Raw genomic sequence first — 72,089 nt, 5'->3', positions numbered from 1 at the left:
GAGCCCTCTGCGCCCCCGTTCCCACCACCCAGTGCTGGTGAGCCCATTGTCTGGAGTCCTACAGGGTAGAGGTCTAACCCTAACTCTCCATGCTGTGTCCCCAGCGGGAGACCCCCAGGAATCACGCTGGATGTGTTCCTTCCAGGAGCTCCCCAACCCAGAGGGACCTTGGAACAAAGGTGCAGCCCTGCCACCTCCTGTACCCTCAACCCCATACCTTTTTGATCTTGGGGAGCCTTTCCACTTTGAGGTCACCTTCTGAACCACTTAGAACCTCAGTTTCCTCATCTATGAAATGAAATGACTACTCTCTTCCTCAGAGGGTCATAGCAGAGAACAAATGAGTTACTCTAAAGCCTTCGCATGGTGTGCAGCACCCAAAAGAGATGAACAAGTGCCAGCCTTGGGTGGTTTGGTTTGGTTTGTTTTTGTTGGTGGTGGTGGTGGCTTTTTGGGTTTGTCTATTTGTTTGGTAGTGAGGTTTGAATCCAGGGGGACTTTGCCACTGAGGTACATCCCCAGTCCTTTTTGTTTATTTATTTATTTTTATTTTGGGAAAGGGTCTCACTAAGTCACTGAGGCTGGTCTCGAACTTGCAATCCTTCTGCCTCAGCCTCCCAAGTCACTGGGATTAGAAGAGTGTGCCACCACGCCTGCCTTTGTTGGTATTGTTAACCCTCAGAGTGCTCCCAGCCCCCAAAGCCCCCACCAGCTTCCAGCCCTTAGGCTCCAAGCTAAGCCTTTAAGAGCAGAGGTCACTTCCTCTTGAGCCAAAATTAACAAGACCTTCAAGGATCCAGGTTTCCAAGCTCTGTTTCCCTCTGGGGAACACACACACACACACACACACACACACACACACACACACCCTTCTTACCCACTCATCTACATTTTCATGGACAATCCAAAGCTAACCCCTCATGCCTTCTTCAGCAACCAGGAGCCCCAGGAGGAGAAGCCAGCTCCCCAGGAAGGAAGGTAGGGTTGGTGGGTCCCTGTTCGTCACATGTTAAACACCCACTGTGCACAGTAAGACAGCCCTGTGCCCTAGAGAAGACCCCAGCGGAGACCTGCCTGGCTGGGGATGGCCATGGAATCAGCCTCTCTGCAGGTGGGCCACAGGTGGCAACATCCGCTTAAGTTCCCAGGCGAGCCCAGGGCTGCCACAGTGAGAAGCTGCAAGCTGTAGAATGAGCAGATGAAAGGTCATTCCCATCCGGGTCCCCAGGACAGGCAAGAGCAGGGGTTCCAGAAGCCCAGGGACAGGCCGTGGCAGAAGACTGGGGCTGCCGTGGACTCCCCACACCAGGCAGTCAGCCTCGGCCCGGCGATGGAGGGAGCGTGCACAGGAACTCTCGTTTCTAAAGCAACAGCCACGTGTTATTGACAGTATAGGGCACACAACATAATTAAGTCTGTTAATGAGTATTAATAAAATTGGCACGTTTTTTCATTTGATCAACACTCTTCAAGCCTCAGGGATAGTTTTTTGGTAGTTCTTGCAAGAGCCTATTAGGAACTCTGAGAAGGAAGTGTGATATGTGAGCCAGAAAAGCCAGTCCTGAGCCCGGCAGCCGGAGCTGTACCCAGCAGCCTCCCATCCGAGAGGGCCAGTGGGAAGACTCCCGTCCAGCCCCACGTCTCCCTCCCTCCCTGTGCTTCTGCGCCGCTCCTCCTGGGGGCGCTCACCTGTAATCCCAGCCACTTGGGAGACTGAGGCAGGAGGATCGTGAGTTCAAAGGCAGCCTCAGCAATTTAGCAACTAAGCAACTTAGTCTCAAAAAAATTTTTTAAGGAGTTGGGGCTGTTGCTCAGTGGTTAGCACCCCTGGGTTCAATCCCTGGTACCAAAAAAGAAAGAGAGAGAGAGAGATCCTAAGTGATGGGCCTAACGTGAGCAGCCTTCTCAAACTCAGATGCACCCGTGAATCAGCCTCGCCAGGCAGAATACCCACAGTCTTGGTTCACTTTTCACAGCTGCCTACCAGGTGATTACAGGTGCAGCCAAGTTTGAGCACCTGGACTGTAGGTTCCCTGTGAATAAGAATGGCCAGCGGTCAGTAGTCAGGGCACTGGGACCTGCAGAGGCCTTTTTCATACGTAGAGACCATGCGGTTTACCTGTGGGAACATTGCAACCAATTCCTTGTACCAGAGCGAGGGAAATGGAAGGTGGGAATGAACCCAGACGGGAGTTACAGGAAGGAGTAAAACTCCAAGGCTAAAGGACAAGCCCTAGCCTTAACTCCTCCCAAGACCATTCAGTAAATTTTGACCAATGGCTCTGGTCCTTTCTCAATGCCTGTTTAACACAGATTTGGTCAGTGCTCAGACCCCAAACCGCATGAGCCCCAGGCTAGCACACCAAGAAGGATTTTCCTGCTCTCTTGGCTTGCGGGAGTGCTATTTCTTCCCTTTTGACTTAAATAAATCCCACTGTTTTCTCTTCCCTTACATTATTATTTATTCTTCAAATTCATGAGACAAGAACCCAGAAAGAAATTGGTGAAGCAGAGAGCCTAGTTTCATCTCAAAAGTCATTTCTCCTAGATCCTTAAGCTTTCTGCAGGAGCAGGAGTCCAGCTCTGATCATATCTCAAGCCCATCTGTGTACACTGGAAAGTCCTCATTTCACCAGTGAAAAACACCTTCCAGCATTCACTGTGTTCATTCGCAAAGCCTCTGATCTGGACGTGAGATAGACTGAGAGCTTGTGGGGGCCTCCTCAAGGGGTTGGCTTCCAACCAGGCACCCCTGGATGTGCTGCTGAGAACCCTAACGGTGTCCACTGCCTCTGGAGCAAGGCCAGAGGGAGCCACACAGGCCCACCTGTCATCCCGCTGCTGATAAAATACGTTAATAGGCAACGTAACATCGCCAGCACCTCCACACCCTGCTTTCCTAGGTAGAAAAATCTAAAAATTCTCTCCACCTGCCCTAGAGTCACCAGGTAAAGCCTCACAAATCACCAAGTTAACAGTTTTATAGCTCTTTTTATCCCCCAAACTTCCAATTTGCGCAGTGGTTTGAATATGATTTGCCCTGTTGAGATGGCACATTGGGAGTCTCACGTCCCCTGTGAGGCACGAAGAGGGCAGAAACCAGTGCTCCCAGCAGGACCCTTGAGAGATTAGAGCAAGTCACACGGGAGGGGCCCCTTATTGAATCGGGGACTGTGTAAGAGGGGAGAGAACAACACACGGATGCCCCTGTCTCTTGTCATGTGATGGCCTATGCCATGTCATGACTGCCAGCAAGAAGGACATCGCCAGTCGTGCCCTTTGACCTTGGACTGGAACACTGAGCTAAAATGAGTCTCTTTTCATTCTACCTAACCCAATCCATGCTATTGAATACTAACAACGGAAGGTGGCCTTGGACCACAGGACAGCCCACGGTCAGCGGTGTTTCCCTACCTTTTGAGACAAGGTCACCACAAGCTCCCACACATACCCTCTGTCCTCTGCCACCACCTTCTGTCAGGGTCTGGAGGCATCTGGGGCTTCGCCCTGCTTGAAAGCTGGCAGACAGGAGACCCTGGGCCAGAGGCAAAGGAGCTGGGGTCAGTCCAGCACAGCAAGAAGAGCCGGAGGGTGGCACGGCTTCCGTGTCCCCCAGCGCCATGGGGCTGACATCCAGGGACCCAGGTAGATGCTGTGCTGTGAGTGGGTTTGCATCGCAGTTAAGAAACCCTGCTTTGGGGGAAACAATTGCTTTTGTGGGCCTGGGGGAACCGGTAAGCAAACCAGCTCTTAGTCTGTGGGAGACAAGGTTGCTTGCTGCAGTCACAGCCCTGAAGAAGGGACCAGGCAAAGCCCAATCAGGACCTGTGCCTGCGCACACCCAGCCCTGAGGACAGGGTGTGCATATGTGTGTGTGCGCGAGTGCATGGGTGTGTATGCATGTGCGTGCGGGTGTGTGCATGTGCGTGTGGGTGTGTGCATGTGCGTGCGGGTGTGTGCATGTGCGCATGCGCAGCCCTCCCCGCCATCGCCTTGCTTCATTTCGTCTCGGCACCTAACTTCCGGGCCTTTGCTTGTTCACTTGCTCTAGGTCTCTCCTCAGCCCGGGCAACTCCAGGAAGGTGGGACGCGTCCTTTCCTGGCCGTTGCCCTGCGCCAGCCTGCAGAAGGCACACGCTAGCCTGTTGAGTGACTGAGCGGAGCTCTCCTCCAACACCGGCCACGCCTTCTCCACTCACCAGAAGCTTCCCCCACGGGCTCCGCACACGCCTGGCCTCCACGTAAAGAAGGCTCTGCCCTGGGGCCTCCCTCCCCTCCAAATGCCACCTCGGTCCCCTGCAAAGCCCAGTCCAGTGCCTCGCTGGGTTTCTCGCCACCCAGGGGTCTCTGAAAGTCTCCTCTCTGGCCTCCTGCAGTATTAACAGTGCTGTCTTCATCCTCTTCACCATCATTATTATGTAGCTGCTAAGACTTATGAGTCGTGTTAAAATATAAATGACCCTGGAGGGGAAGAAGAAAGAGATGAGGCCACGGAGGTAGTACAGAGCGGCAGCGACAGCCTCTTACAAGTCTGTGACCTTAGGGTTAGGGCTAGAGCTAGTTTAACCTCCCCAGTCTCCGTCTCCCCATATGCAAAATGGGATTAATGACCACACCTACCTCTTAGAGTTTCTCTGAGGATCTATGAACTATTTTATGGAAAAGTTACAAGAGTGCTTTGGGGTCATTCGTGGTACCCTGACCACAAGAGAATCCAGGTGCAGGCAGTCTCTGGAGGCCCTCTGAAGGGCAGGGCAGTGGACAGCCAGGGAGGCAGAGGCCCTGAGGCGCACACGCTGCGGAAGTTCACAGATGAAGTCAAATCTCACGGAAGTGAGGGTGCTTGGTCGGTGCAAGCCAGGGTGACTGTCCCGGACTTTGGTTGCAGTCCAAGAAAAGCAGTTCCAAGAGGCAGATGGCTGGCAGGGTTGCCCCACAGGGTAGCCCAGACAGAAGCGAGCGACCCAGCGGGTAAACCACGGCTGAATTTTCTGGGCTGTGGGAACTGGAACTTACCAGTCTTGGATTGACCCGAACCAGTCCTTTACTGACTAACGAGAAGTTACACATTCATCATCCCCCACATTATAGAGGAGCAAACTGGGATTCGAACCCTATTCCACCCCCACAAGAAGCAGAACAATGGGCGCCTGAGGTGCCATATCCTAAGGACAGGAACCTATGAGTCTGTTACCTTGCATGACAAAAGGGACTTCGGATGTGACAAAGTCAAGAGTGTCCTGGAGGACCAAGTGGAATGGCTGCCAGATCCTCACACAGAGGAGATCAAACTCACAGACCCCCAGGTCGCAAGCCCAGGAAGGTGGGCAGCTGGAGAGAGCGGGAAAAGGCGAAGGAGAGGGTCCCCAGAAGGGACCCAGCCTCCATGCCAGCCTGCTGAGACCCCAGGAGCACTTCCGGCCTCCAGAATGACAAGATGCTAAATCCCTACTGGGTCAGCCACTCAGTTTGTGGCCATTGGTTCTGCTGCACTTGGGAGACTGACGGGCCCCTTTGGGGCTATCAGGGCACCAGAGTGACGTCAGGAAGCACATATTCCTAAGTGAGTCGTCTTGGTGGGAACAGCACAGAAGGCCTGACGGGTCCAGAGGCCCCTGCACTGCCTGCTGCACTGCCAGCTCCCAGATGTCCCAGCGGGATCAGTAAAGGCGAGAGGAGGGTGGGAACGAGCATGCCTCCCGGGCGGCATCCCGGGTCTGAGACTTGCCACACAGAGACGGTGAACGTCACCCAGCCTCCCTGGGCTCAGATTCCTCCTCTGTGGGATGGAAGAGGAAAGCGTGGTCCTCCAAGGCCAGGAGGATAGATTGCTTGAAATAGTGCTGGGCACGCGGCCTCAGCATATTATCCAAGGCTCCTCATCCATTTGAGGCTTGTTAAAATGTGAGCGCAGAGTACAACAGGGAACAGAAGGCACCAGGCAGGGGTCGCTCGCTGAGCCTCTGCTGGGTTCCATGCACGTCCTGGAACCTCAGACCTACTCCCAGCTATTCCCAACAACCAAGAGGTGAGACAAAGCAAGAGCCAATGCCCAGAGTGACACGGGGAAGAGCAGGCAGCATCCAAAACCAAAGCTGTGGGTTCTGAAGCCCTGTGCCAAACCACTCTCACATTCTAGAAAGGGCAGAGAGAACCTGGAGGGACCCTGGCCAGTGAGTTGATTCTCTGCACCTCTGCTTTTCATCTAGAAAATGGTGGTCAGGTGACTAATATCCACCTCTTAAGATTGTTGGAATAATCAGAGATGCCATGCATGAGATTCCTTTGCAAACCAAAATGTGCCATTGGAATAAAAGAAGTGAGCCTGCAGTAGTCCTCCCTAGCTGCAGGGGACATGTTCCAAGACCCCCAGTGGGTAAAGCCGCAGTACCAAACCTTATATATTCTATCTCTTCCTTATAGCACACACAAATTCAATGCCTTTCCCCATCTTTACTAAGCACCTACCATGCACTGTGCCTGTCACTTTGGCAATTTGATATGTAACAGCAAAACCAGCAAGAGTCTTTTTCCTTCTTCACAATTTCACCAATGGAAAATTTATTCTTACCATAGATCTCAACAGCCTCAGCATACAGTTTTGTTTTCTTTTAAGTAAAGAACTACCTTTTCACAAAAAGAAAGCACTTTAAGGCTTCTCTTCAGCATATATGAATTGCCCACATCACTACTCTTACACTTTAGGGCCACTATTACATAAAAGAAGAGTTGTTTGAACATAAATGCTGTGATGCTGTCACAGTCAACCAGGTAATCAAGATGACTACTAAGTGACTCATGGGAGGGTGGCATATACAGCATGGATATGCTGAACAGAAGGAAGAGTCACGTCCGAGGCAGGACGCAGCAGGACAGTGGGAGACTTCATCATGTTGCTCAGAAGAGCATGCAATTTAAAACGTATGAATTGTTTTTTTCTGGAATTTTCCACTTAATAGTTCCAGACTGCAGTTGACCATAGGTAACTGAAGCCTCAGAAAGTACGATCATGGATAAGGGGGGATGACTGTGATTGCTGGCAGGGAAAAGTTCAGTTGTTCAGAGGTGGGGTGATCAGCTGGGGATATGGGGAATAAGGACTGCAGGCAAAGACCAGCCCATGTGGTTCGTTCCAGGGGAATGCGTTTGGAGGGCTGGATCTGGGCAGTGCACGGTGTGAGCAGCAGGATGCTTACCACAGACCAGCCTGCCTCCCCAGGAGTGGCAGAATTCCACACATCCCTCCCTCTCAGAGCAAGAAGAAGCAGGGGCTCCAAAGGAGGAGTCCCTGATTCACTACCAGCAACCACAGCTGAAATGCTGAGTGAAGCATCTTCTGGCTCAGAGCATTTCAGCTGATGGATTTTCCCGCAAGAAGCGGCCAAGTCTTTTGAGGTCAGCTAGCAATCTGCTCCAAGAGCAGGTGTCTCATCCTGGAAGGTAAGTCTCTGTGCCCCATGCTTCCAGGGAGGGCCACCAACCCTGGTTCGCCCAAGACTGAGGGTTTTCCTAGGACATAGGACTTTCAGTGCTAACACTGGGAATGTTCTGGCAAAGCAGGACTCAGCTCCACTAAGTCCCCATTGGGAACCCTCCCCTCTCATCCTAAAATAGCATGGTTTGGATTTCTTGCCTAAAGTGGAGATGGGCAATACTTTCAAACCAAATCCAAACATTGTCCATTCTCTGAGTATTTTATAGTTTGCAAAGTCATTTGCAAACTTGGTGACCTCGGCCAAGTTAAACATGTTTAATCTTTAGGGTAATTTCAAGGCCAAAGAAAATAAAAGAGGATGTATTAGAAAAACTTTGGAGACTGTTTTCTGAGAGAAAACATAATTAGAATGACTCAGACATATAGGTTTCCCCCTCCCCACGAGACACAGAGAACAAGAAGTCTAGACGGAGCGACTCTGGTTGAACTCGGTAACAAGGTTTGCCGGCACATCTGTTGGTCTTCCCTCATGGTGTAAGATGGTTGCCACAGCTCTGGACATCTAGTTTCATTTCCAGTAGGAAGAAGAAGAAGGTTGATAAAACACCACTAGCAGAATTCCACTTCATTTCTTTGGCCAGAACAGTATTCCACGGCCACTTCCAGCTATACAGCCAGCAGAGAAATCACTTAGCTTTCTAACCTCCACAGTAGAGGAAGGTAAGGCCTGACGGGGTGGGAGTGCTGTCGAATGAGTCACCTAGACATCCACACAACGTGAACGGAGGGCTGCTTAGCGGAGGCCAGGATGGCTCTGGAGAGCGTGATATTGAGGGATCTCAGCCCTTGCTTGCCCATTAGATTCACCTGGAGAGCTTTTAAATCAGGTCTGCCCAGGTTTCACCCCAGACCGCTTAAATCTGGCCGGGCTGAGTGAGGCGGTTCAGATGGGCCTGGCCTGGAGGCAGCGTGGAAGAGGGTTAAGGGTGTGACCAACCCTGGGGTCAGACAGCCCCAGTTTCAATACCAGATCCTCCCTTCCTAGCTGGGTGACCTCGGCCAAGTTACTTGGCCTCTCTGTGCCTCTCTCCATCTGTAAAATGATATACCATCTCCAGTGGTTGAAGTGGGAACACAAAGCTGATGCATGTAACCTGCTCAGAATGGTGCCCTGCAACTGTCCCTATCAGTTCTTGGTGTCACCCAGGAGACCAGACAGAGGGACTTTCCCCGGCCTATCTGTAGTGTTAACCCTCAGCCCTGCCGGAGAAGGTCCCCAGCTTCCCAACTGGCACCCTGACACTGGCTGTTTCCAGGACACCCCTTGCTCTGAATCTGATCTCCTGGTGCTCAATCAGCCAACCCTAGCAGGCAGGGTCTCTCTGTCACCAGCCGACCCTAGCAGGCAGGGTGACAGAGAGAACCAACACACACGCACCAAACGCCTTGCTGTGTTTGTTCACAGGGCACCACCAGCCCTTCGACTTGTAACTGGCGCCTGGGTGCAGCAGGTGCAGGCAGGAGGCAGGTTGTGTGGTCCTGGGCAGCTCCCTGGGCCTCTCTGTGCATGCAGCACCTGATCTATAGAGTCAGGACTTGGAAGTCACACCGTGCAACCTCTGAATTTTCCCTCCTTAGAGATTACAGCTTCTGAATCAGGGCGACTGTGCTCTGGTCTTCCCCCCAACTTTTCCATCTCCTCAAGTTGCAGTGAAAGCCCTTTCCCAGCGCTGGGGCCTTCCTCCCCCGCCATCCCTGTCCCTGCATCTCTCCAGACTGCGCCTACGGTGTTCGGAGTGGCTCGTGCACTCGCAGCAGAAATGAACCAGAGGGCCCCTCGCTGCCAGAGGAGCATTCTCAGAAAGTGGGGGGTTGGGGACGATGCCCCTCAAATGGCCCTCCTCAAACAGCCCTGCCTCCCTCTGGGGAAGAAAGGGCGTTTGCAGATGCGACACCCGTGGGCTGCGCACAGCTGCTCTGGGCCTGCGAATTCCACAGCGCGGCAGACGCGGCGCGCTCAGTCCCAGTCATTAACTGGCTGTCAGGTTCCTCAGATGATGTGGCTAAAAATAGCGCGCTATAGATAGAAGCTTCTCCCACGCAGGCGGGCGCAGGCTGCAAATGGAAGTGGGGCGCAGGGGCCGTGCGCGCTGTCTCCCCTCCCGGGAGGCTGGTGCGCATCCCGGGCCCGCCGTGCTTGCAGGCCGCGTCTTGCTTCCCTCAGCAGCAGCCCCCCTCATTACCCGCAGAAGAGCCCAAATGTCCCAAATCCGCACTTGGCGGGGGCTCATTTGTATGCCGCACCCTGGATAGAAGCGATAAGGCCCCAAACAGTCCAAGGAGACCGTGCAGATGAAACCCAGCCCTGCTGGATCGCGAGCCGGGCTATTTATAGAATCCAAATATCAGCATTTTCCACCCATTTACACAAAGCAATTGCAGCCTTTTCAGATGAGAAAAGAGCAGCCCGGCGGTCATTCATTGGCGTGCGGGAACCACACTGGGGGCCGGGAAGCCCTGGTTTTGTAGAAAACCTCGAGGCAGGCTCAAATTAAAGATCAATGGTGACAAGAAATGTAGGCTGTCATATTTTCATTGTGAACATGTCCTGGTAATAATAAAAAAAAAGTTGCTTTAGTAAATAAACTTGGGGAGATGCATTTCTGGGTGCTGTTTATGTCCCTGGCCTCACTGCCTCACCCTGAGCTCTTGGAGCAAAACGGAGAGGGAGAAAGAGCACAGTAGAGTCGCAGCTGAGCCTTCCAGCTGCCCCACACCCCGAGCCAAGGCAGGGCCTGCGTATTTCTCTGCTGAGGTGATCATTTTGCTGCATCTTTAAGAAAAGTGTGAAATGTGTTTCCAAATACCGCACAGTTGGCAGTGGAACAGCTGGCTGGCTGCTGACCATGCAGACCCTGGGGACAGATAGACTTGAGGTCCAGTCCTGACCCTGCCGCAACCTGGCTGTGTGAGTCAGGAAAAGTTTACCCATTCCTGCTAAAGCCCAGTTTCCTCATCTATTAAGGGGAGGTGGGGACAGTTCCTCTGTCATTGGAGTATATTGAGGATTAAGTCATGAAAGGCAGATTGACTGTCATTTCCTGCCAGGGAAACTGGGTACAGACCCCTGTAGTTCTGCCCCATCCCTGCAGACTACCTGGTATTCCTGGCCCCACCCACTGGCTCCCCAAACCCAGCCGAAGGGGTGTGGCCCCACTGTATTTTCAAGGCCCATTCAGTTCACCTTCCGCCCTCAAATCATAGCCTGTCATCAAAGGCCGGGCCCTGACTGCTAAGCTCCAGCCAGACCTTCTGATGCTGTAGCCCTAGGGGGAACCCAAGAATTCACATTTCCAACGAGTTCCCAGATGAGGCCACATGATGTGGATCTAGGAAAACCACCTTCTGAGGAGCAGTGATCTAAAGACACCTGTATCGAGGGCAAGGGACAGGAAGTTTCTGGCATCCTTTATCTTGTGCAATGTCTTGATGCAAAAGCTCTTCTGGTTGCCCTGGGCCTGGACCTTTGAAACACAAAAATAAATGTATAATTACAAATTTAGATGAGTGTTCTGTAGAAAAATGCAGCTGGAGAAAGCACAGAGGAGCCCCAGGTAGGGCCAGGAAGGATGGCGCTCAGGACGCGGCCATCGAGGCTGAGAGTGAGGACACACAGGGCTGGCGAGATGCGGAGCCAGGAACGGGCAGACCAGGAGGGGCCAGCATGGGCTCGGAGTCGCCCGTCCAGCCAGAGAAGAGAGTGGTGAAGGGGACCACAAAGTGTGGCCTGTTACCCAGGAAACCGCCCACCAGGTGGGCCTACCCTGTCCTGTCGCAGTAAGAAAGTCAGAAGAGACTCCCCTCCTCCTGCCCCGCCCTGCCCGCTGCTCCTCCAGTCCTGGTGGCCCTGCTGCTGGGCCGCCCAGGCTCACTGCAGCAGCTGGGCTTGGGGGACAGGTGGTCTGTGTCTTCTCAGGGCAGGACAGCAGCACAGGCCTCCTGGGACCTGGGCTGCAAAACACACCTATTGTCACTTCTGCCACTTCTGTCAATCGAGGGACTCTGGAGCAGCAGAGGCAGTGGGAAGAGCTTGTGTCCTCCTGTTTCCTTCCTGTTCTGTCTGCATGGCTTCCTTTGTCTCTCTCTCTCTCACACACACACAGTAGGTGCTTAATGAATATTTGTTGAATTAATACTTACTCTCATTATATATTGTATATACTATAAATGTATATAAAATACAGTATGTATATGAAATATAACATGAAATATTTATAATAAATACCATAAATATTTTATACTATGTGCATTTTATGTGTGTAATGTCACATTTTAGCACATGTGTGCACTGCATGCTGTGTATATCGTGCGTGTGTGTGTCACACACACTGCGGATCAGGTGCAGTAATAATGAGTCTTCTTCTCTTCCAGGGGCCTTTCTAGCTTCTTTGCCTATGAACTCATCCATCTTCCCAGCAACCCCAGGAGCAGCCCAGAGCCGCACAATCAGTAAGGAAAAGACCTCAGACCCTCGTTCATGCTAAGGAGGGTTGGCCGTTCGGGTGCGGTTGGCCCAGGAGGCCTCTGGGGGCAGGGTGGAGAGTCCACCTCGGTGGGTGCCGGCAGAGCAAGCTGGGGAGCGGGCAGTCCTGGGCAAAGCTGTCTGCCCCGTCTCTGTCCCTCGCTCGCCTGGCTTTAAGTCGGCAACCCAGAAGAGCAGCTGCCCCCTTGCGTCCCAGCAGAGTGGGCTGCAATGACCACCACCAAGATGTTCCCGCTGCTGGAAGGCCCAGCCGGGCACATCAGGCCTTTACTGAGAGCTTCCGGAGGGTCGTCAGGGTGCGTTCCTGCCCACGCAGGCATGCCTGGCTCGCATCAGCACCCCCCTCTGTAGCTAAAGGGCTCCTTCCCATCTGCCTCCCTTCCAAGGCTGTCAGTTGGCGGCTACGCTGGGGCTCTCCGCCATCTGGCAGCATCCTTGAAATCGCAGCTCCTCTGCCCCACCCAGCTTCCATCAGGACGGGGTCCTGGGCCTCCACTGTGGGAAGCCGGCTCGGGCTGTATGGGGGCCTCGGCGATGACAGCATGACTTAGCCGTGTCAATTACTGTCTGACGTTTCCATAGCTCTTCCCGGCCTCACCTTCGCAGCTGGCTAGTGCAGAGCCGCAGGAGGCAACAAGCACAAATGGAACTTTCCAGTGTGTTCGTCTGGCAGATCATTCCTCAGGCCGACAGGCAACTACCTGGAAGATTCTGGCAGTTGCCACTGTCCCTGCACCTCTGGCCTGGCCAGCTCTCCTGGGGGACACCACCTTCTCCAGACAGGGAAGGCCACTCTGGGGACAAACAGGGGAGCAAGAGTGTGCCATCCCATGTGGTGACCAAAGAGGCAACCGCAGCCCTCCCCTGATGGCCAGAGAAGTCCCCAGAGAATTCCCCTTTGTGTGGACAAAGCCACACACAGGCTCCCTGGGTCTCACGGTGATGCATAAGCACGCACACTTCGCCAGCTCTCCAGGTGTCTCACACCCTGCCTGCAGCAAGGCACCCAGGGAGCAGGAAGGGAGAGGGTTCCCTTGCCTGCTGCCTGTCACCTAGACAACGAAGACAACGGAGACAATGGGCAGGCAGGAGGTGAGGCGGGTGCAGGGCGAGCTGGCTGTTCATTCTTGTGTGAAACCTGAATCCTCTCTCCATAGCACTCCAACACCTTGGGGGGTCACCTCAGGGGCTCCTGAGTGGGGCGTGCGGGTCATTTCCTGATGGAGGTGTCAGGACCTGTCCGATCTCCAGGTGAGCCCGCAGCATGCATTTTTAACAAGCCTATGCAGGATTCTGCTGTAGGAGGTCCTCAGTGAGGTTCACGCAGTCCCCAGGCGAGCCCCTTCCTCCTTCCCTTCATCTCTCCCCAAAAGCTGCGGTCAGGACACAGGCTGTGGCGACCAGACTCTTCACCGGGCTGGGGCTGCTGTTGGCTTCTTCTCTTTCCCACCCTCTTGACCCCAGATCATGGCAGCCCCCCAGGCACATCCTTTGCGGCCCACCTTGGGGAGAACCCGGGCTTCCGGTCTTCTCCCTCCCATGACATTGCCTCTTCTTCTCCAAAGGCAGGTGCAAGTTTGCTGGGTCACCGGGTCTCCTTGCGGGCTGCAGCAGAACTGATGACATGCTCCTCTGCATGTCCTTGGGTGCACAGCATGGGACAGGCTTTATAAATATTCCGGCACAACTGCATGACATATTTATTAAGTACTTACCTTGCTTTAGGCCCTGGGCTGACTGCTGGTGAGGAGAAGAAAGAGAGTAGACAAATAATTTAAACCCAGATGGATACACAGAGCTTAAAGTACAAAGCAGCAGACCCATTGGGTTGGTAAAGATCGAAACAAGGAAAACACCCGGCTTGGCAGAGCTGTGCGGGGCTGCCGCTTGGTAGGCAGTTCCAGAAGTTAAGTTGGAGCACATGACTAATGTCTCCATGTCTTCCTCGTGATCCTAAAATTCTTGTTCCTGGAACTTTTCCTAAGGAGATAATACAACTAGACACAAAGCCCTCTGTTTGGTCTTTTCCCAAATCAACAGCATTGAGAACCTACTATACAGTCAGGGCGCAAATCAAACAGGCTGGTGAATGTTGGGGTGCAGGTGGGTCTGGAAAGGATCACCCAAGTGGCCTCCGTAAGAGCAAAGAGCTAGGAGCAACCTAAGGGTTCATCTAAGGCTGGCTGAGTCTGTTTTGTTGTTGTTGTTGTTTTGTTTTGTTTTGTTTTTTCTTTGGTAGTGGAGATCGAATGATTGAACTCACAGGCACTTGACCACTGAGCCACATCCCCAGCCCTATTTTGTATTTTTTTTAGAGACAGGGTCTCACCGAGTTGCTTAGCACCTCTCTTTTGCTGAGGCTGGCTTTGAACTCGCGATCCTCCTGCCTCAGCCTCCTGAGCCCTGGGATTGCAGGCTGCACCACCACGCCTGACTTCTGAGTCCAGACATTTTTATAGAGCAAGGTAGCAGAATCCCGAGCAGTCCCTAAAACTATTGACATGTGTCGACAGTCACGGTTGGAGGAAACGCCCTACAACTTTGTTAGGTAAAACAGTGCAAATTAAGAAACAGAAAAATCCTCATCATGTAGAATCACACCAGAGTGTCTGCCCCTGTGCCTACGCCGAGCAAGCTGTCCTGGGTGTCACTGTCGCAATGCTCCAGGGATGTTTCTGGTTGATGGGGAGTTTCACCTTCTTTTGACCTTTCTGTATGGAAAGGTCATGACCCCAGAATGCAGACTCTATCTTCATCTGCAGAATGAACGCGTGAACAGAAGAGGAGGGGAGAGGAAAACAGAGTGAAACCCAGCCGAGCGACTGGCTGCCCAGGAAGCAGAACAGCCTTCAAGGAGGCCCTGGTGCTTCCGCTGAGTCTGCCAGGGGAGGATCAGAGCTCATGGAGGGACTGGGCTGGCCCAGGGCTCACCGCGGTGGCTGCTCCGGTGTGCTGGGCCAACACCCTCACTCTGAACGACTCCTGGGCTTCCTCTGATCCGACCACCGCAGGACTGTGGCCTTCCCTGCTTCGCCCAGCTCTGAGGCCCTGAGTCTGGCCTGGCACCAGGCAACAAGTCAAATCCATCAGGCTGAATGTCAGGCTGGGACCTGGCGCCAGTCCTGGGCCTGATGCTTCTTATCTCCTGAGGCTCCACAGCACCGGCTGCTGACAAGGCCCAGCTGAGGCAGGTAAATCTGCCGGAGCAACGCTTGCTGTCTGTCAGGATCATTCACTGTGGTTTGGGTCCCCTGCCCGAGACCCCTTCTCCCCAAAGACGCCCTTCCAAGCTCGACTCATGACTAATAAACCCAAACTGATCTCACAGCTGTTCTGCAGACGCCTTGCCAGGCCTCTGGTGGAAGCCAAGCTGTTTGGACTTGCAATAAATCGGGGCAATTTCTCCTCTGGGGCTTGTCGTTGGTTTCAGAAACTGCTCTCATTCAGCAGAGCCTCTCGGGGAGACGGCAGCGTGTCTTGGCAACACCATTAGTTTGGAAAACTGGTTTTCTCCTACCACCAGACAACCTGGCAAAGGAAGACCCCCTCCCTGCTAAGGACGCCCCGTTTCTGAATGGCTGCCTGATTTGCTCATGAAGGAGAAGAGTGAGCACCCGCCCCCTTCCCCAGGGCTTCCTTCCATCCGAGGGGGCGCAACTGTAAACCAGGAGCCAGAGGCAGCGACTGAACACCGGAGGGTCCCTCAGCACCCGGGGGCTGCGGGAGGCGGCCGGAGGTGGTTATCTGGAATACGGTATCTGGTGGCCCATGAGGGAAGAGCTGCAGGACATTTTAAGGCCAGGGGTGGCACAAGCCCTAGAACCAGGTGCCACTGTGGTGGGGGTGCAGGTGGAGGGAGGAGTGGCACTTCCAGCAGCGAAGGTGGGCAGAGCGTTACCGCAAGGCATGTTTCCACATAGCCTTCCAGGAGCCGCGGGAAAGACGACTTCCCCGGGACACGCAGCACCCAGTGGCTGTGCGGGGCGTTTACTGGTTCATTCCCTTCTTCTCAAGACTTACTGCCACTCTGCTCGGTAACCGCACTCGCCACGGTTCTCCAGGGAAACAGAACAGGGCGTGTACATATAAAGGCAAAGGTTTATTTTAAGAAATTCACTCAGTTAGAAAGGTTAGCAAATCCCAAACCTGTAGGGTGGATAAAGCCAACAGGAGACCCAGGAAGAGCTAATGCCACAGTTAAGTCCAAAGGCCACCTGCTGGCAGGATTCCTTCTTGCCTGGGGTGAGGTCAGAATTTTGTTGTTGCTGTTGTTCTCTTTAGACCTTCGACTGATTGGATGAGGCCCACCCACATTACGGACAATCTGCTTGATTCAAAGTCTACTGATATCAATGTTTATCTCAATCAAAAATACCCTCAGGGAAATATCCAAAATAATGTTTGACCAAATTTCTGGGCACCATGGCCCAGTCGAGTTGACATATAAAATGAACCATCATTGTTAATGAAGTCATGGAAGCTGAATAAACCCACCCTGTCGGTGGTCATGGGTTAGTAAGTGGAAACAATAACATGAAATACAATAAGAGTACAAAACAGAAGAGACAGGTAACAACCTGAACGCAACCTGAACGCGCTCCTTTAGCATTAGGAGGAGGTGAAAGGGCAGGGATCCACAGAGGCTTTCTGGAGCAGGGCTTGAGGTGTCACCTGGAAGGTGGGTAAGATTCCACGGGCACACAGGAGACACATGGCATCAGGTAGATGAGAAAGCAGAGGGAGCGAGACACTGGAATCTGCAGGGAGCACCCAGGAATCCTCTGCAATTGTGGACTGGAGAACTACTGAAAGTGAGCACAAGCAATATGGCGCCCACAGAGCAGCCGTGCCTGGCACCAGCTAGACCTGACTCCACCCAGAGTGCAGGGTTGCCAACCGGCCTGTTCTACCAACTGCACGCCGCGGTCTTACTCAGCCTCTGCACAGTTAGAGCTAAGGAAGCATCTACTGTATGCGCCCCACCAGACCCCACCTGGGCTTCTACCCAGGGACTCCTCCTTTCCAGTCTCCCGTCCACAGTGACATTTGTCCTTCACAGGACTCTAGATGGACCACATCTAGTCCTAAGCCAACCAGAGCTTTGCACTCTCCCACTAAGATGACTGGCCAAAGTGGTACGAGACACCCCGGAGCCAATGATACGCTGGCTGTGAGCTGATTGCGGGTGCTCACCCTTCCACTCACCTGGCCGGGAGAGTGGGTGGGACACAGCTGGGTCAGCTTGGAGCCGGAGAGTGAAGTCAGCAGGTAATGGCAGAGCAGAGAATGGGAGAGAAGATGGATTCGCTGAGCACCTACTGTGCACCAAGCACTAACAGTGTTTTATCTCTCCCCCCCAACAAATAATTTAATCAGCAGGTTCCAGGCCCCTCAAAACTCCACAGTGCAACCAAGCTGCAGAGCCAGGTCTCTGATGTGGGGCCTTAGCTCTTGACACCCCAATGGTTCAGAAACACCTGGGAAGACCCTGGCCAACCCCTGGAGATTTGGGTCACCTGGGCATGCACGGGGCCCTGGCGCTGGTGTCTTCTGAAGCTCCCAGGGTGCTCCCTCCCAATAGGCTGCCAGGATCAAGGTTGGCCGCACGAGGTCAGCGGTCGAAGTTCTTATTTCCGTAAGTCGTTTCAGCCATTGTACAAAATCAGGGGCTCTGACCTTCCTGGCTCCCAGCAGCTCAGAGTGACCGTGTTTGGGTTAAGACCTCCGCATGTGTGACTCGGGTCACCCCGGACTGATGGGACTGAGGCCGAGGTGGAGAAGGGCAGAGAGGACCGAGAGGACGGGGCGGGGTCAGACTGAACCAAGAGAAGGCGCCTTTCTCTTTCTTTATGTTTGGAAAGCACACTTTATAAGGCCGCGAAGTAGCAGAAAGCAGCAGCATGGGAACCCTGGGGGACACTGGCCCCTGGCCTGTCCCACTCCGCTTACGATGTAGGACAGTGTTCCTGGCGTTGCGCCAGGACAGGACACAGCAGGTCCCACGTGCTCCCGCCACTCCCTGCGAGGCCAGGAACAGCCTAAGGTGGGCTGAGCCGGCTCCCGGTGCGGGGGTGGAGGCTCAGTGGTCGGGACAGGGGAGAAGGTTATTTGGTTTTATCCCAGAGTTTGGTCAAATACAATCTTTCAGGGGTTCCTTCGTGAACATTCTTCCTTGCTTAAAAAAAAAAAAGTCTGGACTGCAGTTTTGCCTTATGGCCTCTCTCAGGAGATCAGCTTTTATTTCAAAAGTAAAACCCAGCACAGAGGGTAAGGAGGCTGCACGCCTTTTGAGGATGGGTAGCCAGAGCTGGCATTCAATTGCCACCACGGCTCCTGTGTCACTGGGAAAATGCGTTCTGCACCTGAGCTCAAGAAGTTGGGTTCTGAGCCTCGGAATCAAGAAAGTGTGTGTGTGTGTGTGTGTGTGTGTATGTGTGCACACGCGCGCTCACAGTGCATGCGTGCGTGTGTTTATTTTATTTATTAAAAGAACAAGAGCAGAAAATAATGCCTATTAGCCACCTAGCTTCCTTCCTCATCAGCAGGGCTCCAGGAAGACTTCAGAATTCTGATTGAATATGTCACCACTGGCGGAAATTTTTTTTTTAATTGCAAATATGAAACTATCCTAAACGTGTCATAAATATTTTAGTCTGCGTCCACAGACAAACAGAAAAGCTTTAAAACTGCATGCGGAGCAGTGGAACAAGAGAATCAAAGATCCGGCGTTCGCCAGGGTTCATCCAAGTGAGCAGATGCTGCGCCCGGGCGTCGCTCTGCGGACCTTCTCCTCAAACTGTCACCCGACACTCTCTGGCTACAGCCCAAGGGGGAATGACCCACCTGTGTGAGATCACATTTCTACATCTTGTCCAAAAGGCTGTTGTGAGGGTCTCTGGAAAATCTCTCACAAGATTAAGTTCCCCCAGGTCTTTGGCGTTTTCCAGATCCATTTTAATCCCACTCTCGGGAGGGAAGCGGGTTTGGGATGGCTTGTTCCCAGTGAGCCCAGGAGAGGACACGGGGTCATTACCCCTGTCTTCCACAAGTGTGCCCAAGCTGTCCAATCATTTTGTGAGGGATTGTTACCATGCCAATCTGGGAACCCTACAATTCAACCTTTTTTCCTTAAAAAAGAATTAGAAAAACTCTCTCCATTCCTGGCTCTTTCCTCCCTCTCTTGCGTCTCTCGATTCCTCAAGGAACACAGCCGGTAGTTCTGTGGCCATAACCGGTTTTTCAGTGTCCTGGGGCACAAGCTGGCTGAGCCTCAGACGGCTCCAGTGTGAACTCTCCAGACACTCCATCCTCTTGGTCTTGAGCTCCGGCGGGCAGTTCCCTGAAAGATGCTCAGAGGTGAGCCAGAGAAGCCAGAGCCAGAGTTGTGGTGCGCCCTGGGCTTCAACACTCAGGTTCACAGAACAGCAGCTACGCTTATCAAAACGCATGCGGTTGCCCCGCATTGGGCCAAGGGTCTCCTTCATGGGCTCACAAGTGGTCCTTCAGCAGCCGAATGAAGTAGCAGAGGACTCTGATGCACAGGAAATGTGAGTAACTTCTCCAAGGTCACACAGCTAATAAGCGGCAGAGGCAGCATTCAAAACCACCCCTTAAACCACCCTGCTTTGTGGATATGTCCGTTCTGTTACTTTTTCTGAATTTAACTTGCAAAACTTCCTAATGATGGGAGGATGGGATTATGGGAAATTATTTTTGTTTTCGGTTGAAGTTTTTTGCACCGGATGGTCAGCTGTTGGTAAGGACCCTGTAGGTGCTGGCACCCGACCCTCCCTCCCAGGCCCTGCCCATCCCCAGCCTCTGGTGGGCTCACTGTCCCTCATCTCACCACGGCAGGGCCGCCGTCCTCACTGCCCCCTCTCTGCCTCTGGACTCGTCCCCATCTATCCTTTCAGGAGCCACAGGCCTGATCACGTTGGTGGGGGCAGCATCACCACAGGGAGACTTAGAGCCGTGGGTGGATTTAGGTCCCCCTCTACCCAGAGGTTGAAGCCCTAACCCCAGAATGTGACCTGATTTGGAAATGGGGTCACTGCAGATGCCATTAGTATAGATGAGGTCACGTTGGTGACCAGTGCAACGCATGTCCTTATAGAAAGGGAGACTGAGGACACAGACACTCAGAGCTGGCTGCAGCTGCGGCCACAGGGCACCACCCGGGGAGAGGTGGGCCTGGAACAGGCTCTGCCAGCTCTGGCAGGAACAAACCTGCTGACCCTGACCTGGGCTTCCAGCCCTGGGACCGGGAGAAACCACGTTTCTGTGGTTTAACTACCTAGTTGTGGAACTTGGTCGCTCAGCCCTATGAAACAAATACCCCGGATATGGAGGAAGTCCAGTTGATGGCTCCTCCAGTCCTGCCCTTGGGGACCCTTCGCCAGCCCCTGACCCTGGGTAGGGGAGAGACCAGGGGATGGTGTTGAGGCCATGTTGCAGCCACGACATCCTAGTGTTGGTGACACTTATGGGTGGCGAGAGTGTGACTAAAGGGCATAAAGTCCAGCCTGGGAGACCCTCCCACCTGTCCCTCCCATGTCCCCTCCGGCGCCCCTTCCTCTTCCCCATGGGCTCCCCGGCTGCACTCACCTGGGCCGGAGCCCACGACAGCCCCTGGGTCACCTCTGTCCAGAGGATGAGCCCGTGCTGGCTGCTGGACGTGCACTGCTGGAGGGACGTGCACGCGATGGTGGGAGCTCCGAAAGGGGCCGGCCAGCAGGGGAGAGGACCGGGACCGAGGCGAGGCCCGCGCGCCCCTAACCCTCGGGGTCGCATGTTCCCCACCTTCTGGATTTTAGGGTTCTGAGGAGGGGGCTGCGGGGCGCACCCCGGGCCAGGCCGACGTTCCCGCAGCTGAAACACGTGGCCAGTGGCGCAAATGGGACCCGCGGAGGCTGGACGGAGCCGGGTGGCGGGTCGGGGGGCTGCGCCGAGCCGGGCCTCAGGGAGGCGGCTCTCTGCCCTCTCTCCTTCCTCGTCAGGGGACAGGCCGGGCCGGCTAGGGTGAGTGTGGGGCCGAGGTCCCCAAGAAGCCACTAAGGATAAACCATCTGTCGACGAGGGAAGCGCTTTGTCCTCAGTTGAAAGCAGCTGGAGGCGGCGAGGCGGACGCTCCATCCAAGCCCAGAGCTGCCTTGAGCGCCCGGCCGCCTGCCGCGCCTCGGTCGTGGGGTCTCCTTCCCGCGCAGGGCCCGCCGTCGGGGCACCGAGGGCCTGGGTGTGGGGGGCGCCGGCGGGTGGCTCCTCGGCCCTCGCAGCTGATCCGAGCCCAGGGCTCATCGGGAGGAGAGGCCAGGACCAGAGCCCGCGGGCCTGGCGTGGCCCCTGCCCGCTGTTCGCCAGGGTTGTCCTGCAGGGTGGCTGCCCAGGTTCCCCAGGTACCAGGTGACACCGCCTGGCCGCCGGGGCCCTGGCACACGCCCAGCACTCCTGTTCGCTGTCCCCTGAACCAGGCACCCACCGGCCTGGGGGCCGTGGCTTCCTTCTCAGGAGGGACGTGGTGGGGTAGGGGACCCCGGAGACCTCGTGGCCACCGCAGGCTCTGCCCGCTGCCCTCCATCCCCCAAACCTCAGGCAGTTCCACTGCTCCTGGGTCCCTGCAGAGACTGAAGTCGGCGGTGCCTGGAAAAGTAAGTTGATGTGAAAGGCTTCCCTTCCTAGAGGTCCATGCTGAAGCTCGGGTGAAGGGCCTTCCTCCCTGGGGCTGCTGGGTCCAGGGCTGACCTCCGCACAGACACCCTATGTCTGGGGACCTCGCACTTGGCCCCCTCCTCCACTCTTCCCCAGTCAGCAGGCACAATGTCGGCAACTATAGGGTCCTCAGAGACGGGGAGGGAACCTGGCCAGCTCTGATGACTGGTATGATGTCAGGGCAACACCGGCCTCCTGAGCTTCCCAGATCCCAGAATTCAACTGATTAGGTCTGGAGAGATGGACTGTACCTGTTCCCTGTTATATGTGCCATGGTGTTGGCTCCTGGTGTGTCTCTGGAGTCTTCATGGTCCCAGGTAGGTTGCTTGAGCTCCAGCCATCGAGTCTATGTTCTGTTTACTTCCCAGGAGCCTTACCAGCCAGGGTAATCATTAGTGAGTACTTGCCTGACTGATTTGAGGTCTGGTTTTAAGCACATCTACAAATTCTGACACTCCTACGTCCCCTCCCCTTGGACCTTGGTCAGCCTTGTGACCAATAAGATGTTACCAGTGAAAGGCAAAGGAACAGAGGCAGCGTGACTCACCCTGGGGGCGGCCTGCAGCTTCCGGCCGGTGCCTTGGGGACGCGCACTCTCAGAGGACAGCCACCACATAGGAAGCTCCTGCCCAGCGTCACCCACCGGCAAGGTCACATGGGAAGAGAAGCAACACGGTTACGGAGACCACTGGCTGGGGACGGAGGGTCGTGCTGTCGGGTGGCAGTCCCTCCGAGTGCCTGCTTGCTCTAGGCTGCAGGGCTGGGAGGCTGGGCCCTGGAGGCCAGGGGCTGGGAGACCACACCACTCCGCCCACTCACGCTCTGTCCTCCTGCAGGTGGCTGGACCCTCCGTGCCTCTGTTTCCCCATCTGCAAAAGGGGGACGACAGTGGTCACAGCAGTGACATGAACATTAAATCAGTCACTGCATGAGACAGTCTTAGGGCCACGGCTCTCGAATGTGACCTGTCTTTGCTTCATGCCACCAGTTTTTCCTCACTCTGCTAATGTGAGTGTCCAGGCGCGGGGGCCACATTCCCATTTTTGTGACTGTCTCATCACCCCTTGAATGACACTTGAATCCTTTGGATCAAATAAACTCAAAACAATGGATAAAAGACAGCAGTTTATCTGCCTCTCCTGGACAATGTCTGGAGCTGTGCAACCAGGGAGAGTTATATGGAGCTTTCATCCATCATCAGGGCCCCAAGCTACTTCCACCTCGCTTCCCCACCAGACTTTGTGTGCCCTCTTCATGGTCCAAGATGGTTGCTTAAGCTCCAGCCATCACATATGAATTCCCTGTTAGGAACACTTTATTAAAAAAAAAAAAAAAAAAAAAAAAAAACTTTCCCACAGTTCTATTCAATAATTCAGCTTACATCTCACTGGCCTGACCTGATCACATGGTTATGCTTTAATCCATTGGAAGGGAGGCATTATTTCCAGTTAAAATTGGTGTTCTAAGGGAGAGAGGAGGATATTGAGAAGATACTAGCAGTCCTTTGGCCAAGCTCAGTACCCCTTGGTCAGACTCCGTCTTCCCACCATGCCCTGGGGAGCCCACTGCAGGTTACAGTTGATCTGTGGTTTGGACCAGCTTTGCTTCAGTGGGCTGTGACCGCTGCTTGGTTGAGTGGCTCAGGAGAGGGGGCGGGGCCAGCAGGAGCAGCCCTCTGCCTCCTTGGTGACCCCTCTGCCCACGGGCCAGGCCCGGAGTCACTGCCAGAGAGAGCAGCTTGGGGCCCCAGGGTATGACCGGCAGGCACTTGGCTCCCCTGGAGCGGAACAGCACGGAACCTCCGGGTCCCAGTACTTGCTCAGCACCCAGGACTGCATGGCTTGGCTGCCGAGGCTCTCGCTGTCCACCCCGGCAGGACGCGAGCAGCGACCCTGCCGCCGTGGGCAGTGGGGCGCCTGCATGCTCTGGGCAGGGGCAAAGATTCCAGCTGCCGACTGGAGAGCTCCAGGCCAGGCGGGAGGGAGAGTCCCACGGGGCCTCGGGGTCTGAGAGCCCTGTCCTCCTCCCGGCCCTGCATCCTCCCGCGAGGGTGGACTCTTGAGGGGGTTGGGGAGCGGTTCCAGGAACAGGAGCCAGTCACGAGGTTCTGCTTCTGCACGGAGAGCACGGCCAGCCGGCCTGGCAGTCCTGGCCAGCTCCGTGCTGAGTGGGCACCCTGGGGACACCCCGGGCTCCAGCTCCGCAGCGCCACCTCCCCAGCCAGGCCCCCCTGCGCCTGTGTCAGCCCCCGACCTTGAGCCGGCGCGGGACTGAGTCCTCCGGTGCTGGGAGCGGGTTTCCCGGTTCACCGTCTTAGTCCTCAGGAATGAGAGGCGCGAACGCCGCTGTTAGGTGATTCCGCACGATCAACGCCAAGACCAAGGTCAAGGCCAAGGCCGCAGGGGGCTGTCAGAGGCCCGGCGAGGCTGCTACGGATGGGAACAGAGCCCCGAGCCCTTCTGCTGCTGGGGACGCGTGCTCCGCCCCGGCCCGGCCCTCTGGACCCCTGGCACCCGCGACCCGTCCCATCACCCCCATCCTGAGCTGTGGAGGTCACGGCCCTCATCCCCATTTCACAGACGGGAGTGGAGAGGTTCTTGTCCAAGGGCCGCGTCTACGACGAAGCCCCCGCAACTCCTTACGGGGAGCGCAAGAGGGAAAGAGCATCCAGAAAACAGTGCCCCCGAAGCCGAGAGCGCGGCAGCCCCAGGTCAGCCTCTGGCTCTGTGGCTCGCCACCCGCCCCCGGGTTAGAGCCCCCAGTCCTCGCTCCCAGCCCAGGAAGCTGAGGCCAGGACAAGAAACCCATCGCCCCGCTTCGGGTTGGCAGGTCCGCGTCGGCGCTTTCTCCTTTTCAGTTGGGGCCTCTCTTGTTCATCATGAATTATTTTTAAAGACTTATCTTCGATTTAAAAAAAAAAACCCTCTTTCCGCCCTGGGGGCACGTGTGGATGTCCTCCATCGCCTTTTCTGTAGTGCCAGGTGCATAAGACTGAGGTGGTGATAAAGGGACCCGAAGCCCCAGCGGTATGTGTTGGAAGAACCCATAATTCCTGGGGACTGAGCATCACCTAATCACCACCCCTCCCATCGCCTGAGGCTACTATGTGACAGCCACCCCACTGCCCGTGGTCCCCACTGCTGACAGCGTGGCTTACCCAGGGCGCCATCGGATGACACGCTCCGCAGCTGGCGGAACCGGCTCTAAAGGAAGGCGGGGGAGGCGCGCTCCAGATCCAGCCAGCCGCCCATCTGTAGGGCCCAGGCGCTGAGAATAGATTTTACACTTTTGAGTGATTGAAAAAGGTAAAGCAAAAGAAGAGCATTTCTGAAAACTATATGAAATTCAAATTTCCACGTCCATAAATAAAGTTTTATTGGAACACAGCGTGCCCATTCATTTACAGGTTGTGGCTGCTTTCTGGTATTTGCAGATCTGCACGGATAGTGTGGCCAGTGAGCTTGAAATCTCCTGCCTGGCCCTTTAAGGGAAAAGATGGCCAACAAGCCCTGCTCTGCTCTGAAGGACCCCATCTTAACCACTGGTTTCATCTTTCCAGGAAAGCACTGGGCCAGTGTCAAGCCCCAAGCCCAGGGCTTACTTCTGTGGCTCGAATGTGCAAGATCCACGTTATAAGGCAAGGCTGCCCCCCATATTTTGTCTCTTGTGCAAGCCCTCATTTCCCCTCTGCTTTGCCATGAGTTGAAGCAGCAAGAGTCCTCAGCAGATGCTGCCTCTTGGACCTCTCAGCCTCCAGGACCATAAGCCCAATTTTTCCTTATAAATTATCCAGTCTCAGGCATTCTGTTATAGCAACAGAAAGTGAATGTGAACTAAACACAGACCCTGCTCTTGGAGTGATGCCAAGCAAGCCGTATCCATCACCAAGATCCTCTGGGGGCTTGGTTGAAAATAAGTATGTTCACCACACCCTGCCTGGTTCCAAAGACCGTCTGAAAAAGAGAGCAAGATACTGCATTTGAAAGCGTGTGTGACTGGGAAGACTTCCACGCAGATGCACTATGTGATTCAGAGACATTTCTAGTATTTCAAAGCAAAGCAAATATTTCTGGACCGGGTTCACTTTAACTTTACTGGTTATTTCAGTAGTGTGAACAAATTAATTGATGATTGTTCAAAACAATATGTGCTAAGGTCCCACCAAAGGTGGTAAAGCAACAGACCCCAGGAAGGTGGCCATTGGAGGGACAGCAGAGGAGGCTAGGCAGGTAAAATTGAATTTGGTATTGTCACCATGCTGAACAGACGCCAGAGCCGGTGTTAGAGGCAATGGCTCAGCCAGTTCCAGGGGTGGCTGGGTTGGGACGGCTTTGCAGTTGATGGGGGGCGGGGAGGGGCAGCAAATTCAGAGAACTGTGGGATAGAGACACATTTTGATTGTGAGAGGGGTTCTGGAGGGGCTGCCTGGGACTCCGGAGTGGGGTCTGCTGCTACCGTGACCCTCTCCGGTCCTGCCATCCTCAGCTCCCAGCAGGAAAGCCAATCTGGAAGCAAGAGCAGCTCTCCCTGCCCCCTCTCCCCTGCTGGCACCATGGATGCCTGACACTCAGCTGATCTTTTAAAAGTGAGACAAACAAAACTGTGTGCAGAATTGGATGTTTATTTCCACCATCTGCGTGGCAATACAAGTTCAAGTTATAACGGCATCCGCTCTCCATCAGTATTAGGGAACCATTTAAACATCCACAGCCATTTACTGATTATAAACACACGCTAAAAAAAAGGCGGCAAGTGGCATGTGGCCCCGCACCTGCTGCCTGTGTGCGTCAGTCAATTTCATGCCTAGGAAGCTCTGGGCTCCGTGGGGATGGCTGGAGGAGCAGTTTGGTTGGTTGGAGACTGTGTTTCTATTTCCATTTATTTTTTTTCCTGGGGAACAGCATAAACCAAGTTGGCCCCAAAACACATTTATTGCAAATAGATGAGAATAAATAGAAAACAGACTATGATCATAAATGCCCCCCCAAAAAAATGCTGAATTTCCCAACGTTAAAATGCCTATTTGCTTTTAATTAGTAGATGAAAACTGCCGAGCATTTTTACCAGCCTTCAGGAAGTTGCAGGGGTCACTGTTCAAGACTCCTGCCCACCCTACCTCACCCCATCCCACCCTGGGAAGGTCTGAGTCCCTGGCAATGGTGACTAGCATGTCCATTCATCAACTGGAGGTAGAGAGCAGATACCAGAAACAAGGAGCAAAAGAAACAGAACCTCTTGGGGTGGGGAGATGGTCTATCCAGAAGCTGTAGGAATGTTCTGGGCCAAGTTTTTACCTTGCAAAGGGTTTCTCCACCTCCTTCAGACCTGTTCCTGCCCCTGCCCTGGGCCCATGGCTGGCGCTGGCCTCAGAGCTGCCTCGGCTGGGCCTTCAGCAGCTCTGCACCAAGGGAGGACTCTGCTCTCACGTAAAGGGTTGAGGTGGGGATCTGAGCAGCCCGATGCCTTCCCAGGCACCCTTGGGGCTCACAGGTCCAGGTGAACTACTCCAAGGACAGGTTGACCTTGATTTTCTTCTCATAGCTTTCTATCTATACCTCCTGCCATTTGGGCACAAAGGACCCCTTTAGCGTAACCAAGATTTTTGGAGGGAAGAGTGATTTTTACATCACTGTTCTGTTTTTTTATCTGGCCACGTCCTCCAAGCCCCTCCTAAAAACCTTTGTCTCTCTAATGTGATTCCCAAGACACATCGGGCAGAATCGTCCCCCAGGGGCACCCCGTCCGGTAGCTCAGAGCTCTCCTGGGCACCTGTGGTCTCCCTTTCCCAAGGAAGACTGAGTTGAGATGGCGCTGTGCCTTCCACGGCTCATTAAGCCCAGCGGCTGGAGTTCAACCTAGCTCCATGCACCTTCCATCCACTCTAGAGTCAAGGTGACCTCTGTGTAGCCAGGACGATGACCCCATCCTGCTGCAGAGGCCTAGTCTTACTCGGGAGTCTGACTTAAAACCTCACATTAGGGAACTGGGCATTGAAATTGAACTAACACGTACGCGTAGACTCAAGTCCTTGTCTCATCAGAACCAGAGAAAGCTGGAGCCAAATTGCAATTCCTCAGCATGCTAGAAGCTCTTTGGGAGCTGTTGTGGGTAGGCCAGTCCCTGCCAGTCCCCACCAGCCCGGGGGACTAGCCCCAGGGAAAGCTGTTAGGACTGACGTGTTTCCCCAGCTGCCAAGCATCACCAACACGGGCTTCTGGACTGCCCTGCTGAGGAAGATGCCCGAGCTACATGGCCTTACAGGTGGGATCCAAAAGCAAACTCCCTCCAACAGACCTCTGCAGAAGGACCCCGGAGTGCCACCCGGCCATCGCTCCTTCTCAATCTGAAGTTGCCAGAGTGGTCATTGCCCCTTTCCCCTAGCGGTAGTTAGGGGCACTACTTCAGAGGGGGAGACAACACGGCTCCCTGGCTGCTGGGCTGCCCAGCCCAAAAATCTCAGCCCAGCAGCGGGAACCCACCAGCATCTGCAATCTGCAGCCTCAGCCTCCTGGAAGCTGGGATTGCAGGGCAGCTACGGAGGAAGCAGAGCGCAGCAGACCGAGCGGGTTGGCAGGGCTCGCCAGGAGCCTACGCCCTTCCACACCCAATGAGCACAATCGGGGACCAAGAGCATCGAGCCAAGGGCCACATAAACCTCTAGACCAGCACCCTAAGAGGGCCGCCGCTGTCCAATCCTCTTTCACCTGTGGATCTCTGTTTTCACTCACTCCTGAGTGGACCCTGCTCTTAAGCTCACTTATCCTCGTCTGTGGGTTTGATTCTTCGAAGTCGTGAGATGAGTTCTCAGAAAGAAGCTGGTGGTGAGCTTCTGGGGTCTGTGGCGACCCCGGAGGACACAGCTGCCAAGAGGCACTGCACCACATTCCTCTGCGGCAGAGCCTGCGTGCGGTTCCTGCCGACCCCACCGCCAGCAGCAGCAAACCCAGTTCCACCTCAGATCCGGCTTCAGAACAGCAGGACCGCAAGCACTTGGACCTCCCCTCTGCACGTCCGCCATCTCCCTGGCTCCAGCGCTCCGTCCTCGGCTCTCACCCTTTCCCACGGAAATCTACCCAGAAGTGACCTCATTTGGATCCCGACTCAAGTGTAAAGGGAAGGTAGTGAATGAGTCCCGACCCCGTATTTGAATGATGTAGGGGGCAAGACATCATTACCAACATTTTTAGGTGGGATAATGGTACTGTGACTAAAAAAAAGTCCTTTACTTTGGAGGTACATAGTAAGATGTGACCCTCACCCAGAACTGATGTTTGAGATGGGATTTGACATCTGATAGGGGAGGAGTGGCCAGTGGGGTGCTTGAGGGACACAAGGTGTCCTCCTATGGGGCAGGGACACATGTTTGAAAGTATCTACGATACAAAGATTTTTAGTTGTTTTTTTTTATTTCTTAAGCCCATTCCTGGGATAACAGCTGATAAACTCACCCAAACTAAGAAGTCACTAACTGACAGGGATAAAGGGCAGTTTCTAGTTCCCGCAGCATCTGTATTTTAACAGAAGTGAAGAGACAGGAAGGGAATCCCAGCATGGCAGAGCTGAGAGGAGGGAGGAGGCCTCCTTTGAAAAGGGCCACGTGGGCCAAAAGCTCTGAAGAGAGTCCCCAGCTCAATTGTCTTTTAAAATTAGGACAAATTTGTCTTAATAAACACAGGTTAACAAACACATCTACATCTTATAAGGGCTACTTCTGGTGCTATTTCAGTAAAGATCTTTTCCTTTTTCTTGCTTGTAGTTAACTACCATTTAATAACAGCTACGGTCACACCGCTTGCTACATGTCTGACTCCTTGCTAAGTACGTGTACAATTTCATTTGATATTTATTTCGCCCCTCTGAGGTCTTACTATCCTCATTTTATAGATCAGTCAAAAGAAACCTGCGCACAGTCACTGCGTGGCAGAGCCAGGGTTGAAGTCTGGCCTCCCACTTTGCTGTCACTCTGTGGCTTTGAAGGAATTTCCTGAAGTTTGGTCATTGCATGATTGACTTCTCTCAGCGTCCGTGGAACACTTATCAAAGGTATGCCAAAGCGTTCGGTCTGGATCCATATTTCAAAGCAGTAATTTGTATTTTAAATCAGGAAATAGCTTAAAAAGGCTAGACAGAAACTCGAGATCTGTGCCGGCCAGCAGAGGAGAGACGCAGGAAGCTGCTGAGCTACGCTGTAGATTACTGTTTGAACAGGGCCAGTGGTGCACGCGGGGTTTGGCAGGTTTGCTTAAAGCAAGGGCGGAAGGAGAGAACCTGAGCAGAAAGGTAGGCAGGGGCCTTTGGGCCTTGGATCCTCTGGGAACCAGATGAGAGGCAAAGGAAGCAAAAGGTTTATTGGGGACCAACACCTGTCAGAGAAAAGAGAGAAGCTGGGCGGGGGCGGGGTCAGCCTGTGATCAGGGTTGACAGGGAATCTGCCAGCCCAGCAGGGAGCTCCCAAGCAGACAGCCTGTTAGAGGACACTGCACTGGGTGACATCTGTACCATGGCCTGGCTCAGAAACTGGCCAAAGAGCATGACTTTGGCTCTGACAGGAGGGTGACAGCAGAGCGGCTCCTTGAAGCTGGGGAGCAAATCTCTGCTTGCAGGGAGACCTGAGTACTACATGTCTGCCACCTCAAGTAAAATTTTTGGAGAGAGATGGAAAATTACTGAATAGTTTCAATTAGACATGATGGGATTTCGTACCTCATTATATCAATATTTAATAATACCTACTGAATCATTCATACAAGTACGTGAGAATATGTCATGTGACATGTGCAGTTCAGGTGCTAGGGATATATGGGTGAAAGGACCTGCTTTGGGGGATCTTCTGGTCTAGCAGGGGAGGCACACCAGGTGACATAATGCAAACGTGAATTGCGTAGCATGTTGGACCTCTGCTCCCAAGTGTGGTCCATGAGGCCAATAAATAGTACAGTTGGCACTTAGGGATCCTAAAACCGAGTCTTCACCATCAATTTTAAGACAGTGTTATGGTTTGGATGAGGTATCCCCCAAAAGCTCCTAAGGCAATGCAAGGTTTGGAGGAGAAATGATTATTGGGCTATAACATAACCTAATCAGCGACTCAATTCCTGATGGTGTGAGTGATAACCAGAGGCAGGTGGGGTGTGGCGGGAGGAAGTGGTTCACTGGGGGCGTGGCTATAGGTATATATTTCCTGAGAGTGGACTCTCTCTCTCCCCGCTTCCTGATCATCATCTGAGCTTCCTCCCTCTGCCACGCTCTTTAGCCTCACCTTGAGCCCTGAGGAATGGAGTCAACTGTCTATGGACTGAGACCTCTGAAACTGTGAGCCCGCAAATAAACTCTTCCTTCACTGCAGTTGTTCTGGTCGGGTCTTTAAGTCACAGTAGTGAAAAAGCTGACTTCTAAAACAGTGTTAAGGTCAGGGAGACAGCTACAGTATTAAAAAGGGTAGTCACTGAAAATGAGAAAGTTTAATAAAAACCACAAAGGAAGTGAGTTAGCCAGGCATCTGGGTTAAGAGACATTCCAAGGCGGAGAGAACAGCCAGTGCTGAGGTGGGTCTGGAGCTGAAAACAAGATGGCCAGTGTGGCTGGAGAGGAGGGCGAGGGTGACTGTAGGAAGACACAGGTCATCAGGATGAGGGGCTGGGCAGAGGTGATGCAGAGTGCCTTTGGGGACATAGCAAGGACTTGGGCTCGTACTGGAGTGGTACAGGGAATTCGTAGCAAGAGTTTGAGCAGTAAGTGACCGGATCAATTTCAAAGGGTCCCTCTGGCAGTTGCACTGAGAACAGACTGCTAGGGGCCTGGGTAGAAGCAGGGAGACCTTTTTGGGGAGAGAGTAGGAAGAAGGTGCTATAACAATACAAACAAGAAACCTCGGCAGTTCAGAGCTGGCTGGTTACAGGAAGGAGAAAGGGCTTGATCCTGGGTCAAATTTCAAGGCAGATACAACATGAGTTCCTGATTAGATGTGGAGGCAAGGATAATTCCCAGGGGCCTAAGCAATGGAAAGAACAGGAGTGAACAGCTGAGGTGGGAAGGCTATGGGCGAACTCATTTAGGAGCGTGGGACTGAGGAATCGTCCAGCAGGTCTGTCCGACATCCAAGAGATGGTGATTAGGCGGCTGCATACAGTATGGGGATCAGGAACAAAGATATGCTCAAGGTAGAAATTTAGAGCCATGACCTGCTGTTCTACCCAAGTCCTGAAAGAACAGGGCTAACTATACCAACAACTGCTGTGCTTGCAGTCTACTGGCTACACCAAGAACTGTGCTATCAGATACCCTCATCCCTGTGGCGTCACTGTGACATGAACTTGTTCTGTACATGTCTTAGGGTAAGATCTGAAGTTTCAGGTGCATAAAAGTGTATAGTTAATGCGCTTTAAATGTGGTGTGTGTGTGTGTGTGTGTGTTCATCCTCAAATTTAAATGAAAAACCAAAGGAAACTCATTAAAAAAGTAGGAAAACCCTAAAAGTAAAAAAAAAAAAAAAAAAAAGTCAACTACAAATGTTTAAAATTCATTTCCATTCACTGATGACTTCCCTCAAAAAAAGTTCTATGGAACAAACAGATGATAGAGAACACATTTTAATTTAGATTTAACATTATTTACTACAGTACAGCTTTACACAGAAGATCACAGCAGTCAACAAGTGCTGTTTCAGACACTGAGTTAATCACTTACATCATTCCCTTTAATCCTCAATCCTATAATGTTGAGTCCATTTCACATATTAAGGATAAGAATGAGATTGTAGGTACCGTACAAAGATGTAACTCCTGAAGACACCAACTATATAATTCAAAAAGCACAAGTTAAAAATGAAATTTGAAGAAGTGACACTAGTTAATCTATATTATTTTCAAATAAAAGTGTTCTAGAAAAGGTTAAATACTATTAAGTGTCCAATTTTCTACAGCCCTTTGCAAAATGGTTACTAGAATATTGTCTCCTTCCTTGTAAAAAAGTAATTCAAGCCAGGTGTGGTGGCAAATGCCTGTAATCTCAGCAACTCAGGAGGCTGAGGCAGGAGGATCACAAGTTCAAGGCCAGCCTCAGCAACTTAAGTGAAGACCTAAAGCAAATTAGGGAGACTCTGTCTCTGAAGAAAAATAAAAAATAGGAATGTGGTTCAGTGGTTATGCACCCTTGGGTTCAAACCTTGCTACCAATCATCATAACAATAATTCAGATCCCAACCATGAATCATTACAGGTCTGACTTTTCTTGTTGATTTCTGGACAAGTTCATACTGCTGACGAAATCAAAAAACGGGCAAGTAATTTAGTGTCAGTTATTTGTACCTTTACACTTTATCTGTAATAATGACTAGGTAGAATAATAGGAGGCACTATCAGTGATTTATTAAAAATTAATGTCATATCATAAATTATACAATTCAATTTTATATTTAAACAGTCTACACCAAAAATATTCCTGGAAACATTTTTTTCCCTTTGATAAGACATACAGGTTAGCAGGCTGACATCAGCTTCACATTCTCATGGCTAAAACTGCCCCCAGTTATACAGTTAGATATATCACTTTTCTTCACATTTATCCAAAAGCCCATGTTCACATTGCTGATAAAACAGTATAAACATTTCCAGGTTTTGCCTAAGGCCTCAGTTTGAAATGTAGAATATTAGATGGAAAATTACAAAGACATATTCATTAGCCTTAAACTCATTCTCTTAGGCTGTACATATCATAATGGACAGAATAAAAGTAAAAAAGCAAGGCACAAAAGGACACAGTGGGTACATCAGACCCGTGGACTAAGACTGGCCACTGGAGTCACGGAACAAAAGCAATGTGACAGACGGAAAAACTGCCTACAGGAACTTTAAAAAACTGTTAACAGCACATTCAATCAACTTTTATCAAATTATTCAGAGGTGTGAAATAATTTCTAATATATTCAAAACTAGATTTTTCTAAAATTGCAAAATAACTTCAGGCTCATGTATGTAAAACATAACAAAACCATGTGAGAGCTTGGCAGAAATCATAACTTAGTGGGAAAAGTAAACCCAGTTTTTATATGCGGCAAAATGTGTGTGTCCCCAAAATTTCTGAGTATAATAAGAGATTCATCAATTTTTGGTTGCTAATGTTTTCAATTGTTGATTATGAAGGGACACAAGGATTTAACTCTCAGAATGAGCTACTAATTCATTATCAAAGCAACACCACCAGAAAAACAACAGCAACCAAAACACCTTTGTTTAGTTTAAGTTTTACTAAAATCTAAGGAAACCACAAGCATAGTCTAAAAATAAATGCACATTCTGTAGCTCAGGTCTCAATGACACTTCTTATTATGGATAGTTAAATAAACTATCTGCAGAATTACATGAATTAGAATTTAATTTATATTTACCATTCTGTTCATCAAGTACCTACTGGCTGAACAGAACTGCATTCCATAATTCATATTCTGCAACTTAATTCAACTAACACAAAAAGCTAAATAGGAAGATGTGTAGTTGAACACAGGGTTCCTGAGGCTAGAATCACATATCATTCCCTTATAGAAAGAACTCATCAGCAGAGGACCAAGAGCCAAAGTGAGTGTGATTTAAACCCCTGTCTCTGCTCTCTAAGTGACAAAAACAAAGAGTTTGTTATTCCTTTTTCTTTTCTGGGCAGCCCAGTGACTTTAAAAGCCCAACTCCAAAATTCTAATCTGACGGCCTTGTTAATAAGGGATCACAAAGACAGGTCATCTTAGGGGACAGAAAAAGTCTCCTCCATTGCCCCTGCTACAGTTGAGGGATAACCAAATTATGAGGCTGACCGATCAGTACTAGAAATTTACAGTAAGTAGTCTTACGTACACACTTTTTAATACTCATGTGGAAATGGGAGAGTGCAGGAGGATGACCCTGGGGTGGGGGCAAGGAAGCCTGACGCTAAAGCAGCAAACGAAATCCCTTCAAAAACTATGTGAGTCTATGACCTCAGGGTCCACGTGAAGTCTGAAGGACTAGACCTGGAATTTCAAAAACACTAACAAAAAGGGGGGTTAATAAAAACTGCAGCTGATATTATGCATCAGGAACAAAATGCTATACCATATCTATCATGCACACGTGGGTTCATGTAATTTATCTTCAATCAGCATTATTATCTCTTCAGCAGCTGAAGCTCAAGAAATGCTGATACACTGCAGATGAGCAGACGTGTGCTGGTCTCTTGACTGGCCGCCTTAAGCTGAATGACGACCACACGGTACAGACCACGCGCTCTACGAGGGTGCGCCGCTCCGCGGGCACCTACATCTGCAGCATCGCTCAGGCCCTTCACGTGCTCTGGGGGCTCGTTTGTGCCTGGTTCTTCTTTGCTGGTTCTACAATTTAGTCCCAAATTCACACAGAAAACTTTATATAACTTTGTGACCCAGTATTCACTCCTTTGAAATGAGTTCCTGTAGTTAAAATGTTTGAAGTCCCCAAATTTAATACATTTAAAAATAAGCTTTCTAATATTATATAAAATAAGTACTTCACCTTAACCCAGCCCTGACTCAAGCTGTCAAGCCAGCGTCTGAAGCCTTCTGACTTAGACGTTAAAGGGGGTGGTCTCTGCTGAGTTCAAGTCTGAAATCGTCTAAGATAATGCACATGTCACCAATATACCAGGAAACTTTCTTTACAGCTGACATCACCAAAACAAGAAAACTAAGTCAACACACGTCCCCTACTATAGTTTTAAAGTATCTTCAATAGGATGTTAATAAGTAGTATTTTACTTTAAAAATTGGGTTCTCCTTGGATCAGGACATAGTCGAACCAAATTAATCTTTACTAAAGGAATTTTCTAGAGCTTTCAATATGCAATGAGCAGGTCCGCAAAGGTGTTTCCCAAATTAATTGTCCTTGGGACCTTTCTCCCACATGAGCATCTCTCAGATTGAAAAATGTTGCACAGCACAGTTTTGGGAAACATGACCTCAGCAAGGTCAGAGGCTTCACCAACTCCTTAGGCTAGGGGACATCAGTCAATTTCTTAAAATCTTAAAATTAACAAAAATCATTGTTAAGAGTCAATAAACCTGGGATTTCAGACTCAGAAAATGAGCATATGGGCAGAGAAAGAGTAATACATCCATTTCTCATACGACATAATTTTTAGTTTTTACCCTAGCAAAAATATATTACAAAATACCCTTGTTAGCCAATCTTGATGGTGGCTGAGCACAAAACTGAGCAAACCAATCGATGTACAAGGTTGCTTAAAGCAAAAACAGCAAGTGGAATAAAATTTTCACTTGCCCAAATGGGAAAATGTACAAGGGCCATACAGAACAATTCATAATGACATGTTTAGAACTCGTTACCCTAGAACTTAAGGTTCTACAGTTGAAAACATTTCTACAGCTAGCTTCTTGGAGGATAGTCATGTGTTGCTTAATGATGGAGACATGGTTTGAGAAATACATCATTAATGGAGCTGTTAAGTGAACATCAAAGTACATAGTTACACAAACCAACATGGTGCTGGGCTTCATGGAACACTCTGCAATCCCAGTGACTCAGGAGGCTGAGGCAGGGGGGATCACAAGTTCAGGGCCAGCTCCAACCACTTAGTGAGCTCCTGTTTCAAAATTTAAAATGAAAAGGGCCAGGGATGTAGCCCAGTGGCAGAGTACCTCCAGGCTCAATTCTCAGTACCACCACCCCCCCAAAAAAAAAAAAAAAAAAAAAGGCAAAAACAAACCAAAATGGATACGAAGTCCCCAGGTAATATAATCTTATGGAACTACTATCTGACATGCAGTCCCTTGCTGACAGAAATGCCATTATGCAGCACATGACTATTAACTACTGCATAGCTGTTAGGTAAAACTTCTCTGTACTTGAGGATTTCATTTATTTCAGAGCAATGTTTCTCAACCTCAGCATTGCTGACATTTTGGGTTGGTTAATTCTGCTCCAGGAATTTGTGCATTATAGGATACTGAGCAGCACCCATGGCCTCTCCCCACCAAGTGTCAATAATATCCCACCAGCTATGACAACCAAAAATGTCCCTAAATATTGCTTAGATGCACGCAAATCATCCTCAGTTGAGAACCACTGCTCTAAGAATGTCTAAAGGGAAGTTTGTGCCTTGACTCTGCTTCCTCTGAGAATGTCTCGTTTACAAACATACTGAGACAACTGAGGAAGCATTCAGTAATTAGCAGCATTACAGATCTTTCCAGATTCTGTGTGATCAGAAACATAAGTGATTTGTGAATATTGGACAATGGTTAGGAAGAAGCACTCTACATTTCAAAGAGAATTAGAGGTAATTTTACAGTCATTATATTTATAAGAATTATCTGAATCATGATGTTTAATTGACAAATATTCTAACCATTAGAAAAATGCTAATTGTATATGTTAACCTATTAAGGATCAAAAAGATTGAGGCAATCTAAAACAAAAAACATAGCAACCATCAAGAGCTAACTCAGATCACAGTCTATTCCTCAAGTGAATATTCTCTATAAAATTCTCAATTCAAAAATTTCAGTTCTTTTCTTTAAACTGCTTGTTTGTACTGTAGCCACATTGTTTCTTTCAAATCAAAAAGAAACACTTCGCACATCATGAAGAAGTATCCTGATATGTATCAAGATGTACATGATCTAGTTTTAAAGCCATTTCTTCAGTATCTGCATCTTTAGTTTTGTCGTAATTGTCAACAGCAGACACATCACTGTCTTTGTTTCCTTCTTTCCTTGTTGTCTTTAAACACTTGTCAAGTCTCTTTATGAATAAGTCCACATCCTGCATCTTCATCCCAAGGGCTGCTGCAGCATTGAGGTAAGCACAAGGGTAACTGTTTGTATGGGACATAAAGCCTCTGAACGTGTAGCCACTCACAGTTTGCACAGACCCCAGAGGCACAACCCTGAAAGGGAGAAGATCTATCAATTTAATATGTCTGGTGATGTTAATAGAATGTCACCCATAAACAAAAGATATCTGTCTTACTAAGCCGTTTATCTATTAAGAGACTTAAAAGCAGCCATAAATCATGGCATATGCAGATTGTCAGCCTTAAAATGAAATTATACAATACACTTCTATTTTACATTAAAAGGTCCTGCCTGATGATTGCTATTTATTTAACATCTATAAGAGAACAACAAGCTCTAGGAACCTCTAAACATTTTTACATCTTCAAAGTAGTAAAAAGAAAGTTGTTTTTGTGCCAAATCTGGAATCTGAATTCCTATATAGACACTAAGTCAAAACACTTTAATGGTAGTGTATCACCTCAAAATACCAACAAACTAAAATACAAACTATCTGATCAGTGCTATGCAACGCAAGGTTTGAAAGCAAGAAGCCAGAAGAAAGAACATAACTGCTGACAATGGGGCAGAGATCAGCGAAGTGCAACATTCGCACTGGCCCAGGCATTTGCTAGGCTTGATTTCACAGGCGTACTTAGATAAAAGCAGATTTCTAATCTTTTACTTTTTTTTTTTTTTTTTTTTAAAGAAGTCAATTAAGATAAACCTAAATACAAAGATAAATAGTGGCAATACTGAAAGTCAGGTCAAGAAAAGCATTTTGGAAATGTCAAAATTGTACTGTACATAGATAAGAGGTTATCAAAGTATAAGCTAAATTAATCTAAGATTTTTTTTCTTTCAAACAAGCTGTCCTTTGTGTGAAATTTCTACCCTCTGGTAGTCAAAATAAAATAACAGAAGTATGTGAAGAAAAGTATTTAGAGCAATATACTTCATTTTAAGTCATTTTTCTCTGACTTCATCAAATATCATACTAAATGAGATTCATTATCATGATATGTATATATTAGAGGAAAAAGTATATGTTTCCAAGGAAGTTCTTAGGCAAGAATTCCATAAACCTTTTAGTTTGATAAACAGCAATTTCTTGAGCAAAATTTCACTTGAATTTAGTAATGACTTATTTCTAATACCATATATCATATGGTATCAATGAAAATCAACTAACAAAGGAAACACACAAAAATCTGTAGAGAGGAATGAAACTTTGTTTCTATGTATCTATTAAACAAGATTCATATCTTTCTGGGACTATTTCAAGCATAGAAAGTCTACAGGTGAGTGAATAATATTTTTACAGATTCTCTTCATTCTCTGAGTCCACAATGAATTCTTAGGCATAGTTTAGCACATATTTGGGGGGCTACTGTAGAAGAAAAGTATTTTATCAGAGTTAACTTGGAAAAGCCAAATAACGTAAGTTTCTTTTACATTACACTAACCTGGCTCCAGAAACCTGTCTGGTAAAAAGCATCGAGCCAAGCTGAGTGACAGCTTTGTCCTGGTGTTCATCTAGTGTCTTAAGTGTCACAGCTGGAAAGGAAAGAATAACCCTGTAAGCTCTAGCTTACTAGCGTGCACACACACACACACACACACACAAATCACTCAAAAACAGAGAAATTACTTTTTATTCATTGTCTGTCAAGTGGCACAATATCACTTTAATGCACTTAATAAATTACATCAGGGATTTGTTTAAATATCAGACAAACACAGTTTTACATAAATTAATATGTTCACAACCAGGAAAAGAATTTCCATATCACCCTCCCAAAAGGTGAGTTTTTCCAATTAAATAGATGGAACAATGACATGATCAGTATAGCTGTTTATTCAAATTCAACCAAGTTTTTTTTTCTTTTTTGCGGTGCTGGGGATTGAACCCAGGGTCTTGTGCTTGCAAGACAAGCACTCTACCAACAGCCCTCAAATTCAACCAAGTTTTAAGACTATGTAAAATGAGACTGTGGGAGATAGCTGAGTCATTTAAGACTGTAAGATCAACTTCTCATGGAAATGGAAATGATTCTTCTGAGTTTGTGGGTAAACTGTGCACATGCCACCACTCCTACAGCTACCATTTACTGAAGGCTGACTTACCATGCTAGATATTTTACAAACATAACCTCAATCAATTTTAACAATTTTGCATGTGAGGGATAATTATCTCAATTTTAGAGACAGAGTAAAACTGATGAAAGACTACCACACAGCAGGGTTGATATTATGGCCACCTTCTACCTACCGGCAAGGGATTGGTATATTATGTTGGTGACCAAATTGTTTTCCACAGAAGCCTGTTCTTTAAAAGGTTTCAGTTACAAATTATTCACTTTCATACTATTCTGATATATATGTTTGTTAGTTAAATGCATAAGTCTATATTTATATTATCCTTTTTTCCTTATACAAACAAATTAAGTCAAGGCACAGTGGTGCACGCCTGTAAACCCAGTGACTCTGGAGGCTGAGGCAGGAGAATTTCGAGTTCAAAGTCAGCCTCAGCAATGGCCCTCAGCAACTTAGTGAGACCCTATCTCTAAATAAAATATAAAAAAGGGCTGCAGGGCTGGGGCTATAGTTCAGTGGCAGAGTGCTTGCCTAGCATGTGTGAGGCCCTGGTTTCGATCCTCAGCACCACATAAAAATAAACAAATACAAAAAAGGCATACTGTCCACCTATAACTACAAAAAACATTTTTTAAAAAAAGGGCTAGGGATGTAGCTCAGTGGTAAAGTGCCTCTGGGTTCAATCCCTGGTGCCAAAAATAAATAAATAAATAAATAAATAAATAAATAAATAAATAATAATGAATATAGATTTCTCTTAACATTTTTAAAAACATAAGGAAAACTTTAATTTCTGGTATTGCTAAGTGGAGAGAGTTTTACTTATTTATTTAATTCTGTGGTACTGGTGATCAAAAACAGGAATTCTGGCAAGCTAGGCAAGAGCTTCACCACTGAACTACACCCCCAATCCTGGATAAAGTTTTAATTATTTATATAGAGTTCTTACTAGTGACCAAGGTATTTTGGTTAGAAGTAACACTTAAAATTATTACTCTATGTATATTCACTATAATGCTTAAGATAGATCCTGATTCAGTAGACAGATTTTATCTTAGAAATAATTAAAGCATTTCTAAAAGCTAAATTTTTTCAATTTACAAATTAATACTACAAAAAGAGTTATTTTTCTATGAAGACCAACTTCTTCCTAAGGAAGGATAAGTAGTACTGATTTTCTTTTTATAAGGAAAAAATTACCTAGCGATATGGGATTGTGAGGTGTCCACAGCAGTCTTTCACTGTAGGCTTCTGACAACTTCTTTAGTTCACTGGACAAATATGAAAACATTTCCTGCAATAGCAAAATGTCACATTTAAAACAAACTGAATATACTGCAACTCATTAGCTGTAATAACATGAAATCTGAGTAGTAAGAAGTGTGTGCTACAAATCACTTCATTATGCGCTCTCCTTGCCACATGTAATGAAATTCAAAGCTTCCACAACTATCAGAAACCACAGGATTTAGGTAAAGGCAAAGAACCAGCCCTCTTCCTGCCTTGGGGCTATGATTTGCCCATACCAAATCCATCTCCTCATAACCTCCAGAGATCCCCACTCCAGTCCAAAGAGCCATCAACTCCACCCCTTGAAATAGCAGAAGAGTCCCCGTGTGGTTTCTCTGCTTCCTCTTCTGCCCTCCCACAATCCATTCATGCACAGCCAGAGTTGGCTTTCAAATGCATAAACTAGTTCATGCCACTCCTCTGATGACTTTCTTCTGTAATCCAAAAAAACACCACTCTTCAACTCCAAGGCCCCACATGATGGAACACAGTAACATACCCAACCCAGTGACTGTCATCACCCACTCACTGTCCACAGCCTCCTCTGAGACCTTTTCATGTCTGACCTTCATTATTTGCTTTCCCCACATTTCCCAGGTTACTCCCCAAGCAGCCACAACCTTCTGTCACATTCTAAGGAGACCTTCCTTTGTTACGTTTCTATTAAAATAGCTCTGGCTTTCCCCATCCTCAACTCCCAATCTCCCTTTACCACTATTACCTATTTTGGTTTCTTCACTATACTTACTACAATCTAAAATTATCTCATATCTCTGCTTACTTGAATACTGCCTATACTACCTAGTAGAATGGAAAAATTCCTTGAAAGTAGCTTTTTGTCTTCTTCACTGTTTCACCAACACCAAGAAAAATACGCCTGACTTTAATATGCAAGTTATGTGGTAAGTGAAGTGATAGTTTAAAAATGTTGCTGTTGTTCTTTTTTCTTTTTTCATGCTAGAGAATGAACCCAAGGCCACAGGCATACTAGGCAAGTGCTCTACCACTGAACTACATCCTCAGTCTTAAAAGTATTTCTTATAAATCAAAGTTAAAAATTGTCCTAATCCAAAATAAACATATATCCAATAGCAGAAAATAACAAAATGTCTGCCTTGTTCGTATAAAATGCCCCATGTAAGTGGAACAAACGAATATTTACAAATAAATTTCAAGTTGGCAATTATTTGAACTAAAATTTTACTTTGCTCTCTTCATAAAGTCTTTTTGGACAGGTATTAAAATGAAAACCTGTCCAAGTACATCTGCAGCTGAATCAACCCATTTGCACTGGGGTCCTATATACATAGTTAAATCATATAAACTTGAAAGATATACCTAACAGTGAAAAGTCAACAGAGTGGAGACAGCAGAAAATCACACTTCTGCAACTTCAAAGGCCATACAAGCTGCTTCTGTGGTATGAAGGGTTAAATACTCTGGCTGGGCCCCAAAGGGACTTTTTCATGTCTAAAGCACATGGATGACAAACTCCATCTTTTTAAGGGAACAGGAAAATTTCTTCCAATTATTAATAAGCCTATTTGTGACCACAAACATTTTATCCTTATCGACAATATTTTCTCACCTAAAGCATTTTAAGTCAATTATCATTAAATTTTAGGATACGTTATAAGATTAATTCTCAGCATGTTGAAATTATGCAATGTTAGATCACTAAAATAATCTTTTTATTCTAAAAAAGTTTAACATCCACAACTGCCAAACTTAATGAAGCTATCAGCAACCATTACTGTTACATGTGATAAGACTTTCTCTTTTGCCATTAAGAAAAGTGTAGAGAAATATTTAAGGAGGCAAATATTATCTTTAGAAATGGGGAAAAAAAATTTTATAGGCTTCTTTTCTTAAAGATTTCTTGGCTTCTCCTTACACTAATATCCAAACTCCTTCAAAAGGTAAAATATAAAATAATTAAATTGAAACAATATATCAACAGTTTTTATAGCAATTAGAACAATTTGTAATTTTCCAGTACCACATGAGTCTTAACAAAAGGTAGAAGTCCTGGGTTTCACATATATATTTTCAACTACTATAAAGCACCTAGGTCACTAATTGAAATGCTGTATTTTTTTTTATTAAGACAGTCACATAATTTCATTTAGTTATTACATGCTGATCTTCATCTATATTAGTCACTGAAGTCTTAATCTGCATCTGTCTAATTTTCCCTTACTCTCAAATTCATCACTCTCTCTTAAGCAGAAACAAATCTAAGAGCTAGAAAACACCCTTTATAGACCATTATGTCCCCTCCAACAACGAAACCACTTCCACCTTTCATTCATCCTTAAGCATATATTAATGAAGCAAAGTTTTCTCCTGTTTATGTATCTTAGTGGTGAAGACCAATTTAAAATATCATTCTCTCTAGTTTGGTTGCCACATTAAACACCAATGTGATCACATTTGTAGATTAAGAGAAACCTAATGAGTACTTAATGTGTACTTGAATTAGCTATTTTTGAAAAAATTGGAACTGTTTCCTTAGTAACCCCCTAAAATATGCTTTTAAACTTATTGATGCATACATGACTATTAAAAAACTGAATTTGCCCAATGTTCAATTTCTAATACTCTAATAAATTAATTTTAACCAGTTAAATCACTTGCTAATGCTGCCAAAATTCAGTTTTCACTGTAGCTAATATTATTTAATTCTTTAGACTATAAAGATAATATTGAGGTAACTAAATCGCACTAGAATGGGAATAATTAGATTTAAAAAGAAGAGTATTTTCAAATCAAGTTTACATTCAAAAGAAAATATTTATAGTATCTCTTCACTATATAAAAGGTTAAGATCAGTAAAACAATAAACAAAGAAGCTTTAAATATTTTCAAGTACAATACATTGAATTCTACAATATTGCATGTATTAAGGTCCTAAATGCTCTCCTTTTAGTATCACTACATTTAAAAAATATCTTTTAGGAAATTTTACTTCTCTACTATACTAATACTTAGCTAAGCAGTTTTTTACCTGATATATTAAAGGTACTATAGAACCTGCACTATTTTTTGCTACAGTTAAATCCATAAATGACATTTATTACAAAATACTTCTGTAAAGGAAGAAATTTATAAGCAACCCAAGCAAATGTATATAGAAAGATCTTACTTAAAAGAAATGAAATATTATTGATTTTCTATGTCCTTTGTGCTGTACATAACAATTTTAAAAGACTTTCACTAGAGATAAACTGAACTGTATGCCTAAATGCTAATGTCAGCTATATTTCTAGAATAAAAATACAAAACGGTACACCATAGTTCAAGATATTAATGGAAAATAAGTTGAATTATATTAAGCATTATCTTTCATATGGCCTTTTGCAAGTTGATTTGCAGTCATGAAACCCCACATCCAGACTATCCCTCCCCAAAATCCACAGATGTGTATAACGGCTAAATATTAAAGAAAAAGGTGTTAAGTGATCATGTCTTTGAAACATACAGTTTCATGTTTTAGGATAAAATGAAAGTGGTACTTCACATATTATTTTGTTATGTCTCCCAGAGTGGGCAATAGATCAAAACAGAAACTTAGCGTGTAGTCTAACATTCTGTTGATACCCTGAATGGATGGATGGAAGACCTAACTGTGGGTACACTGCACATACACAGAGGTCCACATTTGAAGCAAACAGTACTAAACGCGATGGACTATTGTCCATGACTGGCCAGAGCCAAGGATCTGCACATACTCAGCAGGCCTGGCCTCTGGGGCAAAAACACTGTGCTCAAATGGTTGAGGCCTTACATCCAGGCCTGAAATCTGACAATTTCTGGAGATTCTACTTTTGGGGCTGCAAATTTACTCATGTTTCCAAATTTTGCTCTGTTACAGGACACTGAGATTGTGTCAGGTGTTCCTTTAGAACTCAGTTTGTCCTCCAAGCTTCAGTTCACAAATCCTAGCCTCTGAAGCAGCCATTCCGCTGTCATTCCTCTTCAGTACTTGTTCAATTCAGCAGATATTTGCAACAATAAATGATTACCTGCCTGCCCTGTTCAGAAAAGCACTTTTATAAAAAGAAAGTTAAGCAGAATAATGGTCTTCTCTGGAAGCAAAACAAAGTGAGGATAAACTTCTAAGATAGATCTTTCTTTTTACATAGAAAAACTCCAAGAAATAGTCCCTTATATTTTAACCTCTTTCCTTAAAGGTTTCTTCCATTAAAACTCCTGGTCATCTCTCCCCTCAGTGAAGCAGATGTGCTACTCGTGAAGGGCCTAAGGGCAAAGAGGCTCAATTCACACACAAAGTCCCACATTCTCTGATCCTTTCACCCTTCAAAAAGGAAGGCTTGAGAAGAAATGGCTTCAAGCTGAGTTCTTGTCTGTCTCTACTGTGAAAAAGATAAAGCCTTTCCTGAAGAGATATAGCTAGATGAAATAACCTCTAAAAATATCATTGTGGTGAATAAGGGCACAGAATAAAAAGAAATCCAAAGTTTTCCTTTAACACTCCTTTTTTTAGTTCGCATAACACCAATAATATAAAAAGGAGCTCATAGTGATGGTATATAAATAGCTCTGGCTGGAGCAAAATAGCTTTGCCTCAGCTTCTCTAGAGCTGAACCAATAAACTATCACGATTAAATTTTCACAGTTCAAAACCAAGTCTATTTACACAAAAGAGGCTTTATTTCTGCAACAAATCCAATAAAGGAACAATATTTATGCTACATATATGCAATTATGGTTTATGGAGGACATCCACATTTTTCAACAGAAAGACCTACCTACTGAATGAAGTTGTTAAAGAGCAAAGTTTTATTTATTTACAATGACACAGTTCTCAAACAAGTATTTTAACAATTAGAAAATTACTCTTATGAACTGTTCTAAATAAATTCCATACATAGAATTTTAAATAAAACCAATTAGTACATAAGAAAGCCTTTGAGGTTTTTAATACATCCACCAGAGAAGAGTAGGAAGGTCACAAGATCAATCATCTTATGGCTCAATACCTTGCTCAGAGCGATCGATCGGTCCCTAGGCACTGAACAAGTGACTACAAGCAGGGAGAGACAGCAGTAAGAGAGAAAAGCACAAGGCTGGAGGACCATACAGACCTGGTCTCAACAGCAGGTCTGGTACTTAGTTCTGTGCTGTTCCTGGGCAAGTGCTGAATCTCTCTAGGCACAATTTTATGTGTAAAATGGGGATAGTTCTACCTCATTAACTTGCTGACTATTACATGAAATAATGACTATAGTCAGCCTACCACAGGTCCTGACGTATAGCAGACATTCACATATACCTTAGTTCCCCGCCCACATACTCTTACCTTAGTCTGAAAGAGCTTTCAGAATAAAAACAAAAACTGGGGCTGGGATGAAGCTCAGTGGTAGAGCACGTGGCTAAAATGCACAAGAACCTGGGTTCGATCCTCAGCACACACACACACAAAAAAACCCAACATTACCTGGCAGGACTCCTCTAGACAAGTGCTAACACATGGGAGCTGAGATGCTATTCTTGTCCTGTCCCTGTTTACTCTACTCTACTACCTATATCTAGATAAAAGGGAAAGAACAAAGCTCTGGGTGTTACAAAGGGTTACCTCTTGACATCTGAGTTGGAGCCACCCAATTCATGAATAGCACTGAACATAAAATTCTCCCATAGTGTTTACTCAATGGGAATAAAGAAAAAAGTCCATGAAAAGCAGAACTGCAATGCCTGCTGGATCCCTCAGTAGCTGAGCTGCATCTTCCTGCAGGTCATTCTCAAAACAAGTCCATTTTCATTCATGCTAAGCAAAATGTACACATATATGAGTACCACTGAATAGCTGAATTTTTTAAATCAAACTCTAAATATGAAAAAACATAAGAACCAAGACATAAAATAAATTCTTAAGATTTCAAAAAGGTAATAGTCATCCCTAACACATAAATATTCTAAAATCCTGAAATGAGAAAAGTAGGCAGGAAATACTATTCCCAGAGGTACAATACGTACTATATACAACAGGTTAAACGCCATTTGAACTCATTTCTTTCCACAAGTTTCATCTATGTTCATATAAGGAATGAAGATACTAACTCTATGTAAAACAAGAGATAACTATAACAACATTCAACTCAGGTGTCCGGGTGTCCCAAAGACTGTTCATCAGTTCACTTAATAAGCATCTGATAAACATCTACTATATATCACACAAAGGATGCTAAGAATAAATGGACAAATGGCAAACTCCAAGGTGGCACTAGTCTCCCAGATTACCTGGATAACTTGGTGGGTAATCAAGTTAGTCATTTCATTTCAGACACTTAATGGCAATTTTTAGACATGTGCACTCAAATTATCTCTTTAATGCACTCATTAAATAAGTTAAACTACAAAATTACTCAAGATTTATATTAGTTTATTTCAGCAAATATTTCATACTATTATTATTCACAGTGTCAATTCAAGAACAAAAGCAAGAAATACTAGATAGCATGCATATTTAGCATTCTAAATGACAGCATATAAAAATCTTTTTAAGAATTTTTATAGATTTTTAAGGCTTATATCTAGATGATAAAGTGTACTTTTAAAATGATTACTTTAAAACTATATAATGTTCTTATTAACAGGAATAATATATTCCATTTATTTAGTTTAAAAATGAATCTTAGCAAAATTTGCCAATTGATCAATATAAAACAAAAAAGTAGCTAAGAAAAAATACTATAGAAGATAAAAAATAGATTAACTAACAAGTTATATTTCCAAGCTTTTATATTTGGGATAGTTATGTAGTCTGTCTAAAATGACATAAACTATTATCTAAGTATTAAAATATTACAACACTGCATGTTTCCTTTCCAAGTTTTGATTATACATACAAGTGACCTGTGTGAGTCCTAAAACAACAGGTCTATAACTTGGGTGCACATCACATCAGGGAAATTTGCTTAAAATGCAGATGTCTGAGCCCTACTCCACACCTACTGAATCTGAATCAACCCTAGAGAAAACTAGTATTTATAAAGAATTGATGTTTTGGCTAGCATCAGTGAATTCTCTGGTGACTGTACAAGACTTTGCTTTCTAGACACAGTTTGAAATACTCTTTCAAGTTCTATAGTATGTTGGCCAACAATGCTAGCTTATGAACACAGCATGCATGTCAATGAATAAATGTACAAACTGCACATTTTTTTTTCCTAGTACCAGGGATTAAACCCACGGGTGGTTAACCACTGAGCCACAACCCTACCCCTTTTTACCTCGAGGCCCAGTCTCGCTAAGTTTTGAACTTGCAATCCTCCTGCCTCAGTCTCCTGAGTTACTGGGATTACAGGTGTGTGCTGCCACACCCGACACAAACTGTACTTTTGCAGAATAAATGTCACTTCTTCAGAGTTGTTTTGCAATGGATGTTCTTAAATACGTTGCTTTTACTTTCATAATTCTCATCAGATCTACAATTGTTTATTTAATATCCAGACTTACCCAAAATTGTACTTTCCATGAGGGTATAAACTGTTTTAGTCTTGTCTGTGAGTTTAACCTTAGGGCCTATGCATAAATGTTTACATAAATAAATGCATAAGCAAGGCCAATACTGCTAAACAAATGTGGGATCAGATTATTAACAATCAGGATGGCAGACTAAGGAGTTTGGGCTCTGTCTTATAAATAACAGAAACTCAAAGCAGAGTAACTTGAAGAAAACTTTATTTTTAGAAATATTAATCTGGTACTACTCTACAATATAACAAGTAGTCATACTGCAAATTAAAGTTAACACGACAAATTAGGGTAAACCACGACAGGGATCAGAAGAGTTAATGGGACATTGTAGCCACCCTGCCCGGATGTTTTAAGGGGTTAAGCTAGGAAATAACAACAGCTCAAAGGGACAAGATGTGACATGTTGAAATCATTACAAATGGCTTAATGATATAAGGGGTAGAAGGAATCAAAAGTATCAGTGTTAGAAATCTAGTTTAAAACAGAAAAGGGAACTTGTTGGTTCATCTAACAGCTCAGTCTACAAGTAGGTATGGCTGGATCCAGAGTTTCAAATGATTCACAAGTTTTTCCTCTCATGTTCCCTAGTCTCAAGAAATCCCTTTTGGCACAGCCAGAAACGTGGCAGCTGATAGCCATAGAACTCTACCCTTAAAACTTGCTATGTGCAAAGCAAGAAGCCCTTTATCTCGGCAGTATCTATAAAATCTACTAGAAGGACTTATTTTCCACATACCTGCTGATGAACCACGCTAGCCATATCACATGCCCACTCCTCTGAGAGAGGAGGAAGGGACACTGTGATTGACAGATTCACCAGGACTACATGAGGTCAATGAGGGGTTGTTCCCCAAGAACAGCAATTCTACACAAGCAAATAACATATATTCTCTCTAAACTAGAACTGTGCTTTATTTTGGCTGGAGTAGCTAAATTTATGCATTGTTTTTGCCTCCTTTGGATATTCGTAGACCTAAGTCTTCAGAGTTATAGCTATATAACTCAGACTAGACTACAGAAAAAGGCAGTAGAGTCTAGAGGTTAAGAGGGAGAATAAGAGGCCCAAGTGCCTAGATTTAAATCCAATTTCACAATTTACCTCACTCATGGTACTTCCTGTCCCATTTCTTGTGAAAATGAGGATGACAATAAAACTTACCTCACAGGACTAAATGAAGACATGAAAATGCACTTAGAAGAGTGCTTGCCACATGGTAAGAGCTCCATATCCAGGGTCAGTGTCTCATATGTCCATAATGTGCGTACATGCACATAAAGATACCCAGAGACAATACAGCCCGGTACTAACAGATTACACCACGAATGATGTTACAGAAACTTTTCTAACAAACAGCCAAATCTTAATCTCACCCTAACTGACTACATCAGTGGTATCAGCTACATTACTCACTCCTTCCTCCCGGAAATGCTCCGTTCACTTGGCTTCTAGGACTCCACGCTTATGGTTTTCCTCCTACTCAACTGACAGCTCCTTCTTAATCTCCTTTGCTGGTCCTTTTTCTCTTCCCAGACCTTTTATGTTAAAGTCGCCAGAGCTCTTTTTTATTTCTCCAGCACTTTTCACCTTCAAGTAAACCTTGGAGTTTATGCTCTTGTTTGTCATTATTAACCTCCCCCATGTGCGATACATGATCCACAAGAGCAGGTTCTGTCAGTGGGTTAAGTATTTACTCAATGAAACGTCCCACACTCAACTTCACTGATTTTTAATCTCACAGAAACATTTGTCCATGCTGTTTTAAGTGGGCTTGTCACTGGGGCAAGGCAGCCTGAAATGGACATAGGTTCTATGAAACTAAAGAGACCAACATCTTAAAAAGAAAAAATTCAGGGGCTGGAGATGTGGCTCAGTGGTGGAGCACTTGCCCAGCACGTGTGAGGCACTGGGTTCAATGCTCAGTACCACATAAAAAAATAAACAAAAAAAGTTAAAAATTAAAAAAAAAAAAAGGAAAAAATTCAAACATAAAATGTCTGGTTTCTAAGTCACCAATATGCCTTATACTGAATTACTTAATTATGACCAATTCCCATGATTATAACATCCAAAGCCCAGAAAATAACTTTGTATTTTAATAAATATTCTAAATTCTTTTAGAAATAGTAGTGGCCCGAGACATCAATAGTTTCTTTTACAAATAAGGAAATAAAATCTGTAAGTTCAAGTAACTTTTCCAAGGTTAAACAACTAATTATGTGATTGCTAAAATCCCTGGTATCTGAAACCAAACTCTCAAACAAACCAATGACAAGTGTTGTCATCTGATACATGGAGAAAGTTTTTAGAAGATCTGCTGAGCTTTTCTCTTGGCTACAGCAATCTATGACCAGGATGCTACTTTTTGGAGTTAATAAAACTGGAGTTTTATTCTTACTGTATAAAAATTTGGTCAAATTTACTGAGCTATAATTTAAATAAAGTAAAATTTCAGGTGTCCACTTCTATGAATTTTAACAAGTACACAGAGCTATGAAACCACTTTCACCATCAAGATGTAAGACATTTCATCATGCCAAAAAGTCCCCTCCTTAATCCCTAGCCTTTGGCAACCACAGATCTTTTTTCTGTCCCTATCTTTTACCTTTTCCAGGACAGCATACAAATGAAACCATACAAAATGTAGTTTTTTGAGTTGGGCTTCTTTCTTTTATCATAATGAATTTGAGAGTCATGATTTTGTTGCACTTATCAGATCGTTTCTTTTTATTGCTCAGTATGGATGTACCAGTTTGTTTATTTACAGATCAGATCATGGATAGTTGGGTTATTTCAGGTTTGGAAATTACAAATAGAATAGCTATAAAAAAGAATCTCCACATGAATGTTTATAGTGTCTGGTCCTAACTGCCCAAATTTGAAAACAGATTCCATTTCTCTTGAGTAAATATGTAGAAGAGGGCTGAATTATATCCTAAGTGTAGTTTTCACTTTGTAAAAATGCCAGAGTTTCTCCTAAGTTGCTGTACTACTTTTCATTCTTAACAGCAATGTTTAAGAGTTGTATTTGCTCAAGACCTTTATCAGTATTTAGTATTGCCAGGTGTGTTTTACATTACCTGTGCAGTAATATCTCATTGTTTAATTTGCATTTTCCTAATGACTCCTGAGTATCTTTTCCTCTATCATGTACATCTTAAGAAATGTCCTCACAACAAAGAGTAAACAACTGCTTGCCCATGGACTGAATTAGTGGGAAAAGGATGATTGGAGCAAAACAGGGTACAAAACTTTTAATTCATCATAATGCTGTTAGAAGATCTTGGAGATTATATACATGTATATAAATGTTTTAAATTACATAAAATAGTAATATAAATCTCAGGAACTACAATAGCTAGTAAGTTCTAGAAAGTTAAATACATACAAAACCTGTACCAGGGCCTATGGCTCTCCCAAATGGGAGGTGAAAAAAACATCTTAATCAGACCTGTTTTGTCAACACTGTCTGAGTCTGGAGTTGTCCTGAATTAAGCTAGTTTTTGGTACTGGAGACAAAGTCCAGTTTTTAAATATGTCACTTTTCTTCTCATAGCTGACATATTCCAAATATGGTAAGAAAGAAATTTATTATTTTAATAGGAGAAGCTGGCCAACTTCTGACCTGATACTTCCTCCTTTGACTGACATCTGAAACCTAAACTGTCTTTAGGCTTCCAAAACCTAAAAAGAAGACTTGTCTATTTGTCCTTTAAGAACCTCTACCTTTAAGTGATAAATAAAATTAATTTTACTAAATAAGATCCCCCTTATGAAGTTTCTCTAAAATAAATAAATAAATAAAAGTAAAATCACCTATTCAACATTCCTCAGACTATCAGGATAGACAGATGACAAATGACTAACTGAAAACCACCTACAGTGGATCTAGATATGAGTAAATTGCCATATCAGATACCTAAATTCGTGATGGAATGAACCAACAGGCAAAAACACCGATGGTTTGGAGCACTATTCTAGTGAACACCTTACATACATACATATGTACACACGTGTGCACATATATCTCATGGATTCACCAATAGTTTTATGATGAATGCATAACAGAAGTTTTAAAATTTGTGTCCTGTTTTATTCCGGTCATCCTTCTCCCTTTAGTTCACCTAAAGGGAAAGCTTACCTTTCTTTCTTTTAACAGTCTCTTATAGCCTTTTGATCCAAGTGATAACAAAGTAATAAGGACATCTAAAGAAGGTGAAGCTGAAGCTCTTCCTAAAATAAGAATGAACAAATTACATTAAAGATCCGGTAGGGGAAGCTTTGGAAATTAAGATTTATTACAGCAGTGAATATACAAATGGATTTCTGCTTGTTAGTTACCTTTTCCAAAGAATGACTTATTTACCTGGATACATCTTGCTGATTTCCTGTATGAAGGTATCATTAAAGCCAGCAATTATAGCACCACCTACTGGAACCATAAAATTTTTGTCCAAGCTCTGAACGAAAGCATCTATTCTACCAACCCGAGCCCCCTAGAATAAATAACATGTAATATTACATATTAGTTGCTAAGGGCAGACAACTACTACTCATGACTAAGCACCACAACAAAAAATGTTAATTATGTGAGGGGAAGGCTATGTTAATTAGCTTGATTTAACCACTTCAAAACACATACATATTTTAAAATATCATATACCATAAATATAAACAATTATATCTGAATTAAATAATACAATTAAAACAATGCATTGAAATAAAAAACAGGTCAAAGACTTATCGTCTTTGTGACAGTGCTAGTAAAAGTTTTTAAGTATTAAATCAAGTTTTTAAGTGGTGTTCCTAATAAGCAGAACAGCACTTTATACTTTACATATTAATTATTCAATTCTCACAAAAACCCTGTGAAGCAGGCAAGTTTCATTATTAGTTCATGTGGGAATTTTACTGAAACACAGTTTTATACCTTAAAACTGGATAGAAAAAAATGGATTCTTTCCATGCCTCTTATCCAAAATCTTTTATTTGACAATAAAAGTCTACAGTGGGTCTTGCAACAATTAAGCAGTTTTAAACACTCATTGTGAGTTCAAGAGCTGCCACTGTAACCTAATGAACTACAGCTACCCAAGCTGTCAGTTAGTTAAATGCCTCTTCTTGAAGCATGGACAGTCTAATATCTTTGTAACCATTTTAAGCAATAAATTCTGCTCCCACTGCCACTTAGAAACAAAACAGAAAAGCAAAATTTTAACTAATGGAAACTTTATTTGTATACTCTTGGCAATTTCAAAAGCAATGTTTCTACATAATACACGTTCCCTAATATTACAATCCTAAATGATCTCCTTCCACTGCAAAATGAACTTCAAATGAAAATCTAATATTCCACTGAAAAACTGAATATTTACCTACTAGAAATGTAAAACTAAGTTCTGGTCCCTATCCAACATAGTCTGTGACCTTCTGTCTAATATGCTTCAATTCTCTCCTCTTTAAAAATAAAGATACTATCTAAATTTCAACTAAGATCGTTTTTTTTTTTTCTTTATCTATAGGCACAGATTTTCAATCTGTATTCACAATCTACATTCCTATTAATATTATAACCACATTTGACCTTCATTTTCACACTTCCTTTCCATCTCCATATCTCAGGGAGAATGGAAGGTGCAGATAGCCGGCCTAATCTGAGAGACCAGATACAGGCAAAAGGGAGAGGGAGCAAAAGCAGGGAAAGGGAGCAGGCGACATGCAGACTATCATGGGGCTGTTTAAATCTTAACCCTCCCATTACACCTCTAATTCCCTAACAGACTATAATCAGAGAGAACCCCACCATATCCATATCACAGAAAAACAGAGAGAAGCATGTAGAACCAACAGAATAAATAATGGAAAAATACTCCAAGTGGCAGCATGTTAGAAGAAAATGGCACAGAGATGCCTTTTTATTACCATTTAAGGGCTGCCAAAAGCTTCCTGAAACTCAAACCTCAACGAGGAGCAGGAGTACTAAGAGAGCAATCAGTGCACCAGACTTTGCTAGAACTCTTTATCACTAAGGATTCAAATGGCAACACTCTCTGTGGCAAGAAAAGAAGCAGGTCAGACCCAATCTCAGGAACGGTCCAAGACCCCACTGCCCCATTAACGTCCAGGGCTACCAATACCAAGGGGAAAATACTGGGAGGATGAACTGCTGGAGCAGAACAGGAAACATTAGAGCATGGCTTATGAAGTAAAGGGCCATCATTTATTAGTTCACTCATTTATTCATAGAGCAAATATGTGAACACCTATCATATGGCAGACACTATTCCAGGTTCTGGGGATAGCAGCAGTGAATAAAACCAGTAATTGTTCACATAATAAATGCTGCCAGATTTACCGAGTGCTTAGTGTGTGCCAGGCACTGCTCTAAGCATTTTACATTCAAAACACATTTAACCTGCACGATAACCATATGAGGTAGATGCTACTGTAATACCTATTTTAGAGATGACAAAATTAAGCATAATGAATTTAAAGTGACATGTCCAAGATCAGCTGTGATTCAAATCCAGGCAGTTAAAGCTCCTTATTGAACCAAGCAATCAATGACACAGCAGGACCAAAGCAAAGAGGCCCTGTTTAAAAGACAGAACATCATTCCTATAGTACTTCCTCTCTTCCAGTCACTCAGATCAAAAGCCTGGAAGCCCTGAATTCTCATTTTCTCACATCCTACATATAATTCACCAGCATACTTTATAAAATCTACTTTAGAAATATGTCTGAATCTAATCATTTCCGATCACCTGCACAGAGAACACTCTGGCCCCAGCCACCAACGTATTTCCCAGGGGCTGCTACCACAGCCTTCTACTCTTGCCGTCCTATATTCTACTCACCACATTCTAGGTCGCTCTACTGCTCCAAGCCTTCCAATGGCAAACAGCCATTCCACACATAAAATCCTAAATCCCTAACACACCTCAAATCTCTACCACCACTGATCCCCCCATTATGGGGACCTAGTCATACCACACATTCCAAGCATATGCTAAGTCTTGGCACCTGCAGTTACCTTCTGTCTGGAACCTCTCTCTCTCTCTTTTCACTTTTTCCATACCTTTCAGGGCTCTAGTTGAAAGTTACTTTTTGAAGAGGCCTCTGACTCACTCCATATAATCTGACATCCCTCTCTTCCAAATAACAGGGTGTTTCTCAATACCTGCCATACTTCCAAAAAGACAATCTTCATGAGGGAAGGACGTTGATGTATTCACAATTGCAACTCCAGCACACACCCTAGGGCCTGGCATCACAGTGGGAACCCAGCAAACATCTGCTGAACGAACTCACAACTGGGTCTGTGATAAGTAGTAGCAACATCTACTGCTCTCAAATTTGTAAAGAGTTGATGCTTCTCACACTTTTGGAGCTTTATAAACCATTTTGATTAAAATAATTGATCCTATATGTGTATTTTATACAGACTATAATCCTTGCCATAAATCTGTTCTAACATTCATATTCGATGAGATTCCAATTAGTCACTTTAGTAAATATAAACATAAGCATGCTTCTTGAAACTGAATGTGCATACCAGAATATCCTATCTGCTCAGAATTAAGTCATTCTGGGGCATTCCCTAAAAACACTTTAAGAAATTCTTAAACATTTTAGTTACAGCTCTTTCTTCATTGATTGCCTGATTACTGCAATACTATTTTCTCAAGAAAAGACTTGAAGCTTTAGTACTTTTTTTTTTTTTTTTAAGAAAAACGTGGGGCTCTAGAGTCACACTGAACTAGATGGGCTATTTTGCAGCTATGGGACCCTGAGCAAGTCACTTAACCCCACTGAGTTTGTTTCTTCATGTAGAGAACAGGAACAAAAAGAAGTATACCTTAAATTGTTAGCATTAGTTAAGATACTTCAAAAGCCTGGCAGGATGCCTAAACACACAAGGTGGGCAGGCAGTAAGTGGTATATGCTGCTAGTAAGAGCTACAGACATGAATTAAATCTGATGTAATTATTCAGAATGTCATGAAACAGCAACCAGCACTCAGTAAGACCCATGAATCTATTTGGATTAAAGCAATAGTGCCACAGACTTTTTTCATGAAAGTCAATTTGGGGAAACTAGAATGTTTATTTACTGCTTTTTTTTTTTTTTTTTTTTTTTTAAGATATATCAATTTTAGAAGGAATACAGTATCTCCAACAAAGCAATACCTGCATTTAAAAAATCCATCCACCCATCTCATAGTTTTATTTTTCTGGTTAAAATTTTAGTAAAACACTTCATGAATGCAGAGAGATGATGACAAAGCAGGGCGTTCTGATGTATAGCTTTATGGAGCTCAATTTCTTTTAGGGTCTTAATCTCACCAAATTCTCTAGTATTCAGAAATACACTGTGAGCCCTAAAACACTGGCACTTCTGGATTAAGTAAATAACATCCAAGTAACTGTTACAGAATGTTAAAGTGATCATTATAAAGTCTTTATAGTATTGTGAAAAGAAACACAAAATTAAAATTATTTAATGTTAAATGTATATAATGACATATAAAAAAGTAATAAATATAAAGAGAAAACGTGGATACACAATTGTTAGTGGTATTTATAAAGGTAAGATGGTTATGAACAATCTTCCACTCCTTCCACACTTTTCTAAACTTTTAATGTGGTACAGTTAAATTTCAAAAGAACTGAGACTACAAACATTAAAGAAGAGAAGAGGAAGGAGAAAAGAGAAGGGACAATACAAATGAGTAATTGAAACAAAATGTTTGTCTAAAGATTTCCAGTGTAGAAAATTGTACACCCTCCCCTGCTTCCACACAAATTAGATATAATCTAGTCTAGAACTGTGAGAAAGCCTTAAAAAGTTAAGAAACAATGAAAATGACATCAAGGAAATGTTAAACAGAAAAATGGTGGTCCTAGTAATGGTTTTAAGAAATCCTGACACATCATGGCTAAAACCTACTCCACCCTTGGACTTAGTGTACTCAAACTAATCCACTTCCTTATTGGTTAAGCCATCTTGAGCTTCTGCTACCTGCAGCCAGTGCCACCCCAACAGATATAAACTCTGAGTAAAGAAAGCAAGCAAATCAGCTACTACTATCACTTTAACCACACTTTATCAAAGATAAAACTAACATATACGAAATTAAAAAACAAAAAATTACAAGACAGTATCTACTAAACCTTACAGTACATTCACCATGTTGGTGAATTCATAATTTATAAATAACTTAAGTACACATAACATGCATCATACATGTCAAAACTGAATATGTATATTAAAATCACATATAAATATCACTAAAATAAATATAATACTTCACTTTCCCTTTCACTTTGTTTGGTAATTAGTTATTGTCAATTATACATTAGATACTAAGTACTGTCCTAAATACTGAGAAACTAACAGTAAACGAAACAAAATCCCAGTCCTAAAAAACCTTAATTCTAACTACTATCAATAACTAACAATAAACATGTCAGAAGGTGATTAAAAAAAAAAAACTGTGGAAAAAAACAGCAAGAGGCCATCAATTTTAAGATTACTACTTTATATACCACTATGTAAGACAAAACATTGGTAATTTACGTTGTAAGACATCACCGATCATAAGACATTCCAATTTCAGAGATGTTATAATGTGGAAAACTATGCACCTTAAAATCAATGAATATGAAGCAGACACGGTGGTACACACCTGTAATCTCAACAACTCAAGAGACTGAGGCAGGAAGAACACAGTAGAAAACCAGCCTGAACAACTTAGCAAGACCCTGTCTCAAAATAAAAAATAAAGTTCTGGGGATGTAGCTCAGTGGTTCGATCCCCCGTAACAAACAAAAAACCAATGAATAGGTAAAACAGAGAAAGGGGTATGGGAAATGCTAGCAAGGAATAGGGGAGTGTTATTTTAGATAGGCTATCTAAAAAAGTCTTATTAGCCTAAAAAAAAAGTAAGGGGAGAAGTCATGAAACAGTCCACAAAAGGAACCAGAAAGAGGGATGAGCAAAAGCAAAAGCCTGGAAGCAGGCACATCTGTAGCATGCTGGAGGCAGTGAGGGTGGCTGGAGCAGGGCAGGTGAGAGGGTCAGAGAAGAGGCAGAAGCCTGAACACACAGGTCCTGTGGGCCACACCTCTGACTCTTATTCTGAGTGGAACAGGAAACAGCATATTTTAAACTGAGAGCCTAAGACAGATCACCAGGATCAAGCTGACGTTTGCATTAAAAACAAAACCACGCTGGCCATGTAATCCCAGCAAAGCAGGAGGCTGAGGTTGGGGGATCACAAGTTCCAGACCAGGATCAGCAACTTATTGAGACCTTGTGTCAAGATTAAAAATAAAGAAATGGGCTGGGGCTAGCTCAATGGTAGAACCCCCTGGGGTCAATCCCAGTACCATAAAGAAAACCAAAAACAAACATGAAAAATAAAGACAAAAAAGTCCCCACAACTTCACAGTTTAAGTTAAAATGTTTATAAATGAAATAAAATCTAAAAAAATAACATAAAATGATTCCTTAAATACAGAACACAATCATCAATATAGTTTTAAAAACACTACAATGTGGACAAAATACTATAAATTTCTAAAATACTATTAGAAAAATGAGGACACTGCAGGCCGTATAGCCCATCTCGTAGCATGCCTGCCTCTCATGCTGGAGGACAGGGTTCGAGTCCCCAGCACTCTGCAATTATAGAAACAGCAAACAAAAGAAAAATGAGGATCCTAGTAATAAAACATTCTCAGAAAGTAAAAAACTAATGAAATATTTTTACACCAATTTGGGACTAACAGAGCTATTATCCAATTACCTCCATAAAGCCAAGGAATAAGGAGTTTTACTGACAGAATACTGGATGTAAGTTCTAATGCATTCAATATTAAGCAATATTAGTGGTAGATAACTATTTTTACTATTTAAGGTTGTAAGACAAAAGTAATAATCCTGTTGAAGGTTAAAATCTACTTTCTTCTACGTATCTTTTTAAACACTTACCTGTTGAATAAGATGCATGCACTTTGAAGACTGCACTCCATAGGCATTGTTGACTATATGTGGAATACCATAATTAGCACAAATCACAGCCAGTTCTTCTAATCTAAGCACAAATACACCAGGAAGACACGGTGCTTTATAGATTACAATGCAGAAACTTTTTAACTTAACAACCAACATTAATGTACACCAGGGGAAAAACAAACAAACTAAAATTTCTTTTGTAGTCTCTTAGCATATAATTCAGCAGTTTGGAAATACAAAGCAAGCACTTTAGAAAACCTAAAAAAAGCTTGTAAATTAATGTTACCAATAAATAAGAAAAAATGAATTTATAAAAACTTACATAGTAACTTTTCTTTGGGGGGGGGGGTACCAGGAATTAAACTCAGGGGCACTCGACCACTGAGCCACATCCCCAGCCCTTTTATGTATTTTATTTAGAGACAGGGTCTCGCTGAGTTGCTTAGTGATTTGCTGTTGCAGAGGCTGGCTTTGAACTTGCAATCCTCCTGCCATTAGGATTACAGGCATGTGCCACAATGCCCAGCTAGACAGTAACTTTCAAATCATTAAAAAATGTCCTATATACAAGAAGATTATTTATATTGACCCCTCACAAAGTGGTATATTCTTTTTTAAATGCTTCTAATTGCTTACCATACTGATAGAACATGCAAAATAATTAGCACAACTAGAAATCTTAAGAAATCTCACATTAAACCCTCATTAAAAAATACATTTTCAAATAGGCTTTAATGTTTTAAAAAATATAGGATGTTAAAATGTTTCAGTACCAAAATAAGTGTCATTTTCTAACAACTTGTATACTAGCAGAATCTTTTAAATAGTTACTTAAATCTATACTTATTCACTCTTTCATTTTACACCTCTCATATTAAGGCAATTTCAGTCTAACTTTAAATGAAGCTAATAAGTCTCAGTATATAATAAAGAGGGTCCTTCACAAAACCAAATACTATTTATGACTGAAGTCATCTGCAATAGAAATGTCTTCACTATGGAACTAAAACTCATTCCTATTGTTTAATAACAAATTTTAAAGTTTTCTTTTACCTAATAAAAGAATTTGAAAGCAAAGCACCTTCATATAATAAAAATTATCTTTTAGGAACTGGCATTGTAGCTCAGTGGTGGAGCGCTTGCCGAGCAAGTGTGAGGAACTGGGTTCCATCCTCAGCAGCTCATAAAATAATTAATTAAATAAAGGTACTGTGTCCCTCTACAACTAAAAAAAAATTTTTTTTAATTCTCTTCTAAAAGGACATATTTCAAATATACATTATGGTTTATTATCAAATTTTATGATACATTTTCTTTTTTTAGTATAAACAGAAATAAGATTACATTCATCAGAAATTTTCGATTGGCAACCCTGAAGTTTCATGAATTGAAAACTCACTATATCATCTATTTTCATAAACTTCACAAATCAGTACAGAAATCCTTTTGTTACTTAAAAGTAATCAGATGTTTTTAACAAATAGACCTGTGATACACACACATACACAAGATAAAAAGCATTTTCAGATGTATGTGATCTGATGAAAATATTCTTCAAAATGAACTTCCTTGAAAATAACATACATAATAAAATTAAAGTTCTATTTTAAAAAGAATAAATCACAGTTTTAAATAATCTGACCAAATACATTAGTAGGGTGTATGAAAATATATTAAATGAAAAGCAAGAAAAGGCAGAAAAATAATTTCCATAGAGATGAAACTATCTTCTAACTCAGAATCTAATTTAAGGTGTTAATCAATTAAAAGAAATGATACCCTTTTTTTAACATCTCTTTTAAGTAGATTTCCCCTATAATAATCCCTGTCCAGTTAACTAATCAAAACAAAATATATGCCATACCCACTAAAATTGAGATGTTAAAGGAACTACACTTGATATAAAGGAATCAAAATGTAACTTTTAAATTTAATAAAATCAGAAATTCTAAAGGTACACTGCCATTTTCTTGAACTTCCCTCTTAACAGAAACATTCATTACAGAACTCTACTAAAGAGTGACAAATGAGAATTTCACTAACTGATTGAAAAAAACCAATAACTTTTTTCTAACAGAAATAATAAATGTAAAATACTCAACACTGTGCCACATATACTATAAATATTAGTCAAAATAAAACAAAACCCTCTCCAAGGATAAATAATCCAACTAATGCAAATATCCATGTTATTTTTAGAAATGTGATTTATCCTTATCACATTAAATTTTCTCCTAGATATCAAGACCATTTAATAAGAATAGAGATGTTTAATATTTCAACACAAATTTAAAATGTTAAGTAAAAAATAAAACACACTAACATGGACACAATATAATCAAAAACTAGAATTCACAGATTTGTGAGTGTAGCAAGATAAATTTTCAAGAGCATGGTTTTAAAATTATCTCTCCAAATCTGCTTATAATAAAAGCTAACATGCAAGAACTACTGCTAAATAATGTGATTATATGAAAGCCAGAGTATAACTTGATACAAGAAAAGTCCAGTCAATATAGTTCTTACAAATTATTAGCACTCATGTTCATATTATTAAAATAAAACAAAAACAGTTGCTGTCAAAAACAGAAATCTGTACTAACAGACTAAAGTCCTATTACATTTTCAGAATAAAAACTTGAGGCTATCCTTCATAGCTTTTCTTTCCCTTTTGCTTTTACTTTCTTAAATATTTGTATCATCCTCAAAAAGACAACCATTGTGAACACAATATACATCAGAATTTAATCTTCCAATTAAAAGAAACTCAAAGGAAAATAAATAATCCTAAAATATTCCATTTAAAATCTGTTAATACTAACAGTTCCTACATCCAAAATCTAACAAGGTCAAAGAAGTAAAGGGAACAAGGAAAACAACTAAACACAGTATTGAGCTTAGAAAAGAAACTTTTACTAAACAATGAGGAAAAAGACGATAAGACAGGAAACAGGACAGGGAGCAAGAAAGCAAACTGGGCATATGCTGCACACTTGTAATCCCAGGGACTCAGGAAGCTGAGGCAGAGGATGGTAAATTCACAACAGCCTGGGCAACTTCGCAAGACTCTGTCTCAAAATAAAAACAAAAGAGACTGGAGATGCAGCTCAGTGATAGAGGGCTTGCCTAAAGTACTCAAGGCCCCGGGTAGAATCCCTAGTACCACAAACAAACAAACAAACAAACAAGCAAAAAAGGCAAGAAAACAGATGGCCTGCATCTACTCAGGTGACAAAGGGATCTCCACCCCTTTACTAACTGTTTTTCTTCCTTCTACAGTAAATATTTACTTTCCAAGCCATTATGCTATTTCTCCATAAGGTTACTCTACCCTCCTAGGACAGTTCACTATTTACCACCAAATGTTATTTAAGCATATCTGAGAATAGCATATAGCACTTTATTTTAAATACTGATAAACACCTAAAGGTCAATATTCACAAATTATTTACCTATCAGGCACCCTTGGAGCAAAACAGGATGTAGTAGAATGAATACACAGCACATTATCAGGCCCAAGTTCCTGGACTTTAGCCTCCACTGCTTTCAGGTCTGTGCGCAGTTCATCACCTTCCAACACGTTTTCTATCACCACAGGCTCAAAACCTAACCAAGCCAATCAGAAATCTAAATGTTAGTGTGAACAATAAAGGCAGATCCTGGAACTCAACACAGAGTGCTGTTCCACATAAGAACTCTAAATATTTTGATTGATGAGCCTTCCTCTAGTAATAAAGACCTGGCACGAAGCTTGCATTAGTCAAAGCCAAGTCAAAAAAATGTGAAGGACAAGACAATTAGGATCGCCAATCTTTTTAACACTTTGATATGACAAAAGAGAGTAACTTTGGAAAGTAAGAAAAACAAAATTTAAATAGATATCTACAAAAGTAAAAGCAGATATTGATAACAAAAAGGATCACTAGTCCTCTTCAATTTCAGTCCACAGAAATCAGCAACATTTTAGTTTTACTTTACAGCTCACTTTATTTCAGAGAAGGACATAAATAATAACATAATTCAAGTACTCAAACAAATCACAAGCATCTGTGTTTCACCTTTAAAGATAATATAATTGATTCCACTAGTTTGAAGACCACTGGCCCATCTCAGTTCACAGTAGGCTTCTATAATCAAAATATAAAGTCTCTTTAAATTTTCAATGGAAAGAATATATTTAACTAGAATCCAATTAAAGGTCCCACAAGTAATAATTATGTACTCTTTAATGGTAAATATTTAAGTATCCATAAACTTAAAAATTGTATGTAGCAATACACACCCACACACCCACACACTATATTTTATCACAATTTAAAAAAAAAAGAAATACAGAACAGATTTAATTTTTCATTATCTATCTGTACAAAATTTTGAATTTTCTCATCGGGATATTTAAAACACTACATAGATCTCTTCTCTCTCTCTTTTTTTTTTTTTTTTTTACCTGCAGTGATCATGGATTTAAAACAGGACTTCTGGTCTATTCGTGGCCATATGATATACTTTGCCTTTGGTCTTCTGTGCCGTAACGTTAAGAAACACAGAGTTAGACTCATACCAGTTGCCATAGGAACTACGAAGCAATTGGCCACTGTATGCACACCTACAAATGAGAAGGAAAACAAAAATTAGTTATCCCATTGAAAAACTAACATCCTTCTTAGAGAAATGATATATTTTTCTTCAAATAATAAAAGTTGTAGCCTGAGTATTTCTTTTTCTGTACTCACTCCCAAAAAGGTCACTGTCAAATTCATCCTCTGGGGTTATGACTCTGGTTTTCTGTCTTACTGTATAACACTTCTTATGTGTGTGTCCTTTTAAAAGCCAGTTATGCCGGGCATGGTGGCACATGCCTGTAATCCCAGTTGCTCAGGAGGCTGAGACAGGAGGATCATGAGTATCAAAGTCAGCCTCAGAAATTCAGTGAGGACCTAAGCAACTAAGATAGACCCTATCTCTAAATAAAATATAAAAAGGGAGTGGATCAGTGGTTAAGAGCCCTTGGGTTCATTTCCCCATACCAAAATAAAAAAAGGCAGTCATATTCTTTTTAAAAGAAGGCACTAATAAAATAAATTATGGAAAGGTGTATTGTCTGGGCACCAAATGTCTTATACTTAACACAGTACATACCAGCCAACTTTATGATGTCCAAGACCAAAGAATTAGTAATCTTGTTCAAAAGGCTAGAGCCTGCAGCTTTTGGTTGCACAGCAGAAATATCACCCGATCGTCCAATTCCATGAATGAGCCTGAGCAAAAAATGGGCCAAAGACTGGACAAATACATTCAGTTTTTTTCAGTGATTCAATACACAAGTATACAAATACAATAACCAAAAAACAGCAGAGGCAATATTCAGCTGATGATTATATATTTCATAATTATTAAAGGAGTGAAATATCCTATTTAAACTGAAACAATTTACTCAATTTTGTGGTGATCCCTAGTCTCCAAAGATGGCTACCCTCAATTCCTTTTCTCCCATGCCCAAACCAGGAAACAAAGTCTAAATCCCCTCCACCTGATCTAGGTTAGCTTTAGTGATCTGCTTGCCCAATAAGAATTTAGCAGAAGTGATTGTCTGGAACCTCTAAGCTAGTTCCTAAGAAGCCCTACATACAGTTTCCACCAGGACTCTTAGCTTACTCTTAGGGCACTCCCTCTCCAAATCAAGTTGCCAAGCTGGGAAGAGCCCAAGTCAGAGACCATCTGAGTTCCCACGCAAGGTAAGTCATCTTGAATAAAATGCCTACTTTAACCTTCAGATGACTAAACTGGCTACCAACATCTGACCACAACTATACCAAAGACCCAAACAATACTCACCCTGCTGAATCAGTTAACACAGAGAACTTTGAGGAATCATAATATATGACTGTTTCAAGCCATTAAGTTTTGTTATGGTTTGTTAGGCAACAATGGAAAACTACACTATAACCAGAGAAGCAGGGTAAGTTCTAATAGCAATAAGCTTATGTTTCAAAAATTGCCCTAATTTTAAAAGACATAAGCTTCTTGAAAATTAGTGTGCCAATCCACTTGCTTTAAACTAGATGATGCCTTTTTAAAGATGCTTCTAAATACTTTTGAAAATAAAATTCCTTTTGTAATCTGAAATAATTTGTAATTTATAGTTTAAAAAATCAGAAATTCTGTGTAATGGGATTATCACAGAACACTCATGTTGCACTTCCTTATCATCAAAACATCATGAACAAAGCATTTATTATTTATCAACTATCATATAAACAAGTTATTAAACTTGAAATATTTGTTCAATTTATACTTTATCATTAGTTCTGACTTCAACAGTTTTGATAAAAAATAAAATCCTAATATGCCTTAGGAAAATTTCATCATTATTTAATCACGGAAGACAGGCATTTTTAAGAGCATTTACATATATCTTATGGAAAGGCTGAAAAACAAATCATCATATTTAAAACCACTATCAATTAATTACATAGTTATCAGAACTGATGAAAAACTTTCTGAAATAATGAATAAAAGTGAACTGATAATCTAATATACTTTTTCCTATTTCTACTTCAACAAAAATAAATATTAATAAAATGGGACTCAGATACAGATGGAAATGTTTTAAAGTTCTAACTATAAATCATTCTCCAACAAAAACTGCAATGTTAGAAGAGAAATATGAAAAACTATAAACAACCTTCCAAGTATTCTAAACCCTTACAATCGAAAGATTAAACGTTCTTTTCAGAACATACCCAAAACCTGAGAGGCTAAACACTACCTAATAGTACTTCTAAACTTTTGTCTTTGAAAAGCACCTGCTCAGATAAACTGCTTCCCTGTCGAATCTGGTTTCCACACCCTATCTGAATAGTAAAGTGGTTTGTCCATGGACAATTTTATAAGCCAAATACTGCCACGATTATGTTTACCATCCTTGAAAAAATAAACAGAAATGGTTTCACATCTACTTAAAAAAAAAAAAAAAAAAAAATACCTGTAATGCCGACGAGCAACTAATGCAGATGCCACTCTCCCTTCCCTTTCTCCCACACCACAATTGCCCAAGAAATTGTTGCTATCCATGATTGCAAGTTCATGTAGAAATAGTTCAAGAGTACTTTCGTCCCAACCATCTTCTGGACACTTGCCCTTTTAAAAAAAAAAAAAAAAGCTTGTAATTATATGCAAGTAAACCATCTTCCTCAAGACGATGTTAACCCTGCATCGATGTATTTTAAAATTTTTAAATGTGTATTTTGCCATGCTCCTTGCTTCCTAAAATTGGGATAAAATTCAGCACTACGAAGAAACCTCAAATTGGCAAAACATTCGTATTACACTTGATTACGACTATCTACAGATTGCGGGAAGTGATGACAAATGCATACCCTGAGATTCACTCGGATTTTTAAGTTTCAGTAGGTTTGAGTAAGGGAAAACCAATACACCGCATTGTCAATGAAGATTATTCAACCAGGGTGTTATAAGTCAGGGTTGTCACGCTTGAGTGAAATTAAAATTCGGGAACACCGGCAGGAGCGGGACCCTGAAGTTCCGCGGAAACATCCCGGCTCGAGTCGCCGGACCGTGGTTTACCAAAGTGCTGCCAGAGGCCTTGGGGGCGAGAAAGACGCGGACTTCGCTCTTTCCGCAAACAAAAAGCAAAGGAGCTGGGACTGTCCCTCACGTGGTTCCGAAAACGGAGATCAGGGTCTCCGAACCCCGACCCCGCACGCCCCCCTAGAGCACCCCCGGGTTTCGCAGGCTGCGGCGAGGCTGAGGAGCAACCGAGCGCGGGCAGCACCGCGGGGCGAGCCCAGCTGCGACAGTCTGGGACAAGCCTCAGTCCTCGAAGGGCAGCCTGCAGGTAGGACCCGGCACGGACCCAGGCGCGGGGCGGAGCCGGAGCCTCGCGGGCGCGCGGCTGGCGGGGGACCGACACCTCAGTACCTTCTCCAGAAGCAGCCGTATGAGGTGCTCGTGCGAGTGGCGGGCCTCACAGCCCTGCCGCACGTAAGCCGGCGACACCAGCCGCTCGCCCGCCGCGAAGCTCTCGCGGTTCATGACGCCCTTGGCGCCCCAGGTGGGTTAGACTGAAGTACAATCCCCGACACACCGGACACACGACGGAACCAGAATGCAATTCGCCGCCTGGACGGTACGGCAGGGCCTTGGGACAAAAATAGCCAAAATCATCAACGCCCGCTCTTGCGCGTGCGCAAACTTGTAGCTGGGACACCAGGAAGTTGAAGGATTTGGGCATGCGCAAGGGAGTCCTCCTGTTTAGCCGGCTTCAGGCGTGAATGGGAGGAGGCGGTGTTAAAATTCAGGTTGCATCTGATTGGTCTAGTTAAACCCTACTTTTCCTGAGATCAAGAGTAAAACTTTAGAAAGGACTTTGCCCTTGGATGAAGTGCGGAGGGTACAGAAGTGCAATGGCATGGGCATTTTAAGAAAAAAAAAAAAAAAAAAAAAGCGTTCCTTTGTGTTCCAATCCTGTTGGTTGAGATCTGCACAGAATCTGTGCATCGACCTTATGCAGATTGTCAGATTCCAAAACATTTACTACTGCCTGACAACCCCATATGAAATGGCATTGCTTCACTCCTGTTGGCTGGCAGTACAGAACTTGTAGCCATAACATTTGTTACCCACCGCGTGATACACAGATGTTTGTTTACGCAACCCCCCAATAAATGTAGTCTCTTACGACAGAGCCTTGATTTTTGCTGCAAGCACCTAAAACAATGCCCAGAATATATCAGGGGGGAAAAATTAATGAATTATTTTGGCCCTTGAATAACCTAGAAGTCCTGGAGACAGAAAGCAAAAGGCAGAATCCCTGCCTTCAATTTCCTTGTAATCTTTATCTTAGTTAAGCCTATAGGAATTCCTAGCATTGCCCTCACTCGGTAGTGTACTAGAGCCCAAATCGGCATTAGTTTCACACGATTGTGAAAGCTGCTTTTAAATGATCAGTAATTTTGTGAGCTAGTCTTTAAATAGATACTCCTAAAATTAAATTATATAAGCTTACACGTAATGATATTAAAAACAAAATACTCAAAACTCACCACTTCCTAATTATTTTGCTACATTTTATTATTTTCTATGCTTCTCGGGTTATTTTCATCTGTTGTATCTGTGTGGTGGAAACACAATAATAATGGTGTACTTTTGCACACCTTCTCCCAACTCAATACTCTTTCAAACTTTGGTGCCTTGAAATTAGCCATGGTGAGAGCATTTACATCACAGAAATCAGCAAAAACTATTAATCACAAGTACACAAGAAAGGGATTATTTCATAAAGTTCCAGAGGACACTCCATTCATAAGCAAGTTGTGTCCTAGTTTGAATGGACTGACTAGGTGGTTACTGCAGGCAGGTGGTGAAAGACTGGGGGAGGTGGGTCACTGGGGTGTGCCCAGGAAGGGTTCACCTTCCCTGCTGGTCCTGTCCCTGTTTTCTCTCTCTCTCTCTGCTTCCTGATCCTCGCATAAACTGAGCAGCTTTCTTATGTTGGGTCCTTCTGCCTTGACCATGTCTAGCCCCTGACTTTGAAAAGAAAGAATGGGGAAAATCTGGTTGTTCCCTTTACTTGAATAATCTCTGAAACTCCCAAAGCAGTTGCTTGGTGCCATCGATGACTTCAAATGAAAATTTCATTTCTGCATGAAACTAACTACTCATCATGGTTGTAAGATTGGATGCTAGCCAAAAAGAAATCAGACCTCAAGCATCTAAACAAAGCTTTATGGGTCCAGGGAGGTTCACCGATCCAGATCCACCGAGGTAAAGGGCCGGGAAGTACAGGGCGGTGTTTTTGTACCCTGGGGTGGCGGGGCGGGTAGGCTCAGGGGTGAACGTGTCTTCCTGCAGTTGGCAGGAGACCCTGTGGGACCCGTGTCCTTCTGGGATTGGCTGGGGATCCCGCTGACAGGCGGGTGCGAGACACCTTTAGGGTTTATCTATCAGCGTCTGATTGGTTGCTCTTCGGGCGAGCATGGGCTGTCTGATGCCCTGCCCCCATTCATTCACTTCCGACTGCCCCAACAATGGTGTAGACCAATCGTTTACTATCCCAAATCGGCATTAGTTCGGAAACTTATGAAACTACTCATCGTGGTGTAGACCAATTGGTTACCATCTCAAATCAGCATTAGTTGAGAAATTTACCTGTCAACACCATCACCCTGGAAAATCTATAAAAGTGAGGCATGACCCAGAACAAGACTTAACAGGTTTTTCTAGCACTTTCGAACCAATTTTTTTTTTAATTGCACTATTGTCTTTTTATTAATCTTTCCATCTTGAGATATTGGTGGGTGCATGTGCAACGGTGATTTTTACCCAGTCTCCCCCAATAGAAATATCTAGTAAGAGAGATATGTGTACAGTATCACAATCGGAACATGGATAATCAAACAGCAAAGGTATAGGACATTCCCATCCTCCTAAGGACACTCGGTGCTGCCCCTCTATGGCCTCACCCACTTCCTTCCCACCTACCCGCTATTGAACCTCTGGCAACTACACATCTGTTCTCCATTTTTATAAATTTCCTTTTCAACCTGTCAAGCCAATTTTTAAAAATGCATTTTAGTTACTGTATATCTATTTTCAGGGTGGCCTATGGCACTTCCTTGCCAAAAAGCTACTTCCCTTACAGTCTCTAAAAGCTACTTGATTTTATGTTTCCAACCTGAGGCAAAACAACTTTTATATCAAGTGACACATTTTATGTAAACACTATAAGTCATTACCCCTTACTTAGTTGTAAAATTATTAAGAATCTACAGTCTTCATCTAAAAGTACACCATCCTTACCACCCAAAATCTTCTGGAGAGGTTGAAAGAATCAATGGCATACTTACATTTACATTAGCAAAACCATGTGAACCTTTTGAGTTTCCTTGATTAATGGTATTCCCACTCCCACTAACCTTTATGGTCACATGATCCAGGCCCTTGGGAATATATAGATCATTCCCCGATGAATTGTTAACTGGAAGGCCCAGGCATTTAGAGATTTCACCTCTGGTAACAAACACTGTCCTACTGCACATAGATATGTCACAACATTGCAAGAGATTCATGTACTATACCCAGTCCTATCACCAAGATCACTATGCTACTAGTCCCACATCTTACTAAGCAACCTCTTCATGATCTCCAACAAGAAAACTTTGTCTATTGGAATATCCGACAGATACTGTTCTTGAACTTTATTGGAAGGAGCCTTATCTGGTACTATTAACAAATACAACAGCAAAATTCCAAGGAGTCACTCTTCCGGCTCACATTTCACAACTAAAGAAGCAATTTTGAATCCTGTACAACTGAAAAGCAAATGCAACAAAGTGCTTCAAACTGAGGATTCTCGGAGACCTTCCAGAAACAGTCAATCTTCCGAAGCTGTGGGCCAACCCAAGACCTTCAGAACAAGCTGATGACCTCAAATAGGACAGTTTCCTCCTCGGGCATTAGGTTAAGATTCCTGCCTAATTCTTGTTGTTGTTTCAACTGCTTGCTTATTTTATATGGACCCCTAGCTTTTGTCTTCCCATAATGGCCTCTTTCCCTTTTATTCTCAGATAATTGTTAGGCCGAACACACTTATTCTAATGCCATTCTTAGGTTATCCCCAACAATAGCCACTTCCCTCAATCTTAGTGACTGCTGAATGTACCATCCATCACCATATCCCCATGATAAAAATCTCTGAGCAATTCCAATCTCATTAAACAAGACCTTAGGGAATCACAACCAATGATGTTTCCGCTTGCAATTACATGGACAAATGATCTTAAAAGAATCAACCTGTAACTTTGCTAGTGTCCCTCTCTCCTTGAAAGAGAACCAATTATTAGAGTATTGATCAGACCCTGGGTATTTCTAAATTTAAATTCAACAACCCTAATAGGATGATGATCCAAATACCTGCAACCTGAAAGAGACTAATTGCAATCCAAGTACATATCCCAGCTAATGTCAAACTTTGGGGCTCACCTTGTGTCATGAGTAACTCTTTTTTTCCTCTATCTCCAGGTGTCCCTACTGAATACAACTTCCTTTGGCCCAGGACAGATAATCCTGTTTGCCTCAGACTAACACCTCACATACTTTAGAAATCCCGATCGAATATGAGCTCCAAACCAGGCCAGTTATAATTATTCCGGCACTCTCCCTGGGGGAATTTCTGATTCATTGTTCATGCTGGTGTGGGTGATGCAAGTAGGAAAGACTGCCAGAGACATCATTAGCTCAAGCAGTTGCAAAGATGCCTCCCTGCACTAGGTAGAATACAGATCAGTTGCACTTCGTCTGCATGAGCAGTGATGGACAATCACATTGCTCTAAATCTCTTCTTGGCCAGTCACAGTGGCCTCTGTGCTATCGCTAAAATGCTTTGCTATTCTTGGATCAATGAGAAGGGCCAGGTAGAAAAGGCTTTATGGAGCCTTCAAGGGAAAGATGTTCGGCTGTCTTAAGATGATTCTCATGAGCTGAGATTTGTTCTCTGGGCCTGAGTTGGGCAGTTGGGTTCCTGGTCCCAAAACCTCCTAAAGAAACTATCACTTGACCTTGATTTTGTCATAATTGTAATGATGCTGGCCATTTGCATTCTATCTAGAGTCTTAAATTCTGATTGAAGCTGATAGCCCATGCGTGCCAGGTGAGCGTTCCTCCACTGGTCACACCCCACGTCCTT

The 72,089-nt window shown here is 44.1% G+C and overlaps 1 protein-coding gene across 3 annotated transcripts; it reads right to left on the bottom strand.

The window, feature by feature from the left end:
• Positions 1-36,395: 36,395 nt before the first annotated feature.
• Sepsecs (Sep (O-phosphoserine) tRNA:Sec (selenocysteine) tRNA synthase) lies at positions 36,396-67,494 on the bottom strand. 3 transcript variants are annotated; one of them, XM_047567629.1, is made up of 11 exons: positions 67,325-67,494; positions 66,369-66,523; positions 64,523-64,641; positions 63,831-63,989; positions 62,836-62,989; positions 59,360-59,462; positions 52,731-52,860; positions 52,506-52,597; positions 40,774-40,867; positions 38,943-39,033; positions 36,396-37,589 (listed from the first exon to the last, which is right to left on the bottom strand). In XM_047567629.1, the coding sequence occupies exons 1-11, from the start codon at positions 67,436-67,438 to the stop codon at positions 37,283-37,285; spliced, it is 1,518 nt and encodes a 505-aa protein (XP_047423585.1). In that variant the 5' UTR covers positions 67,439-67,494; the 3' UTR covers positions 36,396-37,282. The 3 variants fall into 3 exon arrangements, with proteins under 3 accessions (XP_047423585.1, XP_047423586.1, XP_047423587.1); XM_047567630.1 differs by lacking the exon at positions 67,325-67,494 and adding an exon at positions 66,763-67,028; XM_047567631.1 differs by lacking the exon at positions 52,731-52,860 and having other exon boundaries at positions 59,360-59,412.
• Positions 67,495-72,089: the final 4,595 nt, after the last annotated feature.

This window comes from Sciurus carolinensis, chromosome 10 (genome assembly GCF_902686445.1).
Source record: "Sciurus carolinensis chromosome 10, mSciCar1.2, whole genome shotgun sequence".
NCBI lineage: Eukaryota > Metazoa > Chordata > Mammalia > Rodentia > Sciuridae > Sciurus > Sciurus carolinensis.
The sequence above is the reverse complement of the archived record's forward strand: the minus strand, read 5'-3'. Positions and strand labels throughout refer to the sequence as shown.

Coding starts and splice junctions, on each gene's coding strand:
- Sepsecs (XM_047567629.1), bottom strand. CDS start 67,438: ATGAACCGCGAGAGCTTCGCGGCGGGCGAGCGGCTGGTGTCGCCGGCT. Junction 64,642..66,368: donor GTTGCTCGTCGGCATTACAG/GTATTTTTTTTT, acceptor TTTTTTGCTCAG/GCTCATTCATGGAATTGGAC. Junction 39,034..40,773: donor TCACAATCCCATATCGCTAG/GTAATTTTTTCC, acceptor TTTCCTTTCCAG/CTGTGACACTTAAGACACTA.